Source organism: Trachinotus anak, unplaced genomic scaffold (genome assembly GCF_046630095.1).
Source record: "Trachinotus anak isolate AG129_WGS33_773 ecotype Australia unplaced genomic scaffold, CSIRO_AGI_Tana_v1 ptg000012l, whole genome shotgun sequence".
NCBI lineage: Eukaryota > Metazoa > Chordata > Actinopteri > Carangiformes > Carangidae > Trachinotus > Trachinotus anak.
In genome coordinates, this window is record NW_027273863.1 from 2,778,837 (window position 1) to 2,840,758 (window position 61,922).

At 41.6% G+C, this 61,922-nt stretch overlaps 2 protein-coding genes and 1 long non-coding RNA gene across 4 annotated transcripts; 1 reads left to right on the top strand and 2 right to left on the bottom strand.

Moving 5' to 3' along the window:
* Window positions 1-5,762: 5,762 nt before the first annotated feature.
* On the bottom strand, window positions 5,763-45,538 carry LOC139628542 (uncharacterized). The gene is made up of 2 exons (XR_011692806.1): window positions 44,380-45,538; window positions 5,763-7,915 (listed from the first exon to the last, which is right to left on the bottom strand). It is a non-coding gene; the product is annotated as an uncharacterized lncRNA (long non-coding RNA).
* On the bottom strand, window positions 7,271-22,589 carry LOC139628540 (protein NLRC3-like). 2 transcript variants are annotated; one of them, XM_071490282.1, is made up of 10 exons: window positions 22,502-22,589; window positions 20,175-20,306; window positions 19,820-19,939; window positions 15,708-15,786; window positions 15,323-15,551; window positions 13,364-15,167; window positions 13,076-13,249; window positions 12,809-12,982; window positions 8,788-8,834; window positions 7,271-8,632 (listed from the first exon to the last, which is right to left on the bottom strand). In XM_071490282.1, exons 2-10 carry the CDS (start codon window positions 20,261-20,263, stop codon window positions 8,094-8,096), a joined length of 3,255 nt encoding a protein of 1,084 aa, XP_071346383.1. In that variant the 5' UTR covers window positions 20,264-20,306; window positions 22,502-22,589; the 3' UTR covers window positions 7,271-8,093. The 2 variants fall into 2 exon arrangements, with proteins under 2 accessions (XP_071346383.1, XP_071346384.1); XM_071490283.1 differs by lacking the exon at window positions 13,076-13,249.
* LOC139629298 (uncharacterized) lies at window positions 35,774-39,880 on the top strand. Its single transcript, XM_071491839.1, has 4 exons — window positions 35,774-35,939; window positions 36,490-36,617; window positions 38,298-38,729; window positions 39,064-39,880. Exons 1-4 carry the CDS (start codon window positions 35,774-35,776, stop codon window positions 39,193-39,195), a joined length of 858 nt encoding a protein of 285 aa, XP_071347940.1. The 3' UTR covers window positions 39,196-39,880.
* Window positions 45,539-61,922: the final 16,384 nt, after the last annotated feature.

The following is a 61,922-nucleotide window of genomic DNA, read 5'->3' on the forward strand; positions in this document are numbered from 1 at the left end:
GAAAGACACAGAAACATAAATGTAAAATAGATTATAAATTAGGTTCATATGTGGTGAGATACATAGAATATAATGTGTAAAATTAAAATTAGGGAAAAAAGAGAAACAAGTCTCAAAAATAAAAGGGGGGTGGGGGTGAGTGTATTGATGGAAGGAAACTCAGCTCAAAGTAATTCAGAAATGGTTATCAGCTCTTACAATAGTTCTGGGTGAAGCCCAGGGTCTGTGAGATGGTGGCACAACTGTTTTTCAACTGCAAAGTATGCAACGTCTAGCCCAGGGGTCGGCAACCCGCGGCTCCGGAGCAGCATGCGGCTCTTTCATCCTTATACTGCGGCTCTGAGTGGCTTGGGAAAATAAATTACAAAAAAAAAAAAACTAAGTATTTAATTGAAGTGTATTTTATTTGTGTTAGTTCTTTAATATTTTAGTTCTAAATTGGAAGATTATTGTGATCTTGACATATTAGAATAAATATATTTTATTGTTTTTCGTCGCTCAAAATAAATGTCATACTCGCGAAAGCGGTATACCCGCCAAAACGCCGTCCATTTGTCGCGACTTTCAACCCCAGCAAGGCCAAGTATGGAGAAATGTAAGAAAAGAAAAATATCTGAAGAAAATAGAACATTCAATGATGCCTGGGCAGATTCATTTGCATTTACCTCTGATGAGAGTGGCCTACCAGTATGCCTAATTTGTGGAGAAAAACTGTCTAACAATAAACGGTCAAATGTCGCAAGACATTTCAACAATACACACAGAGCCTTTGCTGAAAAATATCCAGAGGGAGAAGAAAGAAAAAAAGCTGTTTCGGAACTGATGCGGAAGGCTGATCTGACGAAAAATCACTTCAAGAAGTGGGTGAAGTCTGCAAATTCAACTACATATGCAAGTTTTGTGGCCGCTCAAGAAATAGTCAGGCATGGGAAACCGTTCACAGATGGAGATTATATGAAACAATCATTCCTTAAGATTTCAGAACACCTATTCGCGGACTTTAAAAACAAGCATGAAATTGTGCAGAAAATCAGAGAGATGCCTCTCTCTGCGAAGACTGTCAAAGACAGAACCATAAAAATGGCAGAAAATATCACAAAACAGCAAATTAAAGACATCAATTCAGCTGCAGCGTACTCAATCGCCTGTGATGAGTCCAAAGACAAAAGTGACATTGAACAAATAGCGCTGTTCTGCCGATATGTGAACTCTGCTGGACCACAGGAAGAAATGGTCGAGCTGATACCACTAAAAGGCCAGACACGGGGGGAGGACATCTGTGAGGCTGTGCTTGATTGTTTACGAGCCAAAGAAATAAAAACAACCCACCTAGTGTCAGTGGCTACTGATGGGGCACCGAGTATGACTGGAGCGCACAGGGGCTTTGTGGCTTTCTATCCAGAAGTCACTGGATAGAAAGCTGCTCACTTTTCACTGCATCCTGCACCAAGAGGCATTGTGCGCGCAAACTTTTCCTTCAGAATGCACAGAGGTCATGAATGTTGTCATTCAGATTGTCAATAAAATAATGGCAAAAGGTTTAAATCACCGCCAGTTCCGTTCGTTACTGGAAGAGGTGGACAGCACATACTCTGATCTCCTGCTGCACAACAGAGTCCGGTGGCTGTCCAGAGGAGAGGTGCTGAAACGTTTTGCTGCATGTCTGGGAGAGGTGAAAACTTTCATGAGCAGCAAAGGGCTCACCTTTCCTGAGCTGGAACAGCCAGAGTGGCTGGAAAAGCTGCACTTCATGGTGGACATGACAGCGAACCTGAACACGCTGAACACAATTCTTCAGGGGAGAGGAGGCACAGCGCTACACATGCTGGAGGAGGTGTTAGCGTTTGAGCGCAAACTGACAGTTTTAGCCAAAGATTTACAGAGAGGCACACTGTCTCACTTCCCCTCTTTAAGGGAGTTCAAACAAGCTCACAAGGTGATCAATTCAGAGTATTTGCAGTCTGCAATCACCACAATGCAAGCATCGTTTGGGAAACGATTCCGTGAGTTCAGAGAGGAAAAAACCACATTGTCCTTCCCCGTCACTCCCCTGAACATCGATCCATCCCTGCTAAATGTGACTGCATTTGCAGGTGTAAGTCAACCTGATCTGGAGCTGGAGCTGGCTGACATAGCTGACAAAGACATGTGGGTGTCCAAATTCAAACGCTTGACAGAGGACCTTGAAGATGTTGCCCGTCAGAAGGCCACTCTTGCTCAGAATCACAAATGGAGCGATATTGAGAACCTTCCAAGACCGGACAAACTCGTGTTTGAAACATGGAATGCCATCCCCGACACCTACATGAACATGAAGACATATGCCTTTGGAGTCCTGTCGATCTTCGGATCCACATATGTATGTGAGCAGCTATTCTCCACCATGAACTACATTAAAAACAAACACCGCTCACGCCTCACAGATGACAGCTTACAGTCCTGCGTAAAGATGAGAGTGACTTCGTACAGCCCCGATTTGCAGACGCTGTGCGCAGAGGTTCAGGAGCAGAAGTCCCATTAACCAGGTAAAATAAATATTTATGCAGATATTTTGCAAATATTTATTTTTCATTGTTTAGTGACACAGTGCTTTTTTCCCCAATTTATTTTTTAAATTCAGGTCAAGGCTCCGCTACATGCTCTGAAAGCCCAAAGGCGATATAAGGATGACAGCTCACGGCATTTTTTTGCTTTTGTTTGCTACATGGATAATTTAAGTTCAGCTTTTTAATTTATTTGAAAGAGACATTCAGACATTGTATTATTTTTTCAAGAATTCAAAATGTTCAAAATGTGTTCATTACATAGATAAAATTTAATTTTCTCTGTAGCACTTCGTGGATTTCATAAGCAACACACTTTAGTTGTTTATACAAAGTGTAAAGGTAAGAAAAAGCAATATATACAGTGTTATCTTCATTTTAGATAAGATGATAGCCCATCTTCAAAAGGGTAGTCAAAGCACTAATAAGTGTACGGCTGGGGTGAACCCCGAAGCATGAAAGGGAAGTTGTTGTTGTTGTTTTTTTAAATATTTTTTCTTTCTATTTAATAAATGCGTTCATAAATAAATTCATTTTAGATGTCAAAAAGTATTTGCGGCTCCCAGTGTTTTCTTTTCCGTGGAAACCGGATCAAATGGCTCTTTCGGTGTTAAAGGTTGCCGACCCCTGGTCTAGCCAGTAAGGTGGAAAATGCTATAGCCATAGCCTGATAATTTGTAATTAGTGTTCCCTGCGGGACAATGTCAGTTTGTTAGGATCAATAACCACATTGCACATAAGGTGTTAAATGTACCTGTCTAGAATAGTAACAGTTTGGGGAATAACCAAAACATACGACTGAGGCTGGCTGGGTCTTGACTGCACCTGATGCAGGTTGGATCTAAACCAGGATAGAGTTTGGCCAGCTTACTTACTGATAGGTGCAGTCTATGCAGGACCCTAAATTCTATCAACTCACGTCTTATGCACATTGATGAAGAGTGTACCAGAGTGATTGCAGCATGCCAGTCTATATCCGACAAAGTGATTCCAGATTTTTCCTCCCACCGCCTTCCTGAGTGAGTAAGTGGTAGGGAGGCAACCTTCTGAATATTGTAATAAAAGTAATGTAATGTAATAATAGTCCAGATGCCAAGCCTCTGCCAACTGGATCCATGTTCAGTCATCTATCCGAGAACTCTGAGGGTTTGTTAGGGTGAAGTGTGTTTTGACATTACTACGTACTTGTAAATATCAACTGTTTAAAGGAAATAAAGTGCTCTTTCTTAAAGAGGACCTTCACACCTGTAATCTGACTCCAATGCCATAGTTGAAAAGATGGATATACAAGAGGTGGAGCAAAATTGTTGTTTTCCAAAACACAGGATGAGCGAATAGCTTGTTTACATTTTAAATTAATTCTAAATCCCTTGTTTTCAACAGTTTGAGATAAGGACACCAAAGCTTCCTGGCACACAACCCATGTTCATAAAAATTACATCATGATTTTAAAGAGAGATCTGTAGCGTTATCATTAGTCAGGGAATCAAATTCTGCCTGAAGTGAGATTATCTCTTTGCTTTCATGGTTTCCCATGTGCAGTTGCCTATCTCAGGCGACACATTTGTTTCAAGGAATAGGTCTATGTGTGTGTTTATAAAGTCAACAAAGTTTTTTCTGTGAGTAGACTTGGGTTCAGGTGCCAAGTGCACTGGACAGGTATGTTTTCTGGAAAGCATTTCAAAAGTAGTGGACACTGATGTGATATGACTGTGCTGTTGTATTGACTCTTCAAACTGCACGTCTTGTTGGAGAAGAAAGGCCACTCCCCTTCTTTTGCTATTGAAGTAAGAGTGGAAGATTTGTGAGAATCCTCCTCTGCGGGATTTAGTATGGTCTCTGTTCAATAAGTCTTGTAGATACGCTACATCAGTTTTTAATATGAGAATGCCTTCCCTCTCCTAACCGGATGCTGATTCAGTCCCCTCACGTTCCAACTAGTCAGTGTGGTGTCATCCCTGCCTATACTTCTATCAACTATCACCACAAAGACTACCTCTCAGATAATGCCACTGCCTGATCTTTATGCCCTGCTGTCCATAGTTCTGAAAAGACTGCTTTGGAAATTCCCAGATAAAAGAAAAGAGAATGAAGCAAAAAGAACGAATGAGAGGGGAAAAAATCATCTTGTGAACATATGATAAAAAGCAACTCCAACATTCTTGCACAACAAACCTAAATAAAGCCTGTCCCCTCGCGCAGAGTCTGCCTGTTCTTCCAGTCTCTTATGAATTAGTCAATCTGCTTACCATGTGAGATCCACACAGTAACAAAGGTAAAACTCAATGTAACTTATCTCTTCAATTGCTCTAATATTTCACAAGACATTAACCTCACACTTCACTTAAGTGTCCCTATGTCCCTCATACATTTGCAAGACAACCTTGACTAGAGGAAATGAACTTTACTTAACATGTCATGAAACAATACCAATGCAGAGTGCAGTGTGTCCAGTCTGGACAGAAGTTTCTCCCAGACTCAGAGATTCTTTTAGCAAATTAACCAAAAATTGAGATAGTTGTCTCCCATGCTTGCATCCTTCCTTCCCCTCCAAGATATGGATATTACAGTGCTGAAATCTTGCCTCTAAATCTCAGAAATGGTCTCTTAGTATGGCTAGTTCTTTTGACTATGCTGTAGCCTTTTCTTCCATTTGGCCACCAAGTCTTGTTTGAGAGACTACATTGTCTACATCTTCTGCTGGGCTGGGGTGAGCCTTCTCCTCTGATTGTTGCTTCCTTTAAGTTTTTTTTGTGGCATTTTTCCCCTGCAATTGAGAAATTATCGACTTATCAAAGAGCTTGTGGTTGGTTTGTGTGGCTTGAAGAGAGCAGTATTCTGATATTAGTCGTACCCATGAGGAGCTCAGCGATGCTCAATGACTGTATATAAAGAGTCTATGGTTTAAAGACAGGAAGCCACATGTGATCAGACTCAGGCTCAGACTCTTCAGGGGAGTCAGGAGCTTTCTAACTCACTGAAAGACAGTTTGACAAGTTTCCCTCAGAGCCTTTGAGGTTTCACTTTGGGTGTTGGACTTCAAACTTCACTGAGTCACCTGAGGATCAAATTTGAAGAACACCTGAAAAACACCCGAAGAGTCTCTAATACCGTGAGACATTTAGTCAGAGACACTGCACACACTGAAAAAATTACCATGAAGGTGGTGGCTCAGTGAGCATCTCATTTGCAGTGCACATTTAAAAGCAGGATCCAAAGACCATTCCAACAATTTATTTTCACTCAATGGATGGAGGGATGGATGATTTTTTTTCCATGTTCAGTACAGGCCAAAAGTTTGGACACACCTTCTCATTCAATGCATTTCCTTTATTTTCATGACTATTTACATTGTAGATTCTCACTGAAGGCATCAAAACTATGTATGAACACATGTGGCATTATGTACTTAACAAAAAAGTGTGAAATAACTCTTAAATAGGTCTTATATTTTAGATTCCTCAAAGTAGCCACCCTTTGCTTTTTTGATAGCGCTGCAAACCCTTGGTGTTCTCTCAATGAGCTTCATGAGGTAGTCACCTGAAATGGTTTTCACTTCACAGGTTTGCCTTGTCAGGGTTAATTAGTGGAATTTCTTGCCTTATTAATGGGGTTGGAACCATCAGTTGTGTTGTGCAGAAGTCAGGTTGATACACAGCCGACAGCCCTACTGGACAACTGTTAGAATTCATATTATGGCAAGAACCAATGAGCTAAGTAAAGAGAAACAAGTGGCCATCATTATTTTAAGAAATGAAGGTCAGTCAGTCCGGAAAATTGCGAAAACTTTGAATGTGTCCCCAAGTGCAGTCGCAAAAATCATCAAGCGCTATAACGAAACTGGCTCACATGAGGATCGCCCCAGGAAAGGAAGACCAAGAGTCACCTCTGCTGCTGAGAATAAGTTCATCTGAGTCACCAGCCTCAGAAATCGCAAGTTAACAGCAGCTCAGATTAGAGACCAGATGAATGCCACACAGAGTTCTAGCAGCAGACACATCTCTAGAACAACTGTTAAGAGGAGACTGCGCGAATCAGGCCTTCATGATCAAATAGCTGCTAGGAAACCACTGTTAAGGAGAGGCAACAAGCAAAAGAGATTTGTTTGGGCCAAGAAACACAAGGAATGGACATTAGACCAGTGGAAATCTGTGCTTTGGTCTGATGAGTCCAAATTTGAGATCTTTGGTTCCAACCGCCGTGTCTTTGTGCGACGCAGAAAAGGTGAACAGATGGATTCTACATGCCTGGTTCCCACCGTGAAGCATGGAGGAGGAGGAGGTGTGATGGTGTGGGGGTGCTTTGCTGGTGACACTGTTGCGGATTTATTCAAAATTGAAGGCATACTGAACCAGCATGGCTACCACAGCATCCTGCAGCGACATGCCATCCCATCCGGTTTGCATTTAGTTGGACCATCATTTATTTTTCAACAGGACAATGACCCCAAACACACCTCCAGGCTGTCTAAGGGCTATTTGACCGAGAAGGAGAGTGATGGAGTGCTGCGCCAGATGACCTGGCCTCCACAGTCACCGGACCTGAACCCAATCGAGATGGTTAGGAGTGAGCTGGACCGCAGAGTGAAGGCAAAAGGGCCAACAAGTGCTAAGTATCTCTGGGAACTCCTTCAAGACTATTGGAAAACCATTTCAGGTGACTACCTCTTGAAGCTCATCAAGAGAATGCCAAGAGTGTGCAAAGCAGTAATCAGAGCAAAGGGTGGCTACTTTGAAGAAACTAGAATATAAGACATGTTTTCAGTTATTTCACACTTTTTTGTTAAGTACATAATTCCACATGTGTTCATACATAGTTTTGATGCCTTCAGTGAGAATCTACAATGTAAATAGTCATGAAAATAAAGGAAATGCATTGAATGAGAAGGTGTGTCCAAACTTTTGGCCTGTACTATATGAATGTAGATCAAATACATAAAGACAAAAATAAATACAATTTCATATAAACTAAATCTCAGCACTAACAAAATAAAGTAAACGAGGCAGATGAATCCTAACCATTTCATTCAAGTATTAAACACAGAAATCTAATGCAATACAAATAAATATGTGAACAAGCATTCAAACAGAAGAGCCATTAAACAATCATTTCACTGTTAATGAAATAATATTTTTTCCATTCTTACATAGATTTTTTGTTCTGGACATGGTGGTTTGGAGAGAAAAGAACTCAGAAGCGCAAAGGGTGGGGTTTATATAGCTTCCTGAGTGTGGTTAGTAGGATTGAGTGTGGTGGTTTCAGGTAAGGCTGAATATTTGAACTTGTGATTTAATAGACATCGCCTGTAAAAGCTGCTCAGTTTTTACTCAGGGTGCAGAACTTTCTGACATGATCAGGATCAAACACACCACCTCTAAATGTCTTTTCAGTTTTCACTTTGAGTGTTGGACTTCAAACTTTACTGAGTCACCTGAAGATTAAAACCCAGGACCTCAAAACCTTTGACAAGTCTTCCAGCAGCTTGAGAGACTGGGACAGAAACAAAAACCAGTTCTTCTCTCAGTTCAACAGAGGCTCTCTCTGCTACACTCAACACAGAGACACTGAGGAACCAGGACTGGGCCAGAACCTAAACCCAGGATACAAAGGTTGAGTGAATGTGGTGTTGTAGGTGTGGAGGTGTATCACTGAGTCAGAGGAGACTCTGTAGAAGGACAGGGTGCCAGCAGGACAGTCCACATACACTGCTACTCTGTGAGAGACAGAGAAGGAGGAGGAGGAGGAGGAGATATCTGTTCCTATGTTATTGTGCCAAACATAGTAAAAACCATCAGAGCAGAACAGACTCCAGGACTGATCGTTCCCTCCAAACACACAGTCTTTACTGATTCCTCTTCTTCTGATTCCTCTGTAACTCACTGATATGTAAACATCTCCTCTGCACTCGACCTCCCAGTAACAGCGACCAGTCAGACCAGTTCTACAAAGCAGCTGAGGAGACTGGTCAAATCTGTCTGGATGATCAGGATACGACTGATCCTCCTCCACAAGCGTCATCTTCCTGTTGTTGTCAGACAGTTTGATCTTTGTGTTCACTGTGTTTGTGTCGAGTGTGAGTTCACAGGAATCTGATGGAGAGAACAAGACACAGCTGCAGTTATTGATCTATCACCTGATCAGTTATTGACAGTCTGATGATGACTCATGACATCAGTGATGTGGCAGTTTGAAGATGGTTGAATGTGCTGCTTTGTTTTCATGAATCAATGAAAAACACACTTACACCTCCTCAGACCTGGTCTCAACCACCGGACTCCACCAGGCTCCACCCTGAAAGGAGGAGTGGGGTCAGACCAGCACGTTCTCTTTCAGCATGCAGACATGGACATTACATGGCTCTCATACACACATTGTTTGATGTGTGTATGAGAGATGTGTTCAAATGGAGGCTTGTATGTATGGATGCACATTCACAGAGAAACAGGAAGTGGAGTCTTTATCTTACGAGCGTCTGTCGCCACATTTTGATTTGACTTCAAGTCAAAGTCCAGAGGAAGTCAGAGAAACTGTAGAGCAAAGAGGAAGAGGCTCAGAGAGGAAGACTAGTGAAGCTACAGCTGCTGTACAGTTTTCATTAAGGAGCCACTTTGTGTCTTCATCTGATCTGGTGTCAGATTTGTCTGGGCAGCGAGAGACAGACTGAAAACAGCTGTTTCATGTTCAAAACATTCACTCAAAAACATTAATTATTCAACTGTTCACATCAATGAGTTTTTTTTCAACCAGTCCTCCAACCTGAACAACAACCCTCTGATACCACCTATAAGAGTGTCTCCTGAAATAGTGCTCCTACAGCAGCTGTCCCTACCCTTCGTCGCCATGGTTTCTATATTAATGGTCAATGGTTGGTCAGGTTTAGGAAAAGATGGTGTTAGTGCCCTGGCAGTATTATTGACTAATGTCCAGTTTCCTCTCTTGTATGACTGTGGTGTGACTGTGACTGTTTTTTTGTGTGAGAGTGAGTGCTCTTTGTCTGAGAGGAGCTTCGTGTGTGCCACCTCTGGGCCCCTCCTGATTGGCTGGATGCATGGGCCTGGCTGGGGAAGTGGCGGCTACTGGTCGGCTGCTTCACAATATCCAGCATTTTAAACTCCATGGTTTGTCCTGTGCTCCAGTGACAGAGCTGACAGCAGCAGCTCGGTTCTGTCCCGGCCCCCAGTCTGATTGAGTGTTAGTTCTGTCTGTTAGTTTGGTCAACTGTGACTTTTGATCAGGCCCAGTGTCGCTGTCAGTATGAAATAGATGTGGGTTTTGTTTTGGGGGATGTAAATAGATGAATTCACATAATTGAAAATAGCACTGAAGCTGCAGGGGTGAACTGCCATTTTATTTTTTCTGTTTCCTCCTGTTTTGCTTTACCTTAGGGAGCCAGGTTTAGTTGGTGTCTTTAGTTTCCTTTGTTTTCACCTCGGGTTAGTCAGCACTTTCTGGGAGAGAGTTTCTTCTGATTATAGTTTTGGCCTTGGTTCACCCTGAAGTTGTTGCTTCTAACACTTGTAATAAATGACTTCACTTCATGACAATACGCTGCTTCCACATTGACTTTGGGGACCGGGGCAGAAACCTCCTTCAACTTTTATGTTGCACTCCTATTTCCCCTCGACTGGAGCGAAACTTTGGGAAAATTTGGGAAGTGGAATTGATTTGGGTTCAAACAAGTACTTCCTCAACATTAGCTGATCTTTGTTGTCATGGTTACAATAATAACAACAAATGGTCATGGACAGAGTCCTTGAAGAGAGATTGACATCATCTCTGTTCACTCCAATGGACCATGTTTTTGCAGCAATGGTGGATCATGGAGCGTCTCAATAGTTCCAGGAAGTTAGCAGCTAATAGTAGCAGCACAGTGGAGTAGCAACAGAATATGCTGTTTGGGACATATGTTTGAAAGGTAAGACTTGTAAAGAATGTGATTGTATATTATTGGTACAGCCGAATCAAGTTAACGTGCATTAAAGCAGGTTAGTGGATTTCCCCACTAAATTAGAAGATTTAGGGACGTTAACAGATAACAGATTAGACTGAGATACTGGATATGGATAAGATCAGCAACACACAACATTAGCCAGGAGCAGCCTATTAATTTTAAGATCTGCTTTGAAACATGATTTTTTGTGGGGGGTCGGGGTAGTGAAATATATCAGTGGAGTGTGTGTGAATATCCATTTTGGGGTACAAGCTACCCTTACACAATAATAAAGCCAGCTTTTTGTCATACATGGCAAAACCGTATATTTGAGGCTGAAAGGTTAAAATAGGTCAATTTTGAGAAATAAATGGGGATTCATGTTTAAAACTAAAGGTATACTAACATAAAAGTACTCTAAATAGTAAACATGTATGCTATCATTCTATTTAGTGTATTGTTGGTGTATATTATATTAATATGATTTTTATTACATTAATATTATTAATAGTATTATATATTATACTGTTGGATTCTGCATCCTGTATGTCAGGGGTGCTACAGGGTGAGGAGCAGTGATGTTACAAGTCAGGAACAGTGAGGGCACAAATGATGTTGCAGGTGGAGGAGCAGTAACCATGAACTGGATGACTGAGAATCTTCACAGATGTAGAGTATGTCTACCCCTTTCTCTCTGTCTTTTTCTCCCTCTCTCAGCACATGAACCAGAGAGGGATTCAGTGGAGCTTGAACATTTTCTGCAGTCAGACAGCACTCTCACTCTGTCTCAACTCCCTGGGTTTTACAAGCCTTTCCCTGTTCCTCTTGTTTTGAATAAACCAAACATGAAGCTAATGATATGTTCTTTCCTTGTGGAAAAAGTGCAAATGCAGTGTTTAATGACCTCACACATTTCTTGTTGTTAGCCTCTTTAGTGATGTAAGGTAGCTCCTGCTGACCTGAGTTAAATCCTCATTGTTCTGACTGAATGTAGCATCCACATGCAGCACAATAAACCATGGTGCAGACTTTATGTAAGACAGAAGACAGGCACAAACCACTTCACATACTATTCATGTTTCTGAGTTTACTGGAGATTTATGAAATGAATATGTGACAATCATTAATGTTCACCTGTCAGTCTCCTGCTATCCTATCTGAAAGTCATAAAGATGACATTAGTCATTAAGATCAATTAACCCTCAGTTACCATGGGATTACTGAAAGGAATATTAGAAAATTAAATCTGATCTGAACTTTGAAATATTCTGTTTTCCAACAGGAACACACTTTTTAACCAAGGTGAGGTTAGCCTAAAAATGTCAACAAGGTAGCTGATGCTAGCTGTTATCCTCAAACATAGACTGTATGTCCTCAAATAGTAACATTTTTTTCTTTATAGTGATGTAAACCCATACATTGTAAATCAATTCATTTTTCTGTCTGTTAACCACAATTCTGTCTCTTCTTAAAGTCATTATCAAATTGCCAGCATATAACTTTCAGGAACTATGTGAAGTCTCCATGAATCGCATGACGATGAAGCATTTTGGACCTCCACTGACCCGACTCCCTTTCAAGGTCTCTGGTCATGGATAATAGAAACAACATAAACTGCTACTTTCACATGGGAATCGAACACAGCTCTCCTGTGTCATATTTCTGTGTTTTGTTGACCCATCCGTCCATCCCAACCTCCTCCTGACGAGGACTTTGTCGCTCTATAAACTACGTCATTGTGCTTTTCCCTTTGCTCCTGTCATAATTACTAATACCACTAGATGTCACCATGCAACAAAACCTAACTATGGGTCATAACCTGCTGACAGACGACCTGTGATCAGGATCTCAGAGAGGTTCAGGTGATTATTGATCATCAATAGTTTAGAAGACAGAGACATGATGGTGCGACCTGATTTAATTATTTTATTTCCTCTGCCATAATCCTGTTTGAACCTCAGCCTGCTCTCTAGTTTTTGTTTTGTCTCCCCCTCCCTGTCTCTTTGTGTATGTGTTCTGCTTTCTCCCAGCAAGGTCATGGCCACAGCAATGGCAAGCCAACACACCTGCATTTCATTACTCATCAAACCTGCATAAAAGCTCTGGTCATCCTCTCACTCTCTACCAGATTGCCTGTGGTAACATGCCAAGCCACCTGAAAACCTGATTGTGACTCTTACTTTTTGATATTTTGTTATTCATTGGGGAACGTAACAACAGTCTCTGGGATTGTTCTGCTGAAGCAAAGAACTTCTGTACATCCTCCTCTGTCATCAGCTGTGACAGAGGAAATGTTTCCAGCTCTTCTCCTCTATCAGACATCGTCTGTCCATACCTGAGAGAGTCCAGTCTCCAGTCTGGATCCTCCAGTCCAGTAAACAGCTGCTTCACTCCTGAGTCTCCTGGATGATTGTAGCTCAGGTCCAGCTCTCTCAGATGGGAGGGGTTGATTTTCAGAGCTGAGGCCAGAGAAGCACAACCTTCCTCTGTGATCAGACAACCTGACAGACTGCAGACACACAAAACAACACACAGGAACCCTCTGTCAACACTTGGTGCTCTGTTAAACAGTCATCAGATAAACAGGTTAATGAATCCTGACTTGAGAGTTTCCAGTGTACAGTGTGGACTCTCCAGTCCAGCAGACAGTAGCTTCACTCCTGAATCCTGCAGGTTGTTGTTACTCAGGTCCAGATCTCTCAGACTAGAGGACTGGGAGCTGAGGACTGAGGACAGAGCTTCACAGCTTCTCTCTGAGAGGTTACAGTGACTCAGTCTGAAGAGATGATCATACGGAATTAAAGAAGAGAAGAATTTATTTTCTCTACTGTTGAACAGACAGAAGTATCTTTACATAAAGATGAATAAATCCAACTATCTCTACGCTTACACAGCTTTGTTAGAGGCTTTGACCACTGGCAGCAGCCTCAGAAGAGCCTCCTCTGAAGCAGAGTATTTCTTCAGGTCAAACACGTCCAGATCTTCTTCTGATGACAGTAAGATGAAGACCAGTGCTGACCATTGAGCAGGAGACAGTTCATCTGTGGAGAGAAGTCCTGACCTCAGGGACTGTTGGATCTGCTTCACTAGAGAACGATCATTCAGTTCATTCAGACAGTGGAACAGGTTGATGCTTTTCTCTGCAGACAGATTCTCATTGATCTTTGTCTTGATGTACTGGACTGTCTCCTGATTGGTCTGTGAGCCACTTCCTGTCTGTGTCATCAGGCCTCGTAGGAGAGTCTGATTGGTCTGCAGTGAAAGACCCAGAAGGAAGCGGAGGAACAAGTCCAGGTGTCCATTTGGACTCTGTAAGACCTTGTCCACAGCTCTCTGGAAAAAGTCTGTCTCTGTAGATTGGACTTTTCTTCTTTTTGCCTTCTTTGATGTTGTTTGTTCCTCTGACATCAGATTGACTCCAGAGTTGATGAAGGTCAGATGGACATGAAGAGCAGCCAGAAACTCCTGAACACTCAGATGGACGAAGCAGAACACCTTGTCCTGATACAGCCCTCTCTCCTCTTTAAAGACCTGTGTGAACACTCCTGAGTACACTGAGGCTGCTCTGATATCCATGCCACACTCTGTCAGGTCTGATTCATAGAAGATCAGGTTTCCTTTCTGCAGCTGCTCAAAAGCCAGTTTTCCCAGAGACTCAATCATCTTCCTGGTCTCTGGACTCCAGTGTGAATCTGTCTCAGCTCCTCCATCGTACTTGACCTTCTTCAGTTTGGACTGAACCACCAGGAAGTGGATGTACATCTCAGTCAGGGTCTTGGGCAGCTCTCCTCCCTCTCTGGTCTTCAACATATCCTCCAGAACTGTAGCAGTGATCCAGCAGAAGACTGGGATGTGGCACATGATGTGGAGGCTTCGTGATGTCTTGATGTGGAAGATTATCCTGTTGGCCTGCTCCTCATCCCTGAACCTCTTCCTGAAGTACTCCTCCTTCTGTGGGTCAGTGAACCCTCTGACCTCTGTCACCATGTCAACACACTCAGGAGGGATCTGATTGGCTGCTGCAGGTCGTGTGGTTATCCAGAGGTGAGCAGAGGGAAGCAGTTTCCCTCTGATGAGGTTTGTCAGCAGCACGTGCACTGAGGTGGACTCTGTGACATCAGCCAGGATCTCAGTGTTGTGGAAGTCCAGAGGAGGTCGACACTCATCCAGACCGTCAAAGATGAACACAACCTGGAACTGATCAAACCTGCAGATTCCTGCTTCTTTGGTTTGAGTGAAGAAGTGATGAACAAGTTCCACCAAGCTGAACTTTTTCTCTTTCAGCACATTCAGCTCTCTGAAAGTGAAGGGAAATGTGAACTGTATGTCCTGGTTGGCTTTGTCTTCAGCCCAGTCCAGAGTGAACTTCTGTGTTAAGACTGTTTTCCCAATGCCAGCCACTCCCTTTGTCATCACTGTTCTGATTGGTCCATCTCTTCCAGGTGGGGCTTTAAAGATGTCTTCTCGTCTGATGGTTGTTTCTGGTCTGTGTGGTTTCCTGTATGCTGTTTCAATCTGTCTGACCTCATGTTCATCATTGACCTCTCCAGCCCCTCCCTCTGTGATGTAGAGCTCTGTGTAGATCTGATTCAGAAGGGTTGGGTTTCCTGCTTTAGAGATCCCCTCAAACACACACTGGAACTTCTCCTTGAGCTCAGATTTAAGTTTATGTTGACAAAGTGGAGCAGGAGTCCCTGGATGAACACGAAAGAAATAAGATTCATTAAGAAAATCTAACATTTTAATTCCCATAAAGAATACATATATGAACATAATGCCCTCATGTGTTGAGATGTTGGTAAATGTCTCATTTCTCCATCATGTTGAATCTTTAGAGAAATCCTCTTACTGCTCTGCAGACAGTCAGCCAGCTCCTCCTGCTTCATCCTCCTCAGGAAGTTCACTGTCATCTTCACTAATGCCTCTCTGCTGCTCCTCCTCTGCACTTCATCCTCACCATCCAACACCTCCTCATCCTCCCTCTGACTCTCTAAGCGTTCTGGGTAATCTGGTCCTAGAAGGTTCTGGATCTTCTTCAGCTCATTCTTGACAAATTTCACTATGTTCTCCTCCAGTAGCTGGAAAAGAAAACTACATGAGTGACAGCATCAAACTACAACCATGGAGCCAAACATCAGATCCATGTTGGACAGACTGACAATCCACTGGTCTAAAAGTGCAGCATGGAAATTATTGTGAGCAGATGTGAAAGTAGTTGTTGTACATGTACAGACCATAAATATGGAGTCCAGGTGTGTTTGATGCTGCTGGGCAGACTGACCACTGGGAACCTCTGAGCTCTCCTGGTCCACTCTGTGAAGGAATCAATAAGGTCACATTATGTCGGTTCACTCAACATTCACTTAACACTGCTGAAGAGCCCTGAAGCAAGGCACCTAGATCCTCCAGCTGCTCCAGTGGAGCTGCTCAATGTGCTTGTATTAGACTGGCTGTACTGGGCAGCTCCCAGCTCCCACCTGCCTGTGCAAGATGTGAGAGGAGCGTCATGGAAATAAATGACAGATTTGTGGGTATTTCTCACTTTGCTCTGATGGTCGGAAGATGTAATGAGACCCTTTATATCTGGACTCAAGCGAGGATTGATGGCACCAGAGACACTCAGTTTTGAGAGTTTTATTATCAAATTCGAGACGGCTATAGTAGCTGGTGAGCATGTGGGGAAGGCTGGTCTGGTGTGGCTTCTTCCAGGCAGATCAGTGGGACTGGAGAGTTCTTGGGTGGAGGAGCGCGACAGAAGTCTCCAGGTGGTTGACAGAGCAGGTGTACAGAGTTCCAGACCAGTTCACTGGTGAAAACAGGTTCACAGACGAGCTGGTCGGACGTGGTGACAGAAGCAGGGAACATGCTGAGTCTAGAGCACAGGGAAACGAAGATTACTTTAGGAAGCACAACAAGGACAACCCGGGAATACTGTGGTGCAACTACCACACTGAGTATCAAAACGATCTGGTGAAGCCTGGAGATGAGTAGAGTCTTGATTGGATGATGCGCAGCAGGTGTTTAAGATGGTCTTGGGACCCCGAAAGTAGGTCAACCACGCCCAGCCTGCTACACACACACACACACACACACACACACACACACACACACACACACACACACACACACACACACACACACACACACACACACACACACACACACACACACACATACACACACACAGAAATGGACCAAACGAGGAGAAACACACACAAGAGGGAGGGAGAAGCACAGGAAACACAAGGCAGGGAGCAGAAAGCTGCCTAACCATAACAGTACCCTCTATTAACGATCACCTCCAGGCTCATCAGGATGGGTGCAGTGGATCTCTCTGACCATGTCCAGAATAAGGGAACAAGTAATCCAGGATCTTTCCTCCGGACCATACCCCTCCCAAACCACAAGATACTGTGGAAGGGGCGAGTGGTGGAGGTGAGTCTGGTGAGGGGAGCTGCCACTTTTCTGAAGTCTCGCATTAACCTGCAATATAGAAGTTGGTGAAGCCAAGGAAACGTAGCTGTTTCCTGGTGGAAGGTTGGGGCCACTCAACTACAGCATGGATCTTTTCAGGGTCTGCCATAGCCTGTCCACTCTTAATATACCCCAAAAAACTCTGTGTCCACGTGGAATTCACACTTTTCAGCTTTCACTAACAATTTATTCTCCAGCTGTTGGAGGACCTGACAGATGTGGGAGAATTCTTCAGGGTTACTGGAAAAGATCAGGATATTGACTAAGTAGACTAAGACAAACCAGTTCAGACATCCTCTGAGGACATTGTTCACCAGGGCCTGAAAACAGCAGGGGAATTGGTTAAGACAAAAGATACTCAAAGTGACCCAGTGGGGTACTGAAAGCTGTCTTCCCTTCATGGCCTTCCCTTATGCAGACTAGGTGATAGGCATTTTTGAGGTCAAGTTTGGATTCAATTCAATTCAATTTTATTTGTATAGTGCCAAATCATAATATACATTATCTCAAAGTACTTTACAGGGTAAGGTCAAGACCTTACTTTGTTACAGAGAAAAACCCAACGGTTCCCACAAAGAGCAAGTGCTTGGCGACAGGGGGGAGGAAAAACTCCCTTTTAACAGGAAGAAACCTCCAACAGGACCGGGCTCAGGGTGGGCGGCCGTCTGCCTCGACCAGTTTGGAGAAGATTGAAGCACCGTGTAGGAATTCAAAGGCTGAATTAATGAGAGGCAGTGGGTATTAATTCTTAACTGTGATGATACTGAGGCCATGGAAATCTATGCAGGGCTTCAGAGTGTGATCTTTCTTCTCCACAAGAAAGAAACCAACTCCCAGTGGGGAGGAGTAAGGATGGATTATACCTGCTGCCAGTGATTCTTGTAAATATTTATCTATGCCTTTATGTTATTGTGTCAAGTTGTAGAGGCGAGTGGAAAGTAGGGTGGCTCCAGGCAACAGGTCTATAGTGCAGTCATAGGGCCGATGTGGATGGAGACAGAGAGAGAACTCTTTACTGAATACCTGTTTCAGATCATAATACTCTGCAGGAATGTTGGAAAGATCAATGGTTCTGGATTGCTTGTAGCCTGACCAAAGGTGCCATCTGTAGGTGATAGTAGAGCAGACTGAAGACAGATGGCAATGGCAGAAATCACTCAAACCCAAAACTTTATTAATAGACCAGTCAATGTGGGGGTTGTGGATCTAGAGCCAGGGGTGACCTAAGATAAGTTGTATGTAGGAGTATGAGGAGCACTAAATCAAAAAATACTAGCTGGGGCAACTACCATGTTAAGTAGCACAAGGATCTGGTGAAGAATTGTGATGAGATCCGGGTAGAGATACTGTAAATGGTGGAGTCTTGATTGACAAGCGTCAGGTGTGTAGATGGTCTTGGAAGGAATCTGAAAGTAGGTCAACTATGCCCAGCCTGCTACACACACACACACACACACACAGACACGGACCACACGAGGACAGACACACACAAGAGGGAGAGGGAAACACTGGAAACACAAGGGAGGGGAGCAGGAAGCTGCCTAACCATAAGAGAAGAACTCTCTGCTGCTCTGTCAGTGCGCTGTCAGTATCTTATCGCATAGTGACCTTAAACTTACCATGGAGCAAAATGACTTTATTGAGTGTCGAATGGTGCTATTCACGCCGATAAGGACTGTATAAGCTGCTCACATTAGATTTTCAGGGAGATTTTAAAAAAATACAACAAATACAAGTGTGATATGAGAGAGAGCCCCCCCCCCCCCAATTGCGTTTGTTTATTTGAGATAATGCATATTATGATTTGGCACTATACAACATATGCAACATTTTCAGAGATTTCAAAATGCAGATACACACTCTTTCATGTGTTATAACCCAAAAATATCAGAATTAACAAAAAGTGCAGCGTACTACAGCTTCACAATTAGTATCAGAGAGGAAAGCAGATGACATGCAGCAAAGGGCCTCGGGTCTGACTCAAACCACTGCCATTAAATATAAGGGTTTAAGAACTGCCCTCTATCAGATGATCCATCAGTACACCTCACTGTCTGGTTACGTTTTTTTATAAAAGGCACCATACTCATACCTCATCAGTCAACTGCTCATTGATGAACTTTTCCAGTTCACTTGTAGACTAGAACTAGTTTGCTTTTACTTGACGTCATATTATTCACAGCACAGAAAACGGGACAAAAATGCTGCATCCCGTATTGAATCAATACGGGACGCAGCAAATAAGGGATGATCCGTATTATACAGTCTCTGTAGCACCACAACACTTATGGTGCAATGTTGTGACACATTTTACCTTCATCATATTTGGATTGATTGTTCAGCCCTAGTCAACACTGTGAATGTCTTCCAGGACAGACTGTCTGAACATGGGAGACGTTATCTCCATATCTAAACCACATCACGCGTCTTCCCCTCTCTATGATGGTCACAGTTTGACCTCCACTTTCCAGTGTGGATGTTCACAACAGACAGAAACACTTTGATTTTAGACCTGGTCCAACAACACGTCGTACCCGGTTTTCTTTTTCCCCCGTTTTCTTTTTCCCCATATTCTCTCTGTTTTCCTCTTGCTGTCCACTCTCATTCCTGATGCGGTCCGGTTGTCTTAATAAAGTTAAAATATACGACGAATAAAGTAAAAATATACGACAGGAAGAGTATCCCACACTCCTCCTCCGCAGAGTAAATCTGCCCCAACAACACAAGGCATCCAGACCACTCATACTGCTTGCCAATGATGATTGGGACAGGACAAAAAAAAAAACAAAACAAAAAAAAAAAAAAAACAACACGTCGTACAAACTGCTTCTTTTCTACAATAACCAGACTTTTACTGTCAGTTACAGCTTACATCTGATCATGGTGATCTGATGGACGTCCTCTTTTAAAGTCAACGAACCACTCCTTCGACCCGTCGCTCTTTAAAGACGGACAGCTGGGTTCAGGAGAGTCAGGTCTCTGCTGCTGGCTCCTAAAACAACAACAGAACTGATAAATGTGCATGTTGAATAAAAACTGATGAAAAATATGTTCAATCTTTGAAATAAACACAAGAACTAACATTTAGTGTGAAAAGACTTTGTGTCAGTTTGAAATTCTGACCTTTGATCAACAGATTGTCTGAAATCTAAATGATGGAGCAGTGATGTGAGTGCTAAGCTCTGACATGGAGAAGAATCATGGACAGTTAGAGATCCTCATCTCACCTCTGAGCTCTGGTCTGGCTCTCATGGTCCCTACATGGAGTGGTTTTAGAGGGAGGGTCTCCCTCCTCTCTGTCCTCACACTGATCCATGCTGCTGGATTCACATCCACATCAGCTCACACACACTTTCTACCTTCATATGGAGACAAACACAAATCATTCATCTGCACACCAACTGAAATTGACATCATTTCTCATGTAAAAATATCAGCTGCTCCTCCACTGATTGACTCTTCTTCTCTGGTTCATATCAGTGTCAGTTGAATACAGTCAGACAGCAGTGTGAGGAAGAGGAAGCTGCTGTACTTCTACTATCTGTCCACTAGATGGAGTCATGAAGCTGCAGTGAGGTGAAGAGCAGCCCAGCACACACTCGATGGACCGACATTAACATCCACAGGACTGAGATCAACTGATTGGAACTGACATTGATCCAACAATATGGACTAAATAATCAATATGACATGTTCAGTACTGATCAGTGACAGGGAGTAATAGTCAGTATTGATGTCAAACATAAGAATTGTCTCTAGTTCCTGTTGGAGAACCAGGAGACTCTGACTCATTAGATGTGGTGTTAACTGTCTTTCTGAACAGCGTTCACTGTCTCGGCACTCGTACCAACAAATTACCACGTCCCATCATCACCAAACTGGAACATTTCAAGCACAAAGAACTGATCAAATGCAGAGGAACAGAAGGCACAAAATAACATTGTACTACCAGTAAAAATAACCTCATGGAACTTAGGAGGAATAAGCTCCCCCACTAAAAGAACAAAAATATTACATCACCTAAATAAATTAAAATCTGATATCTGTTTTATTCAAGAAAATCACCTCAGAGGGAGAATCTCAGAAACTTACAGCCAGATGGATTAGCCAGACATATCAAAAGAAACGAGGCACCTCAATCTTAATCAGTAAGAATATTCCTCTTTCTCATACTTCAACACTGACTGACCCAGAAGGACATTATATCATCATCACTGGAACTATTCGAAAAGACACGATAACACTAGCAGACATCTGTGGTCCCAACACAGACTCCCCTGTTTTTAACTCCATATTCTCAGTATTATCTAATCTCCCTGACTCACACATCATGCTGACTCCAACACAGTACTGGACCCACACATGCACTGCTCATCATCAACATCCACTAATAAACCAAACCACTCCTCTTCCTCACTTAAACAATATATGTCAGATTATGGACTGATGGATATCTGGACGCTGATCAATCCCACCAGTAATGAATACTCATTCACCCTGTCATAAATCATACTCCTGTATTGACTTTTCTTTTTCTCACCACTGTTCTTCAAAGTAATACCCAAAATTTACGAAAATAAAGCCATACCCCTCACATGAGTACTGGCTACACTACACTTATAAGAAAAACCAAACAAAGATCCCACTTCAGCGCCAGTTATCGACCCATATCATTAACCAATACAGTCCCAAAAATTATAAGCAAAACTTTATCAATCAGACTGGAAACTGTCGTCTCATCACTAACACACACAGACCCCTCTCTCTCTCTCTCACACACACACACACACACACACACACATACACATTCACACCTACCTCTATAATGTACACTTCATCTACTGTGTTTCATGGTCACAATGTCCTGTATGTCTATTTGTCGCTGTCTGTTCAACACGTTTTTTAAAAATAAAATATAAATAAAAAAAGTTTGATAACAGATCATTTGAACCACGCAAACACAGCGACTGCATCAACACAGTAGAGACTGACTTAGAAGATGTCAGCAGTCTTGTGGTGTGTGTAGTTACAAAGGATGATCTCATACAGAGCCTTAAAAACCCTGTTAGCCCCTCAGCCCGCCACTGTGTCCACATCAGTCCTGTAGTTAAATCTAATGACACCATTCACCCACAGAAAGTCAGAGCTGTTCTCCAGCGGCTGTCCGGCCGAGCTCAGGCCGCATTTAGTGGCTCAGACAGCGGGAGAGCAGCGGCTCATCTCCGCCTCCTCTACAGGCTGATTGAGGCGGGAAAAGCTGCCTCCAGTCCTCAGGAAGTGGAGCTGCACAGTAATAACGACTCTGTGTTCAACTACTGACCATCAACTAACTCTGCTTCTGCTCTGATTCCACCGCTTCTACTGCACCGCTTCTTTTTCACACAACATGGTGGACACGTTTAATGTCGGTCCACACTTTACAGTTACAGCTCTGACTCAGTTACAGTAACATTATAATAACACAACAACAACAACACAACGATAAGTTGAAGGTGAGGTGATTCAGGTAACGACAGGTGTTATAGAGTAAAACATTAAAAACTGCTCACGTTACCTTCAGAGGAGAAAATAATCTGCGTCACAACGTTATCGAGGTCAAACCAGCCGCTCCGTATTTCGAGTGCACAATTGATCAAATGTTTACGGTAGTCAGGGTAAAACAACTGCTGGAAATAACTTCCAGCTGTTGGACATATACTGCAATATTTTCACCTTAATTTAAATGAAATTGCATATACAGTATAATATAGTGAGGCACTCCAAAGCTACTACAAATCCCACCAAGGAGTACGTCCAGGTTTCAAGGTAAAAGGTGGCGTGGGGAAATCATTCCCAAAAAATCTCCTTGTATTTGTTCCATGATTAGTTCAAAACACCTATAGCTCTTGCAAAATTACTATGAAGCTGTCTGTTCTAGAGAAAAACAATCCTTATTTGACTAAATTTGGATAAAAGAAATTTCTTCCATAAGTAGTTTATGAGCCTGATATTTTTGGATTTAGTACTTCTTAGGCTACGTATACCAATACTTTGAAGTACTTTTACTGTGTACCCATTCTATTACAGAGTTTAAAACTCAAAAAGTTCAATTGTCTTCTCTGGAAGGGACATACAGTAAAAGTAGGCAGCTTCATAGTAATTTTCCAAGACCAGCTTTATAGAATCAGAATCAGTTTTATTGCCAAGTATGTTTCCACATACAAGGAATTTGTTTTGGTGACTGGTGCAATTGGAGGTTCTTGGAGGTTCTTGTAAACAACAGGTTTACACAGTTTTAGTTTCTGCCTGTATGTGGGAATCAGGTGGACCATGACATGGTCAGAGTGGCCCAGTGCAGCCCGGGGGACGGCGTGATAAGCACCACTGATTGTGGTGTAACAGTGGTCCAGAGTGTTCCCCTCTCTGGTCGGGCAATTAACAAACTGTCTGTATTTGGGCAGTTTGTGGTTGAGGTTACCTTTGTTAAAGTCACCAAGGACAATAACTACGGAGTCCGGGTTGGTCCGCTCCACACACAGTATCTGCTGTGGCCTGTGGTGGGATGTAAACACTGACCAGGATGAATGAGGTGAACTCACGGGGGGAGTAGAAGGGCCTGCAGTTTATGATGAAAGTCTCCAGGTCAGGAGAACAGTGCTGCAGGATCACTGTCACTAGGTGTTTTGAGCTACTCATGGAAAAAAATGCAAGGAGATTTTTTTCAGATTCTTTTCCTTTCATCCTTAAACACACTTTGTTGTTTACAGTCAGAAACCTTGGTGTCATTTTTGACCAGGACTTGTCCTTTACTTCACATATAAAGCAAGTCTCTAGGACAGCCTTCTTCCACCTGCGCAACATTGGAAAAATCAGACCCATTCTGTGTCTAAAGGATGCTGAAAAGCTAGTTCATGCATTGGTTACCTCAAGACTGGACTACTGTAATTCGTTAGACACCCTCTCTACCTTTAAGATCAGGCTTAAAACTGTCTTGTTTAGTAAAGCTTATAGTTAGGGCTGGCTCGGGTATGTCCTGACCCATCCCTTAGTTATGCTGCTATAGAGCTAGACTGCTGGGGGATTCCATGATTCACTGGGCGCTCTCTCTCTCTCGACTACTTTATTAACTTTGTATTTTTTTTTCTCTCCCGTAGTTTGTGCTTCTCCTCTCTCTCCCTCTCTCTCTGTCCTCATTCTGCAGGTCTCTCTGCCTCTGCAGCAGCAGGATCCAGATCCACCACTACTCATCTTTACTATTAACCACTGTTACCTGTCATTATTATTGATAACACCATTACCGACACAGCTGTTCCTGGTCTCTCTCTCTCTCTTCTCTCCTCTCTCCTCCCCCCACCCCCCCCTTTTCTCCTCCTAAACCCAACCAGTCGAGGCAGACCCCCCCACCCTGAGCCCGGTTCTGTTGGAGGTTTCTTCCTGTTAAAAGGGAGTTTTCCTCCCCCCTGTCGCCAAGCCCTTGCTCTTTGTGGGAACTGTTGGGTTTTTCTCTGTAACAAAGTAAGGTCTTGACCTTACCCTGTAAAGTGCCTTGAGATAATGTATATTATGATTTGGCGCTATACGGATAAAATTGAATTGAATTGAATTTAAAGAAATACTGGAAATGAAACCCCACGCCATTGTTAAACTTTGAAACCCGGGAGTACTCCTTGGTGGGATTTTAAGTAGTTTTGAAGTGGCTGACTATTGTATATGTGAAAGTTTTCCAGTAAAATCTGTCTCTCCTCGGAGCTGTTTTACCGTGACTACCGTAAACGTTTGATCAATCGCGCACTCGAAATACAGGAGCGGCTGGTTTGACCACGTAAACACCAATGACGGCTGGCTTGAGCGCGGTACAATGTTGCTTCAAAGTGAAATAAAACTTCAATCAGGAAACGGGAGGAGGAGTAAAGAATCATATAATCAACCCCGGTGATGCAGATATTGTCTGTGAATGTGTTTGTAAGAGAAAAATAAGCCTAAAACAGATTTACAGCTAATTTTTGGGTTGAGTTCCAGCACTGTTATAAATTTGGTTGTGCTTAACACTGTGATTCATATAGTGCACTGTCCTATTTTTCTTAATGTAGGCTGTCAATCATATTTTTGAAATGTAAAATGAACAACTAACTTTCAGCCCCAAATCTAAATGAATGAGTGAAATATTATCATGATAAATGGGCTGATTATAGTTTTTTTTACTTTTATTAGGCTCACATAGACCACGTGATGCACTTCATGTCCTGTGTGATTGTCCCCTGTGTAACTTTGATTGTTGTTATGATTTTTCTCTGATTATTTTGATTTGATCTCATGTTTTTATGTATTTCTGCAATGTTGTTACTCTATAGCACCTTGTAACCCATGTTTTGAAAGGTGCTCTATAAATAAAGTTTGACCTTTTCTACACACACACAGTACACACAACAGTCCATGGATCATGGCTGTACAGGTAGACTGGGTCAGGAACTAATCAGTTGTCCATCAGGTGGATTTATTAATATTGTCATTCTGATGTGGATGCTGCTTGTTTCAGACCTGAATGACTTGAATCTGGTTTTTCACTTTGTTTATGAAGACGTGTGACTTTGAATGGAAATGTCACAAAACTCTCGAACAGCCACATGAACACATGACTAAAGTCTGAAGTGATATAAGATCCTTTCACCTGTTGTAGACCAGAAGAGCCAGGACTCTGAGGATTGTACCGGGCTTCGGGATTCTTATCTGACCAGGAGCTGCTCTGCTGAAAGATTTCAGAAAAATTAAGAAGTAAAGGTCCACTTACTGACTTTTTCCAGAGCTTTCACCCACAGCAGTCTTTCTCTGGAGCAGGTGGGTCTACATTCAAAGGTCAGATGTTGAACGTCTTCCCTGATCTTCCTCCAGTCGTCCTCTGACTCCTGCTCCATGACTTTTGACCTTTGTGTTGACAGACAGCTGATGTTTCTGCTCATGTCCAGGGTGGCTGTGGTGTCACTGACATGGTGTTGGCCACAGCTGTCTCCTGTGATGTCATGATGATATCAAGTGTTGGTCTGGGGCTCTTGTGTTGGTGGTGGTCCTGCACAGAGGGCTGCTGCTGGTTGGGACAGTCTGGACTCACAGCTGAGGGATGGTGGTCTTGTTGTCCTCTGTGTATTTCATCTGGGCTGTGGTGATGGCTGTAACCACTTGCTCCTCCACCACATTCACATTCCTCATGCAAAAGGAAACAGAGATGATGACACATACTTCAGACTCAGAGTTTAGTCAGTTTATTTGTTGAATGTTCATTTATTTAGCTTCTGTAGAGTCAATACTTTCTCTGAGTCACGTTCATCTGAAGTTACTCTAACTTTTATTTCACAGTGTTACTGATTCTGAGGGTGCTGTTGCTGGTTGCCACGAACACCAGGTCAGACCTGAACCAAAGATTTGCCCCCACAGAGCTGTTAACTAACTAAACGGCCAAGCAGTCCATTTATTTCTCTAGAATATATGAGTTTTTTTGGTCTTCTTGTTTCAGTGAATAGTTCAAGTATTTCAACTGACAAAGAGACAAATTGTCCCCTTATTTTGTGAACATTTTATTTTGTGGGTAAATAAACCCTGTGACTTCTCCTCTGTGTCAGTTCAGTCCCTCACATGGTGAAAGAAAAGATAGAAAAGGTTTTCACTGAGTCTCACTCAGATGGTTCAGGGCTCGTGCAGCGAATGTGAACAGATCTCAGTAAAACCCACTTGATGCCTGACTGGATGAGCAGGAGTCACAACATGATGTGAAACTCTTTTACAAGCTTTAACACACACTCACACACATGAGACTGAGCTCCATGTTTGAACAGGTGAACATCCATGTGTGAGCTGCCGACTGAAGAAGCACCTGCTGCAGCCACAGATGAACACACTGATTTCAGATTCCTACAGATATTAATGGTTTGTCCATTTTACATTTATTGGATAATTGTGGTAATTTCTTAACATATGACAATTTTATCTGTAAATACATTCTAGTCTGTACCAAAAGGTGATATAATAACATACCAAAGTATAAAAATTGGTCTCCAAATGGAAAACACAAATATTGAGTTTAGGAATAATACTTGAAACCTTTTAGAAAAATACTCATAATAAATATTGTTTCTTAAAAACTACACCAATATTTGATGTGTTTTTAAATTAGATAAAATTATATAAGAAATATAAGAAATACTGTCATATTAAAAAATTAATACCTGACTGACCACTTATTCCCTTTAACTTAATTTATATTTATTCATTTACTCATTTTAATTGATTTTATTATATTATTTTTTCTTACTTATAATGCTCTTTTTTACTACTGTTTGCTCAGTTGCTTTCCTGATTTGTAAAGATCTTGAATGTGACTTATACTCGTTTAACTGTGTAATCAAGATTGTTAATTTAAAAAAAGTCACAATGATGACGTCAGGTCGGAGGTCAGAGTTCAGGTCAGGTGTTGACCACGGAATTTCGCGCCAAAGCGGCCAGTCCTGAAAGACGCTTCTCCAACATGATGGAAACAAACGTTGGAGCAGCAAAGAGAAAAAAACAGGATTCAGAGGAGAAACAAAACATCTGTCTGTTTAAAGTCTCTGCTCGGCTTGTTAGCATTAGCATTAGCCTGGAGAGGATGATGCTAACGTCACAGAGGAGGAGGAGGAGGTTCAGCTGAGCATTCAATTCAATTCAATTCAATTTTATTTGTATAGCGCCAAATCATAATATACATTATCTCAAGGCACTTTACAGGGTAAGGTCAAGACCTTACTTTGTTACAGAAAAAAACCCAACAGTTCCCACAACGAGAAAGCGCTTGGCGACAGGGGGGAGGAAAAACTCCCTTTTAACAGGAAGAAACCTCCAACAGAACCGGGCTCAGGGTGGGCGGCCGTCTGCCTCGACTGGTTGGGTTTAGGAGAAGATAGAAAGAGGGGGAGGGGGAGGAGAGGGGAGAGAAGAGAGAGAGAGAGAGAGAGACCAGGAACAGCTGTGTCGGTAATGGTGTTATCAATAATAATGACAGGTAACAGTGGTTAATAGTAAAGATGAGTAGTGGTGGATCTGGATCCTGCTGCTGCAGAGGCAGAGAGACCTGCAGAATGAGGACAGAGAGAGGGAGAGAGAGGAGAAGCACAAACTACGGGAGAGAAAAAAATACAAAGTTAATGGCATGAAGTCATCGAGAGAGAGAGGGGGAGAGAGACAGAAATAGAGAGAGAGCGCCCAGTGAATCATGGGAATCCCCCAGCAGTCTAGCTCTATAGCAGCATAGCTAAGGGATGGGCCAGGACATACCGAGCCAGCCCTAACTATAAGCTTTACTAAACAAGACAGTTTTAAGCCTGATCTTAAAGGGAGAGAGGGGGTCTGCCTCCCGAACCCACACTGGGAACTGGTTCCACAGGAGAGGAGCCTGATAGCTGAAGGCTCTGCCCCCCATTCTACTCTTACAAACTCTGGGAACCACAAGTTGACCTGCATTTAGAGAGCGAAGTGTCCTATTGGGAAAATAGGGAACTATAAGCTCTCCAAGGTACGATGGTGCTTGACCATTAATGGCTTTGAAGGTGAGGAGGAGGATTTTAAATTCTATCCTGGATTTTACAGGGAGCCAATGCAGAGAGGCTAACACAGGAGAGATGTGATCCCATTTCCTAGTTCCTGTCAGTACTCGTGCTGCCGCATTCTGGATCAATTGGAGGCTTTTTACTGAATTTTTGGGACATCCTGACAATAAAGAGTTACAGTAGTCCAGTCTTGAGGTAACAAATGCATGAACTAGTTTTTCAGCTTCCTTTAGACATAGAATGGGTCTGATTTTAGCAATATTGCGCAGGTGGAAGAAGGCTGTCCTAGAGACTTGCTTTATATGTGAAGTAAAGGACAAGTCCTGGTCAAAAATGACACCAAGGTTTCTGACTGTAGCTCTGGAGGCCAAGGTGATGTCATCCAGAGTCAGTATATTATCACATAGTGTATCTCTGAGGTGTTTTGGGCCAATTACAATAACTTCAGTTTTGTCTGAATTTAAGAGTAAGAAATTACTGGTCATCCATATTTTTATGTCCTTAAGACAGACCTGAAGCTTGGCTACCTGGTTAGCATCAGAGAGCTGCAGCCCTGAGACACCCACCTGTTCACCTGCCCCACCCTCATCTACACCTGAGCAGGTTACCGGTTTATCAGACACACAACTTGTTACTGTTTTCACACATCGCGAGAATTAAAAATGAGGCGAGAACAAGGCCTGAGCTCTTGATGGACTCTGGAGTCTGGACTGGTCAGGGACCTGGACTTTAATGATGAGGAGGACTTTTGTGGAGAAAGAGCAGGAAGAAGAGCAGCACATGAGGTAGGCTCTCTGTCATATGATCATTCACACTCTCCTACATCCTGGTTGGATTTACTCTTGTCTACAAGCTGTTGTGTTGATACAATGAGTGTTTGACACTGGTTTTAGCTCCACCTAAGAACTGTGTGTGTGTGTGTGTGTGTGTGTGTGTGTGTGTGTGTGTGTGTGTGTGTGATGAAGAACCTGAATCATAGCTGTGTATTGGTGGAGGTGGGACAGTGTGTGCTGGTGTCATTCAGTTACACACTGTAGGTTCATGTGTTGATGTTGTTGCTGCTGCTCCAGGAAAATATTGTTCCCATCATGTGGTGTGGATCCTGTCTGATAGAACAGATCTATAGGTGCTGATATACAGTCCTGCAGGATGATGTATTTCTATGGTCCAACCCTGAAGTCATCATCACCTGCTTCCCTCCACAAACAGCCAATAGGATTTCTCTGTTGTGTTTTGGATGATTAGAGTAAATCAGCAACAGTTTCTGATCCTGACAGGTTTTGTTCAGCAGGATAATCTTCACTAATGACTCCACTTTATGATGTTTGAAGCCTAAATACAATCAGCAGCAGTAAAAAGCTCATGTTAGGCTATAAACCAACGATACCACAGTCACATGACTTCACCGTCACCACCACTAAACTTCAGCTTGTAGTGTGATTTAGCTCTGAGCTCTTCTACAAAAGCTTTTCCTTTGACAGAATTAGTGACAGATTGTAGAAACACAACGAGGCTGTAAAGGTGGACTGGTGAGGAGATCGGTTTTCATGTTGGACTGATGACGTTGAACGTCCCCGACAACCTCTGTCGTCTCATTTAGACACTTGTTATCAACCGGCCTTTTTTAACAGATGGAGAAGCTTCAAGAAATCAGGACTGAGGGATTTACTGATGGATTTGATGTCAGAGAATCAAACCTGAAAATGTCTTGAGCTGCTGTTAAACACAGACCTGATTTCAGTCATCAAGCAGAAACACAGAGACTTCAGGAGCAGGGAACAGGAGGTAATCATTTCCAGGTGTTGTGACTCTTTCCTGCAGAACTCAGGTTGTGATCACAGGCTGCAGCCTGTCAGTGTAAATCCTGTACAAGCTACAGGTGTTTCCAACAGGAAGTAGCCTCCACTAAGAACCTGCAGTTCAAAACCTGGACTGTGGATGTGAGGAGAGTGGATTGTGGACAGGGGCCTCCAAGAGTTTGTTCCCAGGGGCCTCTGCATTCTGACTCCAGGTCTGCATTGATCATATAGAGAGTAGGTTTTCACCTTTGACCTTGTTTAACTCTGAACACTTTGGGTAACTGGTTGTAGTTGTTGTGTTGTTCCAAAGTGTAGAACAGCTGAAATGGCTTCATATGAAAGACTGAGACATGATATTAAATGTGTGGAGGTGGAGCCATAAAGACAGCTGTCTGGGTGAGACGTCAGAGGGGGCCAAACACTGACAGAAAGTTTCTCACCTGTAGAGGAAGGTGACACTGAGGGAGGCTGACTTTATCTTTTCACTGACTAAAAGAGGCCAGATGTTGATCACCATAAACATCTGTAATTGTTGACAGGCCTGTCTATAGAGAACAACATCAGTTTGACCGGCTGTTAAGACTCATGGCTCCAGACTCACTCTCTCTGATGAGTGGTTGCCTTCATGTGCAGACCCTAGTTTGGTTGGCGGTCATGTGATGTCACTGCTGTGATGTCATTCCTGTGGTATCATTGGCAGATGTTGGATCTTGTTCATCAGTGTGGTCAGGGTTTAATTTTGTAAACAGGAGTTCCTCCTTCACTGTAATAGGCAGTGTTGGACCATGTGGTTCTCCTCTGCTGAGCCATCACTCTCAGCTGACCAATGAAAAGAAGTGGAAGGGGCTCAATCTGTCAGCTGACACACCTGTCCTGACAGGTTTTTTGCTTTTTCCTGTCGTTGTGTGACTTCAGTTTCAAGATGAAACTGTGTTGACCTGGTAACAGGTTTACAGCTGCCTGCAGTGGACAGGCCACAATGATTACACAACACACACAACACAGCATCATCCTGGTACCACAACCACAGGTACTGAGTCAGCTCAGTGTCTCTCTCCCTGTCTGTTGTAGCGTTGGTTCTCCCTCTCCACCTGCCTCCTCCTCTGTCTCCTCATTTAGGTTTTAAAACAACCAGCTGCAGCTGCTTCATCTTTGGAACATGGGAACTGGATCAATAAATGGATGGTTTCACACCTTTCATCATTGCACCGTGTGTGTTTGTAGCTGATGAAACTGGAGGCAGTCAGAGCAACTGAGCCGCAACAGTCTGATGAATAATGATCATTCACTCACATGAAAACAACCATGTGAACGCACACTCTCAAAAAAATATGTGACCATTGGGGTTGCAGCCTGGAGCTCTGAGTTCAAGCAAGTGGCAAATATGATGTAGGTTTAATCAAAGGCGCTGAACCTGTAAACATAACACCAACGTCCTCCTACAGACCAGGTCAGAATCAACATCCATTAAAAAGGACGCAGTTGATCGCATGAACCCTGTTTTTGAGTCTCTCCTTAAAGCTGCACTGATTGTTCCAGGTGAAAAATCTCCTGTTCAAAAACCAAATTTTCCCCTCAAAAAGATCAGAGAGGTTGGCCAGCCGGATGAGTGGAGACTTGTTCAAGACCCGCAGCAGCAAATGCTGCAGTTCATACAGGGGCCTGATGTTCCACATCTCCACACCATCCTTTCCCTCTAACAGTAAATAGTTTTTTGTGCTTGATTTAGCAAATGCATTTTTCAGAATTCCAGTTGATCCAGACAGTCAAGGATGCTGTGAATCACCTACAATCTTTAATGCAGCATTAAAGGAATATCTGGAGTCTTTTGTGCTGCTGGCAGGAAGTGCTCTTTTGCAGTATGTGGATGATTTAATGATGTATTCATACACAAGAAGCATGTGACTGTTGCTCTAAAACATGGAGCTGTCAGTGCCCCCAAAACAAGCTCGTCTAAACTGCACTTTGTTTGTGAAACAGTAACATTCTTGGGTCATGTGATCACAGCAGAGGGTAAAACCCTCTCACCCAAACCAATAGAAGCCATTCAAAACTTTCCAAAGTCTGACACTAAAAAACAGCTGATTTACAGCTGAGTTTTTGGTCATGACACCCTACTGGAGTCAGTGGAGACAAAATGATCACTGAGAAAGATAAGGTTAAATGGACTCCTGAAGCAGAAAAAGCATTTGTTTGCTTTACAAACACCTCCGACGTTGGGACTGCCAGACTGCACCAGACCTTTCACACAGACTGTTGAGGAAAGAGGCGGTCACATGACTTCAGTACTGCTGCAGGACAATGGGGGACAACAGAGACCCTGTAGCTTATGTTACGGAAATTTCTTGTCTGCTTGTAGAGAGTCAAGAAACAAGACTGGAGGGGTAGCATGCACCAAAATGTCTATTCTCTATAGAGAGGAAGCAACACACAGAACCACACGGCAGTAAGCAGTTCAGAGTTGTGCTCCGCTGACTGAAGGCTTCACCTCATTTTTATACTTTCTGATATACCTCTGGCCCTGTGTTTGAAGCTTCACAGATATTCCTGTACAGGTGGTGGAAGTAAACAATTGGGGTACAATAAAAGCAGGTCGTGACCTATCTCAGGAATTTACAACTGAGTGTAATCCCCTGTGGGGATCAAGATATCATCCTGCCATTTTCCCTATATCCAGGAATTTTATTTCAGTGGGGCCATAAAAGTAGGGTTCACCAGGTCACAACTAAGGCTACAGACAACTATAAGATTATCTCATTGTTACTACAAAAGCATACAAAAATTCCATCACACTTACTTCTCATCAAAACCTGACTCTGTAGCTGGGGGACTTCAAAATAGGGCTGGGAGGATGCGTCGACGTGGTCGATGTAATTGATTATGTAAATTAATCGACGTGAATAATTTGTGTCAACACGTAAGTGTAAGCACAAGCTTGATCCCCCAGAACAACACACTGTAAGAAAAGGCCCACATGCGATCCTTGTGAAAAGGTTGTTCCATCCCCTTTTCACTGTGCCCTGTGAAAAGGGGATGGAACAACCTTATCATTGTGTTGTTATTATCATTGTTGGAGTATTGGTATTTTGAGTAAATGTTTCTATTAATTTTTTCAGGGTTTGTTTTTTTTTCTATATATGTAAGTTTGAAGATGTTTTAGTGGTTTATGTTGGAAGGGTCGGCCAACTTTGGATGTTTTCAGTTGTCTCTCTGAGTGGGGTTAATTGGCTGCTCAGTTAGGGAGAGAAGAAACAGGTGTGTGCTATCAGATCCTGTTAGGAGAATTTAGTGTGGGTAGTGGTAGTGTGGGGTTGGGGTGCTTGGGATGGGTAGCATTTTAGCTCACCCCCGTATTTACCTGAGAGGATGGTATGCTCCACATAGATGAAGAAGATTAAGTGCAAGCTATTCAGGGGTCAGAGGGAGAGAGAGAGACGTAGAGCAGGTGGCCGCTTGTAGTGAGACTGCAATTTTAGAATTTATTTGATATGGTTTAAGTTCTTTTTCTTTTGAATTTCCCGGGATTTATTTTTGTTTTCTGTTTGTAGTATTTGGTTAATAAAACATCACTTTTGAGCACATACTCCCACCTGCTGACAACGTTTTTTTGAAACATCTTTTTAAAAGCATCCGGTGCCCATATCATCATCTGCCCTTTGCAGAGAGAGGCAACACCACAGTCCTCTAAAGTGTGGGAATATTTCACTTGCGCCAACAATGTCATAGTCTGCAGACTCTGCAAAGTGCAGTTAGCGTACCACACTAGCACGATGGTGATGCATGTAGAATGTGTTTCTAGTAGTAACGTTACGTTAGTCAGTTCATTGATTTGTTTTAAATGTTTTTTTTTTATGTCACCTCACGTTAAAAGTAATTTCTGCACCGCTGCTAACTAACGGTAAAGTTAAGCGTCATCTAATGCTGTTATTCAGCGGTGTTACGTCTGGTTATGTACAGACTTTAAATCGTTCCTTGCCTTACCAATGTAAAATGCATTTGCCTGTGATTATTTTAACATGTAACAGTTACAAAATACAATTTTAAGTTTTAAGTCAAGTACTGAAGTAAGAACCGACATACAGTGATTAATAATCTAACACAGCAATGCTTTTGAATTTGAGGTCCAATGTGTTCTGATTAGGTACCCGAAAAATAGGCTGTATAATCCTAATTATTCACGTGTTTTATGTTTGTCTCCTTTTCATGATTAAGCAAAGCAGTGTGGATGATTTATTCCACAAAAGGAACCCAAATCCATGCACACCCCAGATGGCTGCTGAGCTTTCTGAGAGCATCCTACAAATGATCATCAAAGACATGAGACCCCTTGCTATTGTGGAGGGTCAAGGCTTCTGTGACATGATCGCACGTTTCATCCAGGGTGTACACTTCCTCCAGGCACCACTTTATGGAATTGACAGAGAAGAAATATGTGGCTACTATGGAGAAAGTGAAAACTGAACTCAAAAATGTCAAATCAAAAATCACACTCACTACGTTTGCATGAACAAGACTTGCCACTGAGGCATTCTTAGGAGCCACCTGACACTTTATTACTGACAGTTGGGAGCTGACTTCATACGGTCTGACTACAATGCCACTTGAAGAGTGCAACACAGCAGAAAATATTGCTTCCTGGGCGGAAAAGGTAGCAGAGAAGTTTGGTTTCTGTCCCTGAGATGATGTGCTGGGTGTTGTACGTGATAATGCTGCCAGTGTTGTGGCAGCTCTCAGGATCCTACAAGAGAAGCATGGAGTTGCTTCACATAGGTGTGCTGGCCTTACACTTCAGTTAGTAGTCAACCATGCCCTAAAGATGGGTCCCAAGATAAACAAGACACTTGTCCATGGGTGGATCTACCGGGGCTGCCACCCCAGCTGCCACCCCAGTTGGCAGCTTTGAATTCAAAGAAAAGTTATGACTCTACGCACTGCAGATGGAACGCAAGGACAGAGGTATAACGAATTGATTGTCCATGAAGAAATGAAAATAATAAGAAAAGTGCAGGGCTACTGGAGCTAAAATGCTGATTTTGAGACGATACAAATTGGACTGAACAACGTTACCGGCAATGCTTTCCTTACGAACATGTAACATTAGCTTCAGTATGTCTGACGTTAGGTCTGTGTAACGTAGAAAGGCTAGTATTGATTAAAAGTTTGTCATGTATGCTCAAATGTTATATTATCAGTCATTGTGCAGGATGTAAAACCTGATGAAGGCTCAACCAACTGATTAAACCAAAAAAAGCCTCAATTGACAATAACTAATGAATCTGAATCTTGTTTCAGAAATTTGCTTGGATTTCAAATGTGTGAATCACATGCTGCAGACTGGTGGTTGAAAGAGACCCTAAGTGGGAAAACAACACAAATTTATTCACACAGCATTCAGTGTTAAGTTGAACATTATTAGTATAGATTACTGTTAATATTAAAGGAAATCATAGTGAAGTTACTGTGAATCTTACAGAAATGAAGAGGAAGGGTGACATATCACCAAAGTCTAATGTGAGAGAAACAGAGGCTGAGCAACTGGGGAGTGACAAGGTAGAAGGCAGAGAAGACCAGGGACATGACAAGGTGGAAAAAGATGAAAAAGACCAACAGAAAAGTGTCAATGAGAACATGGAGGGCAAAGGTGATCAGGGACACAGATGAGGTGCGAGAGGGAGAGCGCAAGGGACCAGAGAACGTGCAAAGCTCAGACAGTGAAAGGGAAATTACAGTGTCTGAACCATCATGTTATCTCCAGTTGAGCTGGGCCACATGGTATGTAAATTATTACTGCATACTATGTAACATATTTGAATAAAAAGCACAAATCACAACAAAAAGCCATTTTGCAAAACAGTGCATTTAAGAGACATTGCTTAGCCTCAGTCAAATAAAAATTTATATTCATTCTAATTTTACTAAATTTGTTAGTGTGAGGAGTAGGGGGTGACAGTTTGAGTATTTCGTGTATAGTGTATTCGAGACCTATTATAGCCACTGAGGTTGACCTTACAAAATTAAGAAATGAGCCAAAAATACACTCCCAGGCCAAAGTGTTATACTGTGTGCATTAACACAACCTGAGGGTTAAACATAACTAATCAATGACAGCTCCAAATTGTGTTCATAGTAGTTGTTGTATATTTACTTCAGCTCTATTTCAATTTAAATCTTTCCTCCCCTCTGTCTTGTAGACATATCCAAGTCCAGGTGTGAGGGGCCAGCTCAGCCACAAGGGGGGTGTTTCCCCAAGACTCTCCAGGGAGGAGCCAGGAGAAGCTTCCAGACTGACTGGTACAAAGCACATCAATCAATCAATGGAGTACTCGCAGTGCCACTATGCGGCTTATTCTTTTACCTGTAGACACTTTTCTCTCCCTGAGGCTCCCAAGACTGTTTTCACCTCACCTGAGGGCTGTCGTAATTGGAAAAAGGCCACTAGGAAGATATTTTATATTGTTATATTTCAAAATTTTTAATTGCACCGTGGGTCCGAGGGGACCGTAATTTCAATTGTGCTGTATGTCCTATATGCGTAGCATAATTGACAATAAAGCTGACTTTGACTTTGATTATGGATAGGTTGCCTGCAATAGTATGGGTGCTTGAAGAGATTGCATCTGAGAACCATCCACAAAGAGCTGTTAAAGCAAGAGAGATATTGGCTCAGATTGATCGGAATTTTGTTGGATGCCTTGTACTGTTTCGAAACGTCTTGAATGACACCAAATTTTTGTCAGACATGCTCCAGTCTAAAACAGTGGGCTATGCTAAGGCTGTTAAACTAATTGAAGCACTTAAAGAGACATTAGTACGGTATCATAGTCAAGCCTCTTTTGATGAAGTGTGGAATGAAACACTTGATTTATGTCAAAGAAGTAACATTGATACAGCTCAGCAAAACCCAAAGAGGTCAAGACAGACAACAAGGGCACTTCAGGAAAGTGTCATCCCTTCCACCTTGGGACAGCATGTAGTTCCACGTAGCAAACACACTTTTTGTGTCAACGTGTACTATCCAGTTATGGATAACATGATTGAGAAATAGGAGGACGGTTTTCTAACACAAATTGTAACTTGGTGTCCAGGTACTAAATCAATCAAGTCCTACTTTTTTGAAAGAGGAAGCTGTTCTTTTATTGGCCAAGTCTTATGATTCAAAGATAGAAAGAAGAAGGAAAAGGAGAGTCCTACTACTCTGATGGAGTTCGCTCAATTTTTGGACCCATACCCAGTGTTTTTTATGAGTTAGGTTTTTACAATTAGGTTGTGTAAAATAGCAGTAGTTTTACCTGTGAGCAGTGCATCGTGGGAATACATTTTTTACAACTCTCAGGCTCATAAAGACCTATTTACAATGCTGTCTACCATGACAGAGAAGAGGTTATCATGTTTGGCTATACTCAGCATCGAGTCAAAACGCACTAAAGCGTTTTAAATATGTTTTTGAGGCATTTTGCTGAACAACATGGTAATTCGCCGCATTCAGCTCTTTTAGGCATACCAACTTCTTGTTCTGCTCACTGGTGAGCCTTAAAAAACTGCTAAAATGAACAACTGATATGTATGCATACATGTTTTTATTTCTTTGTGGAGCTGTATTGTTTTAAGTCCTGAGTGAAGTGTGCTCTTTAAAGTGAGATCAGTGTATGGTCATTTATTCCTAATATCAACTGTCTCACCTGAGTTTGTATTACCGGGCTTAACTCATGTGCCACAACAATGTAGCCTAAAGTTACTGAGTTGAAGTATCTTAATTTGGGGTCTTTCCAAGTGAATACTGATCGATATTACTGTGACTACTGTGATTAACTGTGATTATATCAGCACATATACTTCTGCCATAGGGTGCCCCACCTCAAAATCTCCTGCCTTCCTCTTGCCACCCCATGAATATTTTTCTGTATCTGCCGCTGTACTTGGCACTGCAAGATGCCTTGTAGAACATTTCAGGAAGAGTGAGCTGGCTATCAGCAAAGTCAAACAGAAACAAAAACAATAGGACACAGCTGAGTATAAACTGATCCAGGATGTGGCTGTAATATGGAACAGTACTTCTTACATGGTGAAATGCCTTTTGAAGCAGCAGTGGCCTGTGACTGTAACCCTTTCAGACCCAGAGGTCACACAACAAGAAAAGCACTACCTGGATCTGAAAGGTGACCGGTGTACCCTATTGGAGGAACTGGAGCAAGTATTCAAGCCTTTTGAACAAGCCAGTGTTTTCCCCAGTGGAGAGGCTTATGTCACTGTCTCTGTTCTGCCATCCCTGCTGAAGGGCCTTCGTGAGTCCACACAGAGAACATCCTTTGAGTCTGCACCTGCAAACTTGTTCGAGACAGCTGCAGATAGGGAGATAGCTTCAAGGGGTGAGGGTGAAACCACATTCAGAGAAATGTGTGCATCACTGCTGCTGCCCTGGACCCCCGATTTCGCAAATTAAACAAGTTCCTGTCATCAGATGATATTCTAAAAGTGCAAATCAGAATTCAGACTCATGCACTTCAAGTCAAAAAAAAAGGGAGTAGAGACAACTTCAACAACAGGCAAGTGTGGAGCAGGATGACTCAGCCAGGGCCCTGCCAATGAAGAGCTTAAGGTCTGTGCTGGACACATTGCTGGGCTCAGAGTCAGAGGAGCACAACAATGAGGAAGACCTTGGCCAGAATGAAGAAAGTGGTGACAATGAAATCGTGAGGAATGAGGTACTTCTGTATTTTAGTGAAAACTGTATTGCAAGGGACAAAAGCCCCCTTCAATGGTGAAAGGCAAACATGACAAGGTACCCCGCCCTGGCTGTTCTGGCCAAAGCATACCTGTCTGTGCCTGCAACATCCACCCCATCTGAACGCCTACTTTCAGCTGCTGGAAACATTGTCACAAAAAAAGAGCAAGCCTGATGCAGGTCATGTAGACATGTTCAAATTCCTCCATTGTAATGCCTAACTGTCTCGTCAACACACACAAAGTGATTGGAGACACACAGCTTAAGAGAGAGGGCGAGGGAAGGAGAAGGGAGAGAGAAAAGAAGAGTGGGAGAGATATTGGGAGTGTATTACTTTGCACTAGTTTATGTTATTTTGTAAAAAGTTACCAGTAGCTCAAATTACAGTTTTTTTTTTTTGTTTGTTTTTTTTTTTACTGTAAGATGCACTTGCTCCGTTTAGTATAAGATGATTTTATTTTTGTATTCCTCCTGAAAGTGACTTGAATTTTTCATTTATTTTGTTGTTGGATTCACATATCTGGCTTTAGAGTACATTTGCCCTACTACTAAATGCTTTTTACTTGAACTGATTAAAAAAGCTCTTGCTTTTATTTTATTTTGGAGAGATCTTTGTTACTGTAAGATGAGGGGAAGGTGTGAGGAGAGAGAAAGAGGGAGAGGGGGATAGAGATTTTGTGTAAGGGCTTGATTCAGATTCAATGCACTAGTTTACCTGTTACAGTTAAAAGAAAATACATGTTACTCTTTTTGAACTTGCTCTGTTTACTTAGATGGTTTTATTTTTTATTCCTCCAGACAATGATTCGAATTTTTCATTTATTTTGTTGTTGGATTGATATATCTGGCTTCAGATTGTATTTGCACTACGAATAAATTAATTTTATTTGAATTAGTTGAAAAAGCTCTTGTTTGATTTTGGAGAGATTTTTTTGAGAAAAAATACTCTCTAGTGCAGTGTTTCTTTAAAAGACATTTTAATAAATATTGACTTTTTTATATTTATTATGGGAATGTTGTTTTATTCATCTAGTAATGGGGAAATAATCGCAAATTAATAAATTAATTGTTAGATTAATTGAAAAATGAATCATTAGATGAGTCGAATATTCCGCATCTCTTAACGGTCTAACAAATTTATGCTGAAAGGAAACATGACAGCGTCCAACAGTTGCATCGATTGTACACACACACACACACACACACACACACACACACACACACACACACACACACACACGTTGTGTATATATTTTCACATTACAAGTTGCTCGCCCTGGACCTTCTCTATTTCGATGCTGGCATCGGTAAGAGAAATAGCTTCTAAGCTTCACACGGAGCTAACTTAGCCCATTTTCCACTGGTCAAAAAAACAGCTAAGACCGTTAATTTTTTGTCGGAAATGATGAAGGGTTTAATCGGCATATACAGCCGGGGTAAATGAATTTGCAGTAGACACGGGTATCTATTGGCTCCTGCTCCGATCGGCTCCGATCAGCATTGATGTAAACACAAAACCCGGGTGAACCTGCTAATTTTCACCTCTTTTCCTGCTGTAACGTCTCAGAGGACACAGACACACACCTGTCACCTGTTCGGCACGGTGCCATTACACCAGAAACACTGATGGTGGGGATGACAGAGTGAGCTGCAGCTCTGAAAGCTTTAAAAACACAATCACAGACCGAAACATCTCATACGGAGGCTCCGACACTTTGACAGACTTTCACCAGTTTGCAGGGCGGCTAGCAGCTCACTCTCCCTCCACTGTGTGTGTGTGTGTGTGTGTGTGTGTGTGTGTGTGTGTGTGTGTGTGTGTTCTAAGTGCAGAGGTGACATCGCTCCCTGCAGTTGTGTGTCCTGAGTCCGAACAGAAAGACAAACTCGACTGGCGGTGGAAAAGAAGTGTATCGGCTTTTGATAGCGCGTTTACCCGCTATTTCATGAGAGGATGAAGTGGAACTATCCCTCTGGTCATGAAAAGAAGGGAAATGTCATGAGTGAATAGCTAATTATCTATTCATACATTATTCTCTAATTACTAATAACACCACACCTTTGGTATTGCAGCCTCTAGGAAAGACACATTTTGGGAGGGAAGGCTCAGCTAACCAGCAATAACACTGAGCAGGAGAACCACTGATGCTGGTACATTTCATACCTTTATGCCGTTACAGCTTTAGGGGCGGGGTATGCTAAGTGGGGTCCAAGTGCGTCACCAGTACCCCGTTTAGGCCCCGCCCGAAAAAACGCAGTTTAACATATAACTGCACAATTCAGTACCACACAAGTTTCACATGTTTCACACGTTTTCAGGAATAGTTCTCCAACATATATATTGATTTCATAAACAAATCTGTGAATTTGCTTTACAGGATCATTAACCCTGCTTGTTCCACATGCAGTGTCTGAAGCTGAGAGTTAGCTGGTTAGTTAGCAGTTAGCAGCGTAGCTGTGAACATAGCAGTGTAATGTTTGTTCACTTTAGGCTGTTTGTCAGTAAATAAAAGCAACGACTCCTCAAGACTGAAGTTCCCGCATCTCTAAGCTTCAACTACAGTCCAGACGATGAGCCAGGAAGATTAACAACACTGAGGCGGGAAAATATAGGATCCTACATTGTCACTGTGTCATTGTCAGTTAATAGTAAATATGCTGAAGATTAACATAGAAGACATTTTGAGATATTTTTCCTCTATATTGCAGACTTGATCAGTTTAGTGTCAGTTCAGAGGAATAATCCTAAAACTTGTTCAGACAGGAAGGAGAAAGGTGGTCCAGACAGAGCAGCAAGATGGAGGAGAGAGACTTTCAGCACAGGAAAGACAGACAACACAGCATCATGAGACAGAACAGGACCTGAGTTTCAGAGAGGCTTGATTTGCTGCTGTCATTAAAAGGTTTGTTTTAGTCTGGCTCATATTTTTGCAGTTATCTGACGTGTGATGACCATGTAAAAGTCACCACACACCACTGGTATCAATAAACTGCCTTGGCAGTTGTTTCCCTCTCAGAGCTTTTAGCAGCATTTTTCATTCAAACATTCAAAATGAAATGTAAAGTTCAAATTTGTGCCAACGTTCTGAGTAAATATGAGCATTTACAATAATAAAGGAATTTTAATTCCAGTGTAAAATATAACTCAACACTAAGTGAGGCCTTTCGCCCAGTGATATGGCAAAAAAACAAGCTTCTTTCCACATTTAACCTGTAGGCTTGAACTCTATATAAAACACCTATGTACAACTAAACTTTATAATATAATTCCAGTATGAAATGACCAATGCAATCTGAAATATTTGGTTCATGTTTTCCCCTAAGATGATGTGACACAGCAGTAGCTGCCTGACCTCTAAAAACTCTCACAGAAACCACTGGTTAATCTTTTTACAGTCTTTATGTGACTTCAGTTTGCTCACTTTAAAGGTGTGGTAGTCTAAAGGTAGATGTCCATGTTTTTTTTTTTTTTATTATAAAACAGGTCTAGGTCTATATTAATACTGTGAAAGTATCAAAGCCTCAGTCCACAGAGAAATGCACACAGCTTTTATTCAGAAACTAAGTCTTAAAACGAGCCGTCAGGACTTCTGGAACTTTGTGATGTCACAACAAAGCAGTCACTGCCCCAAGTCCCGCCCACCTGGACCCACCATCCAACCTTGCAGGATTTAGTTTCTCTGAGTGTTTACCTGAAATCAGGTCAGGTATCATTTGCTAATATACATTAAAGAAGTCCAGAGTCAAATTATATTGAGGCCCAATAATAAACATCTACATACATGAGCATGTACAGTAAATGTACCGCCCCAGACCCCACAAACCCCTACACCCTGAAAAAAGATCACATTAAAAAAGAATAAAAAAGATAATAATAATAATAATAATAATAATAATAATAATAATAATAATAATAATAATAATAATAATAATAATACAGAGAAACAAAGTATAATATACAAAGATATTTTGCTCTTCTTGTATAAAGTGACAGATTTTCTATGTGTTCCAAAAAATGACTGTATATAAAGAGTCTATTACAGTAGCCCACAAAGGTCAACACAACGCAGAAGCCACAGCACAAATGTAAATCCTACAATGCCAATGCAAAAAACCGCAACATGGATACAAAAGCCACAATACAAATGCAAATTTAGCCACAACAGAAATTAAGCCACAATGGAAGTGACCAGCAGCTCATCTATACTATTACTATAACAATAGATATGAAAAAAAAAGTATGAGGAAAGGACATAAATATAGAAACAAAAATACATTGAAAATCATTGCTCATTTGTAACAGCCATGTAGTGACATTAATTAGTTATCTAGTACTCACGTGTCACTTCTGAAACTGCTTCAGAAACGTTTATAGTCTTAATAGCTTAAGCAACTAGAAATGTCCTGATTGCTGAGTGGCTAAGACACAGCTCTTTTCTGAGGAGCGAGTCACACGATCAACTCCCGGTCTTCCGATTTTTTTTTTTGTTGCATATCTTTCCCCATCTCTCGCGTTTTCCTGTCTGCACTGTCTTGTCAAATACAGACATAACATGCCCAAATCTGTTATTGTTCCAGATTGCCAGGACCAAGAGATGGGGAATGAAATGCAGCAATAAATTCAGGAGTTGATCCGGTGACTCGCTAACAGAAAATACAATGCACCCTATCCACTCTGCGATTAGGATTTTATTGGAAAGATGGTCTATTTTGACAAGAAAAGTTTCTGAGAGATTTTGAGAAGTAAGTGAAACATTATTGCTAGATAACTGATTAATGTTGCTATGTGACTGTCACAAACAATCAGTGTTTTTTAATATATTTTTATTTTCATATTTATTGTTATAGTAATACTATAGACAGGCTGCTCACTTTCAATGTGGCTTAACTTCTGTTGTGGCTTAATTTGCATTTGAATTGTGGGTGTTGTATTCACGTTGTGGTTCTTGCATTTGAATTGTGGCTTTTTGCATTCACATTGTGACCTTTTGCATTTGTATTGTAGTGTTTGCATTTGAGTTGTGGCTTCTGCATTGTGTTGAACTATCTGGGCCACAAAAGTCTATGGTTCAAAGCAAGAAAGCCACATGTGATCAGACTCTTCAGGTGAGTCAGGATGTTTCTTACTCACTCAAAGACAGTTTGACAAGTTTCCCTCAGAGCCTTTGAGTTTTCACTTTGGGTGTTGGACTTCAAACTTCACTGAGTCACCTGAGGATCAAACCTGAGTGTAAAACACCTGAAGAGTCTCTAAAACCATGAGACATTTGCTCAGAGACACTGGAGACATCATCTCTAAAAGCTGCTCAGTCTTTACTCCGGGCGCTGGACTTTCTGACGTGATCAGGATCAAACACACCACCTCTAAATGTCTCACCACTTTGAGGCTGTGACAGATTTTCAGTTTTCACTTTGAATGTTGGACTTCAAACTTCATTGAGTCACCTGAGGATTAAAACCCAGGACCTCAAAACCTTTGACAAGTCTTCCAGCAGCTTGAGAGACTGGGACAGAAACAAAAACCAGTTCTTCTCTCTGTTCAACAAGCTGCACAAACTAATGTCACAGGAAATAAGATGAAGACACAAAGAGGCTCCTTCATGAAAACTATACAGGAGCTGTAGCTTCACTAGACTTCCTCTGCTCACAGGACAACGTCTGAGCCTCACACACACAAACACACACACACACACGCACACACACACACACACACCTCTCTAAAATGAGCTTCATGTGTGTCACTTTGCTCCACAGTGTCGCAGTCTGTGACGTGTTTGATGAATAAATCTGACAGATGATGTTCACATGTCACTGAACAGTTTTGCAGAAACATCAGTCCTGATGTTCTGTTTATTCATCAGCCATCACACAGCAGCAGGAACCTGTCGCCACATTTTGATTTGACTTCAGGTCAAAGTCCAGAGGAAGTCAGAGAAACTGTAGAGCAAAGAGGAAGAGGCTCAGAGAGGAAGACTAGTGAAGCTACAGCTGCTGTACAGTTTTCATTAAGGAGCCACTTTGTGTCTTCATCTGATCTGGTGTCAGATTTGTCTGGGCAGCGAGAGACAGACTGAAAACAGCTGTTTCATGTTCAAAACATTCACTCAAAAACAATTATTCAACTGTTCACAACAATTTTTTCAACCAGTCCTCCAACCTGAACAACAACAACCCTCTGATACCACCTATAAGAGTGTCTCCTGAAATAGTGCTCCTACAGCAGCTGTCCCTACCCTTCGTCGCCATGGTTACTGTATTAACGGTCAATGGTTGGTCAGGTTTAGGAAAAGATGGTGTTAGGGCCCTGGTTATTATTATTATTATTATTATTGATTAATGTCCAGTTTCCTCTCTTGTATGACTGTGGTGTGACTGTTTTTTTTTGTGTGAAGGTGAGTTCTCTTTGTCTGAGAGGAGCTTCGTGTGTTCCACCTCTAGGTCCCTCCTGATTGGCTGGATGCATGGGCCTGGCCGGGGAAGTGGTGGCTGCTGATCGGCTGCTTCACAATATCCAGCATTTCAAACTCCATGGTTTGTCCTGTGCTCCAGTGACAGAGCTGACAGCAGCAGCTCGGTTCTGTCCCGGCCCCCAGTCTGAGTGAGTGTTAGTTCTGTCTGTTAATTTGGTCAACTGTGACTTTTGATCAGGCCCAGTGTCGCTGTCAGTATGAAATAGATGTGGGTTTTGTTTTGGGGGATGTAAATAGATGAATTCACATAATTGTAAATAGCACCGAAGCTGCAGGGGTGAACTGCCATTTATTTTTGACCTGTTTCCTCCTGTTTTGCTTTACCTTAGGGAGCCAGGTTTAGTTGGTGTCTTTAGTTTCCTTTGTTTTCACCTCGGGTTAGTTAGCACTTTCTGGGAGAGAATTTCTTCTGATTATAGTTTTGGCCTTGGTTCACCCTGAAGTTGTTGCTTCTAACACTTGTAATAAATGACTTGGAGGAAAACATCAAGTGATTTGGTTTGGGAAGTGGAAGTGATTTGGGTTCAATCAAGTACTTCCTCAACATTAGCTGATCTTTGTTGTCATGGTTACAATAATAGCAATGAACGTCATGGGCAGAGCCCTTGAAAGAGAGAGTCGCGTCACCTCCGTTCACTCCAATGGACCATGTTTTTGCTGCAATGGTGGATCATGGAGCGTCTCAATAGTTCCAGGAAGTTAGCAGCTAATAGTAGCAGCACAGTGGAGTAGCAACAGAATATGCTGTTTGGGACATATGTTTGAAAGGTAAGACTTGTAAAGAATGTGATTGTATATTATTGGTACAGCCGAATCAAGTTAACATGTGCATTAAAGCAGTTTAGTGGAATCCCCACTAAATTAGAAGATTTAGGGACGTTAACAGATAACAGATTAGACTGAGATACTGGATATGGATAAGATCAGCAACACACAACATTAGCCAGGAGCAGCCTATTAATTTTAAAATCTGTTCTCGTAATGTCATTTCATCCAACGCTGTGGAATTAGAGTAACAGGGGGGTTAGTTAAATATATCAGTAGAGCCTGTGTGAATATCCATTTTGGAGATCAAGCTACTGTTACACAATAATAAAGAAGCAGCTTTTTGTGATACATCACAAAACTGCATAGTTGAGACTGAAAAGTTAAAATAGGTCAATTCTCAGAAATAAATGGGGATTCACACTGAAAGGTATTATACTAACATTATGAAAGTAATCTTCATAGTAAACATGTATTCTATGACTCTATTTACTGTGTTGTTGGTGTACATTAGTAACCTACTGTAGGAGCACTAGGTGCTGCGTGGTGGAAGAGCAGTGATGCAGCAGCTCAGGAGTGCTGAGTGGATCATGGTGAGATTGAAAACAAAACATGGTATGTTTCAAATAAGCCAGCAATAAGGAATCATAGTAAATGCCTACTATACTGCCACATTATATAAGGAATCAGACTTAAAACAGTGTATTAATTGATTCTATTGAGTAATCATACTGAATACAGCATGTACAATTGTGTGAAAAAGTGCCCCCTTCCTGATTTTTTTTTTGCACGTTTGTCACACAAACAAATTTAAATATTAGACAAAGATAACACAAGTAAACACAAAATGCAGTTTTTAAATGAAAGTTTCTATTATTAAGGGGGAAAAAAAATCCAAACCTACATGGCCCTGTGTGAAAAAGTGATTGCCCCCTAAACCTAATAACTGGTTGGGCCACCCTTAGCAGCAACAACTGCAATCAAGCGTTTGCGATAACTGGCAATGAGTCTTTTACAGCACTGTGGAGGAATTTTGGCCCACTCATCTTTGCAGAATTGTTGTAATTCAGCCACATTGGAGGGTTTTTGAGCATGAACCGCCTTTTTAAGGTCATGCCACAGCATCTCAATCGGATTCAGGTCAGGACTTTGACTAGGCCACTCCAAAGTCTTCATTTTGTTTTTCTTAAGCCATTCAGAGATGGACTTGCTGGTGTGTTTTGGATCATTGTCCTGCTGCAGAACCCAAGTGCGCTTCAGCTTGAGGTCACGAACAGATGGCCAGACATTCTCCTTCAGGATTTTTTGGTAGACAGCAGAATTCATGGTTCCATTTACCACAGCATGTCTTCCAGGTCCTGAAGCAGCAAAACAGCCCCAGACCATCACACTACCACCACCATATTTTACTGTTGGTATGATGTTCCTTTTCTGAAATGCCGTGTTACTTTTACGCCAGATGTAATGGGACATACACCTTCCAAAAAGTTCAACTTTTGTCTCATCAGTCCACAGAGTATTTTCCCAAAAGTCTTGGGGATCATCAAGATGTTTTCTGGCAAAACTGAGACGAGCCTTTATGTTCTTTTTGCTCAGCAGTAGTTTTCGTCTTGGTACTCTGCCATGCAGGCCATTTTTGCCCAGTCTCTTTCTTATGATGGAGTCATGAACACTGACCTTAATTGAAACAAGTGAGGCCTGCAGTTCTTTGGATGTTGTTCTGGGGTCTTTTGTGACCTCTTGGATGAGTCGTCGCTGCGCTCTTGGGGTAATTTTGGTTGGCCGGCCACTCCTGGGAAGGTTCACCACTGTTCCATGTTTTCGGCATTTGTGGATAATGGCTCTCACTGTGGTTCGCTGGAGTCCCAAAGCTTTACAAATGGCTTTGTAACCTTTTCCAGACTGATAGATCTCAATTACTTTGTTTCGCATTTGTTCCTGCATTTCTTTGGATCGCAGCATGTTGTATAGCTTTTGAGGATCTTTTGGTCTACTTCACTTTGTGAGGCAGGTCCTATTTAAGTGATTTCTTGATTGAGAACAGGTGTGGCAGTAATCAGGCCGGGGTGTGGCTAGAGAAATTGAACTCAGCTTTCCAAAGATGTGATAAACCAGAGTTAATTTATGTTTTAAGGGGGGGGGGGGCACAATCACTTTTTCACACAGGGCCATGTAGGTTTGGATTTTTTTTTTCCCCTTAATAATAAAAACCCTCATTTAAAAACTGCATTTTGTGTTTACTTGTGTTATCTTTGTCTAATATTTAAATTTGCTTGATGATCTGAAACATTTAAGTGTGACAAACATGCAAAAAAATAAGAAATCAGGAAGGGGGCAAACACTTTTTCACACAACTGTATATTATAAGGACTCATACTGCTGGATTCTGCATCCTGTATGTCAGGGGTGCTACAGGGTGAGGAGCAGTGATGTTACAGGTCAGGAGCAGTGAGGGCACAAATGTAGTTGCAGATGGAGGAGCAGTAACCATGACCTGGATGACTGAGATGTAGAGTTTGTCGAACCCTTTCTCTGTCTTTTTCTCCCTCTCTCAGCACATGAACCAGAGGGGGATTCAGTGGAGCCTGAACATTTTCTGCAGTCAGACAGCACTCTCACTCTGTCTCAGTTCCCTGTTCTTTGTTTTGAATAAACCAAACATGAAGCCAATGATATGTTCTTTCCTTGTGGAAAAAGTGCAAATGCAGTGTTTAATGACCTGACATATTTTTTGTTGTTAGTCTCTTTAGTGATGTAAGGTAGCTCCTGCTGACCTGAGCTAAATCCTCATTGTTCTGACTGAATGTAGCATCCACATGCAGCACAATAAACCATGGTGCAGACTTTATGTAAGACAGAAGACAGGCACAAACCACTTCACATACTACTCATGTTTCTGAGTTTACTGGAGATTTATGAAATGAATATGTGACAATCATTGATATTCACCTGTCAATCTCCTGCTATTGTATCTAAAAGTCATTAAGATGACATTAGTCATTAAGATCAATTAACCCTCAGTTACCATGGGATTACTGAAAGGAATATTAGAAAATTAAATCTGATCTGAACTTTGAAACATTCTGTTTTCCAACAGGAACACGCTTTTTAACCAAGGTGAGGTTAGCCTAAACATATCAACAAGGTAGCTGATGCTAGCTGTTATCCTCAGACAGAGACTGTATGTCCTAAGATAGGAGCTGATTTTTCTTTTTAAAAGAATATAGTGATGTAACTACATACACATGTCAGTGTGCTGTATAAATATTGTAAATCAATGTATTTGTTGTCTATTAATGAGGAAAAACCGCTTAAAAAGTCTAGAACTTCCAGGAACTATGTGAGGTCTCCATGCATCACATGATGATTAAGTATTTTGGTCCTCCACTGACGCGACTCTCTCTTTCAAGGGCTCTGGTTATGGATAATAGAAACAACATAAACTGCTACTTTGACATGGGAATCGATTGCTTGCTAAAATTGCTTCATTATACGTAATTATGGTTATTTTGCACTCAATAAATAGGCTAAAAGCTGTCTACTGCAAATATGATTGTGATCAATAAAATATCAATATCAATTTGACAGAATGATTTGTCCACTATAGGACTAACGTATGGCTGAGCACTGACGAATTTTTGAGTCAAAGTTGTAGCGTCTGCTGCAACCAACAACAAAAACAACAGCTATAAAAAATGAACATGAGTTTGATCATAGGAGAATATTAACAAATTTGATGAAAGGGTGAACAGTTGGTATACTGGGACCTCTGCTGGTCACTGTAGACAACACTATTTGGGAAGAACCTACTGTGCATTTCCACATGTTTATTAATGAGGTTATTAATTAACGCTGCTCCTCCACTCTGTTTAATCACAGTGCAGCACATACACACAGCAAGCAGTTTAAATGATGATCAGCTGGTGGAGTGTCTGCATGCACGCGCATCAGTTATATGCAGGGGATGCTGATATGAAACTGGCTGGGCAAATTAAATGTAACATTAATTTAACACTACAAAATAAGAACAATAATCACACACAGCAGTATATGTATCAGCTCTCCAAGAGGGCTGCAGGACGAGCCAGGGCTAACTGGTTAGCAGCAACAATATTATAATAATAATTAACAATAACAATAATTCATACAGCACCTCATGAATAAATAACAGTACTGTCGAAAACCAATAGTCCCTGTGAACTAAGAAAAACAATGGGACTGGTTGTGACACAATTTGTATACAGAGGCAGCATTGTGCTTGAAAGGGTTAGCCTAACCCTAACCCAGAGACTCAATCATCTTCCTGGTCTCTGGACTCCAGTGTGGATCTGTCTCAGCTCCTCCATCATACTTGACCTTCTTCAGTTTGAGTGAAGAAGTGATGAACAAGTTCCACCAAGCTGAACTTTTTCTCTTTCAGCACATTCAGCTCTCTGAAAGTGAAGGGAAATGTGAACTGTATGTCCTGGTTGGCTTTGTCTTCAGCCCAGTCCAGAGTGAACTTCTGTGTTAAGACTGTTTTCCCAATGCCAGCCACTCCCTTTGTCATCACTGTTCTGATTGGTCCATCTCTTCCAGGTGAGGCTTTGAAGATGTCTTCTAGTCTTGTTTCTGGTCTGTGTGGTTTCCTGGAAGCTGTCTGACCTCATGTTCATCATTGACCTCTCCAGCCCCTCCGTCTGTGATGTAGAGCTCTGTGTAGATCTGATTCAGAAGGGTTGGGTTTCCTGCTTTAGAGATCCCCTCAAACACACACTGGAACTTCTCCTTCAGTTCAGATTTAAGTTTACGTTGACAAACTGCAGGATTTCCTGAATTAATATAAAAGAAATAAGATTCATTAAGAAATTCTAAAATTTTAATTCCCATAAAGAATACATACATGAACATATTTCCCTCGTGTGTTGAGATGTTAGTAAATGTCATCTTTCTCCATCATATTGAATCTTTAGAGAAATCCTCTCACTGCTCTGCAGACAGTCAGCCAGCTCCTCCTGCTTTATCCTCCTCAGGAAGTTCACTGTGATCTTCTCAAATGCCTCTCTGCTGCTCCTCCTCTGCTCTTCATCTTCACCGCCCAACACCTCCTCATCCTCCCTCTGGCTGTCTAAACATTCTGGGTAATCTGGACTCAGAAGCTTCTGGATCTTCTTCAGCTCGTTCTTCACAAAAGTGACCATGCTCTCCTCCAGCAGCTGGAACAGAAAACTACATGAGTGACAGCATCAAACTAAAACCATGGAGCCAAACATCAGATCCATGTTGGACAGACTGACAATCCACTGGTGTAAAAGTGCAGCATGGAGATTATTGTGAGCAGATGTGAAAGTAGTTGTTGTACATGTACAGACCATGAATATGGAGTCCAGGTGTGTTTGATGCTGCTGGGCAGACTGACCACTGGCAACCTCTGAGCTCTCCTGGTCCACTCTGTGGAGGAATCATGAAGAATGAGTTCACATTATGTCGGTCCACACAGAGACAGACACAAGCTAAAGGTCCATGAAGTGATGTTTAGATGTGAACAGTGAATCAGACGACTCCCTGTAGTGGTAAAGGTTTACTAGTCCTGCTGATCCCGCTGCTCATTGATGAACTTTTATAGTCCACTTGTAGACTAGAACTCGTTTGGTTTGACCTGACATCAAATTATTCACAGCAGAGGATACGGGACAAAAATGCTGCGTCCCATATTGATTCAATACGGAACGCAAAAATGATGATGATGTGATTGTTGTTGGGGCTTGTACCAAACAAACATGTTCCTTTACGTCTAGAGAATATGATTTGTAGGCCGGGGCATCTCTGTACACATCATACAAACTGGTTCTTTTCTACAATAACTTTTTACTGTCAGTTACAGCTTACATCTGATCAGCTGATGGACGTCCTCCCTTAAAGTTAATGACAATGTCCTTTGACTTGTCGCTCTTTAAAGACAGCTGGGTTCAGGAGAGTGTGGTCTCTCCTGCTGGATCCTGAAACAACAACAGAACTGAATACAAAGTGATGAAAAATATGTTCAATCTTTGAATAAACACAAGAACTAACATTTAGTGTGAAAAAACTTTGTGTTAGTTTGAAATTCTGACCTTTGATCAACAGATTGTCTGAAATTTAAATGGTGAAGCAGTGATGTGAGTGCTGAGCTCTGACATGGAGAAGAGTCAGTTAGAGAGAGATGGTTTTAGAGGGAGGGTCTCCCTCCTCTCTGTCCTCACACTGATCCATGCTGCTGGATTCACATCCACATCAGCTCACACACACTTTCTACCTTCATGTGGAGACAAACACAAATCATTCATCTGCACACCAACTGAAATTGACATCATTTCTCATGTAAAAATATCAGCTGCTCCTCCACTGATTGACTCTTCTTCTCTGGTTCATATCAGTGTCAGTTGAATACAGTCAGACAGCAGTGTGAGGAAGAGGAAGCTGCTGTACTTCTACTATCTGTCCACTAGATGGAGTCATGAAGCTGCAGTGAAGTGAAGAGCAGCCCAGCACACACTCGATGGACCAACATTAACATCCACTGACACCACAGAAGGACTGAGATCAACTGATTGGATCTGACATTGATCCAACAATGTGGAATCAATAATCAATAAAGGCTCAGTAAAGTCCTGACAACAATATGACATGTTCACTACTGATCAGTGTTGGAGAGTAACAGTCAGTATTGATCAGTGATAGGGAGTGATAGTCAGATTCTTATGTTGATGTCAAACATAAGAATCGTCTCTAGTTCCTGTTGGAGAACCAGGAGCCTCTGACTCCTTTGATGTGGTGTTAACTGTCTTTCTGAACATCATACAGAGCCAAACAACTGCCTCCAAACCAGAATCAAAACATGCACTGAAAATATGGACTCGGTCATGAAAGAAAACTAAATAATGAAAGAAACTATATTGGATGTTAATACCAGAAGAGAGATGAGAGATAACCTGAGCTTTTCCAACATCCCTGAACATCCAGCTCAAAATCCCTCCAGATACTGTAAACCAGATCACTTTCCACTGTGTTTACCTTCTCTGCTCTTGTACCAACAAATCACCACATCCCATCATCACCAAACTGGAACATTTCACACTCAAAGAACTGATCAAAAGAAGAGGAACAGAACTCAGAGGCACAAAATACAGACTCAATGACCAAGTCCCACATGAAATCAACGAATGATGCAAAACCCTGTACCCACTTCTCTAACAACACAGACAAAACAATAAATGTGCTAACCTGGTTGTGAACAAACTCCAAGATTCTGCCAAATGAACAGTGAAATCTATGAAATATCTTGAAATTCTCATCTCTTAAAATTTAAACAAATTATTCAAACTTAATTTTATGCCCCTACTGCAAGAAATAAAAGACAGCTTGGAAAGATGGAACTTATTACCATTACTGTCAGACTCCAGCTCCTCTCCAGTTCTCCCTGTGTCTGTGTTGTTTTTTCACCTTGTCTGTTGTTCCCTTGTTTCTCCTCCTCTCTCTCTCTCTCTCTGTATGTGACTCTGTCAGCAGGTGTGTGGTACAGCGCTGGCAGTCTGACACACCTTCATTCCATTAATCATGAGGCTCTGCTGAAAAACCCTGCTCATCCACATCACTATCCACAAACTCTACCACATGGGCTTCAGCCAAAATAATACACGTTTACACTGCTCAGCCTCAATAGACAGTTACTTCCATGCCCTCTGGCTCTGTCCACTCACCCAAAACTTCAGGTCAGAGGTCATGAGCAGGCTATCTGAGATGTTTAGCCTTAGCATACCCATTTGTCCAATCATTGCACTACTTGGTGACTTCTCTACATTACATATACCCTCCCAGCACAAACCATTTGTATTGATGTCGGTTGGATGGGGTGGGTGGGGTCCGTCTGCCTGCCCCTGTGGCGTTCTGGTGCAGTCTCTCCCCCACCTTTACAACATAAATATAATATCAATCATCATGATTTTCATTATTGTATATTATTGTCCTTTTAATGTTTATTTAGTGTCTAGTGTCTATAACATGATTATTATTTGTGCACTGACTGTATATATGTGTATATAAATATGTGACAATATTACACTCTGCAGCTATCATCATATTATTATCATTAATATTATTATAATTGTTATTATTATTATTATCAATATTGTTATTACTGTTATTAATTACAATTGACTCTCACCATCCTAATACACACACACACACCTCAATTTATGTACACTTCCTCGACTATGTTTCATGGTCACAATGTCCTCTGTGTCTTTCTGTTTGTCACTGTCTGTTCATCACGTTTTTTCAAAATAAAATATAAATAAAAAAAGTTTGATGACCGGCTCATCTCCGCTTCCTCCACAGGCTGATTCAGGCGGGAAAAGCTGCGTCCAGTCATCAGTAAGTGGAGCTACACAGTAATAACCACTCTGTGTTCAACTACTGACCATCAACTAACTCTGCTTCTACTCTTATTCTATTCTACTATTCTTCGACTGCAAATATCTACACAACATGGTGGACACGTTTAATGTCGGTCCACACTTTACAGTTACAGCTCTGACTCAGTTACAGTAACATTATAATAACACAACAACACAACGATAAGTTGAAGGTGAGGTGATTCAGGTAACGACAGGTGTTATAGAGTAAAACATTAAAAACTGCTCACGTTACCTTCAGAGGAGAAAATAATCAGCGTCACAACGTTGGTTCAAAGTGAAACTAAACTTCAACCTGTAAAAGGGAGGAGTCAGATAAACACCTGTGTATACCTGTGTATCAGGTAGACTACACCACTGCCCCGCCCCCCGTTCCCACAAGTTGACAGGATTGGTTCCTTGGGTTCTATGACTTATGAATCCCTGGCTGTGTGAATCAGTTTTTATGAGACTGTCATTGGTTCACTGCAGTTGAAGGTGGAAACACTCAGTCATGAGTGAAGTCATTCTTTCACTCATCATATGTCTTTATTATATAAAAACATCATGTGGACATTAACGCCACCCACAGCAGTCTTCCTCTGGAGCAGGTGGGTCTACATTCAAAGGTCAGATGTTGAACGTCTTCCCTGATCTTCCTCCAGTCGTCCTCTGACTCCTGCTCCATGACTTTTGACCTTTGTGTTGACAGACAGCTGATGTTTCTGCTCATGTCCAGGGTGGCTGTGGTGTCACTGACATGGTGTTGGCCACAGCTGTCTCCTGTGATGTCATGATGATATCAAGTGTTGGTCTGGGGCTCTTGTGTTGGTGGTGGTCCTGCACAGAGGGCTGCTGCTGGTTGGGACAGTCTGGACTCACAGCTGAGGGATGGTGGTCTTGTTGTCCTCTGTGTATTTCATCTGGGCTGTGGTGATGGCTGTAACCACTTGCTCCTCCACCACATTCACATTCCTCATGCAAAAGGAAACAGAGATGATGACACATACTTCAGACTCAGAGTTTAGTCAGTTTATTTGTTGAATGTTCATTTATTCAGCTTCTGTAGAGTCAATACTTTCTCTGAGTCACGTTCATCTGAAGTTACTCTAACTTTTATTTCACAGTGTTACTGATGCTGAGGGTGCTGCTGCTGGTTGCCACGGACACCAGGTCAGACCTGAACCAAAGATTCGCCCCCACAGAGCTGTTAACTACAAGAAAACGGCCAAGCAGTCCATTTATTTCTCTAGAATATATGAGTTTTTTTGGTCTTCTTGTTTCAGTGAATAGTTCAAGTATTTCAACTGACAAAAAGACAAATTTTCCCCTCATTTTGTGAACATTTTTTATTTGTGGGAAAATAAACCCTGTGACTCCTCCTCTGTGTCAGTTCAGTCCCTCACATGGTGAAAGAAAAGATAGAAAAGGTTTTCACTGAGTCTCACTCAGATGGTTCAGGGCTCGTGCAGCGAATGTGAACAGATCTCAGTAAAACCCACTTGATGCCTGACTGGATGAGCAGGAGTCACAACATGATGTGAAACTCTTTTACAAGCTTTAACACACACTCACACACATGAGACTGAGCTCCATGTTTGAACAGGTGAACATCCATGTGTGAGCTGCCGACTGAAGAAGCACCTGCTGCAGCCACAGATGAACACACTGATTTCAGGAGGAGCTAGGAAACAAAGATGTGATTGGAGGAAGAATATGGAGGCCCAAAGGGTTCAAAATTAAGTTCATATACCATGAAATGGTGAAATAATCTAACAACACAACCAGCTCATTATTATAAAGTGTTATCTTATCCTGCTTCTTTTCACAGTGACAGGTTGTTTTTATTTCATTCCTACAGATTTGATTGGCTGTTGCTTTGGTCTGAATCAGCCAATCACAGAACAGACATAATGAAAATGGTGCTGTGTAATAAAAACAAACATTGGAAGAATAACAGATTGAAATACAACACTGGAGAGAAAAAAATGATGTTGTTGTGAAGATGAGTTGGATTTGTCAAAATTGTGTGATTGTGTTAAATATTTTGTTTATATTTTTTATATGATAATTTTTGTCTTAAATATTTTCTACGTCCATGAATGTGACTGAGTGAGCAAAGTTGCACCATTGATTCAGCTGAGTGTTGGACTTTTCCCATTGATCATTGATCTTTCAAAATTATTCAGATATTTTCTATCCATAACAGTTTTCATTTTCAAACTCCTTTGGTGACTTTTTCTCAAAAAAACACCTAACGACCAAACTAGTGAGACATTTAGATGTTGTGTCTCTTCTAACTTCCTCAGCTGACACTAGACTGACACTAGACTGAAACCAGCTGTTACTAGACCGAATGATTATACAATGTGATGACGTCATGAAAAGAGAAGAGAAACATTTTCACTTAATATGAATGTAGGGATAACAATTTATGCAATGTTGTCAAGCCCCTGTTTTTACTCATCAAATTTCATCTTCATAAAGTGAAATTTCTTAAATTGACTTCCTCATTTAATTTGTTTCTAGTGAACATTACTTTGAGTCTCTCAAATTAGTAAAAAACAATAAATGCTTGTTAGAAGTTTGGCACTTCAATTATGAATTTGTCTTTAGTATTATTATTATTAGTTTTAGTATTAGTATTAGCCATCATTCTGTATTGGAATTTCTATGTGTCTATTTTAAGAACTGGTATGTGCGATTGTTTGCACACTTTCCAATTTCATTAAACAGAAGGTTATTTTGAAAAAGTAATCTAGCAACATTTATCAGCTTCTCAAGCAGCTTTAGCAGCTGTCCATTGGAAGTTGTTGTTTAAAGTGGTTCTACAATAGTTTTCATTTATATCCTCGTTATCACAGCCTCCCACCTCTAGGGGGCCTCCAAACCACCAACTGTGGCCTCATCCTGACTTTTTTTTTGACCAAATCACATAGATTTAATTGTGTTTGTGTGTGTGTTGAAATACAAACCCATGAAGCCAGACTTAGTTTATTTACAAATAAAAATAAGTGTCATGATGATAACATGGAATTTCATCTTCAAGCACAACTTTACCCCACATATGGTCCCCATTTTGAATAAGAGAAGTATAATAATTAAGAGGAAATCTTTCTTTTTTTTATAAAGAATGCACATTTATTGGATAATTGTGGTAATTTCTTAACATATGATAATTTCATCTATAAATACATTCTGGTCTGTACCAACAGGCAATATAATACAGTAATTAAGGCAATGCTTGCGCACTAGTTATCTTAATTAAAGGCACGTTGTCCTATTCAGTGGTTATTCCACAAGAGCCCTCGTTAGTCATAGATGGATGTAGTTTTTTGGATAAAAATGCAATAATAAATTGTTAAGAACCAACATCTGTATAATTATCTCTGCACCTTAATACGTGACTTACCACTTATTCCCTTTAACTTTATTTATATTTATTCATTTACCTATTTTAATTTATTTTATTATTTTATTTTTTCTTACTTATAATGCTCTTTTTTAAAACTTTTTTCTGTTTTGTAATTATCTTGAATATGAATTGTGCCATTTTAATTGTGTCATAAAGATTATTAATGTAAAAAAAAGTCTGGAGTCTGGACTGGTCAGGGACCTGGACTTTAATGATGATGAGGACTTTTGTGGAGAAAGAGCAGGAAGAAGAGCAGCACATGAGGTAGGCTCTCTGTCATATGATCATTCACACTCTCCTACATCCTGGTTGGATTTACTCTTGTCTACAAGCTGTTGTGTTGATACAATGACAATGACATTCTGTATGATACAGGTTACACTCATTATTATTGGTTTGAGCTCCACCTAAGAAGTGTGTGTGTGTGTGTGTGTGTGTGTGTGTGCGTGTGTGCGTGCGTGTGTGTGTGTGTGTGTGTGTGTGATAAAGAACCTGAATCATAGCTGTGTATTGGTGGAGGTGGGACAGTGCGTGCTGGTGTCTGATAGAACAGATCTATAGGTGCTGATATACAGTCCTGCAGGATGATGTATTTCTATGGTCCAACCCTGAAGTCATTATCACCTGCTCCCCTCCACAAACAGCCAATAGGATTTCTCTGTTGTGTTTTGGATGATTACAGTAAATCAGCAACAGTTTCTGATCCTGACAGGTTTTGTTCAGCAGGATAATCTTCACTAATGACTCAATTTTATGATGTTTGAAGCCTAAATACAATCAGCAGCAGTAAAAAGCTCATGTTAGGCTATAAACCAACGACACCACAGTCACATGACTTCACCGTCACCACCACTAAACTTCAGCTTGTAGTGTGATTTAGCTCTGAGCTCTTCTACAAAAGCTTTTCCTTTGACAGAATTAGTGACAGATTGTAGAAACACAATGAGGCTGTAAAGGTGGACTGGTGAGGAGATCGGTTTTCATGTTGGACTGATGACGTTGAACGTCCCCAACAACCTCTGTCGTCTCATTTAGACACTTGTTAGCAGCCGGCCTTTTTTAACAGATGGAGAAGCTTCAAGAAATCAGGACTGAGGGATTTACTGATGGATTTGATGTCAGAGAATCAAACCTGAAAATGTCTTGAGCTGCTGTTAAACACAGACCTGATTTCAGTCATCAAGCAGAAACACAGAGACTTCAGGAGCAGGGAACAGGAGGTAATCATTTCCAGGTGTTGTGACTCTTTCCTGCAGAACTCAGGTTGTGATCACAGGCTGCAGCCTGTCAGTGTAAATCCTGTACAAGCTACAGGTGTTTCCAACAGGAAGTAGCCTCCATTGACAACCTGTAGTTCAAAACCTGGACTGTATGTATGAGGAGAGTAGATTGTGGACAGGGGCCTCCAAGAGTTTGTTCCCAGGGGCCTCTGCATTCTGACTCCAGGTCTGCATTGATCATATAGAAAGTAGGTTTTCACCTTTGACCTTGTTTAACTCTGAACACTTTGGGTAACTGGTTGTAGTTGTCTGGGTGAGACGTCAGAGGGGGCCAAACACTGACAGAAAGTTTCTCACCTGTAGAGGAAGGTGACACTGAGGGAGGCTGACTTTATCTTTTCACTGACTAAAAGAGGCCAGATGTTGATCACCATAAACATCTGTAATTGTTGACAGGCCTGTCTATAGAGAACAACATCAGTTTGACCGGCTGTGAAGTTTGATCAGACCTACAGATGTTTTGGCTCCAGTCACAGGGATACAGCACTGAGTCAACATCCTGAAATCAGACTCATGGCTCCAGACTCACTCTCTCTGATGAGTGGTTGGCTTCATGTGCAGACCCTAGTTTGGTTGGAGGTCATGTGATGTCACTGCTGTGATGTCACTCCTGTGATGTCACTCCTGTGGTGTCGTTGGCAGATGTTGGATCTTGTTCATCAGTGTGGCCAGGGTTTAATTTTGTAAACAGGAGTTCCTCCTTCACTGTTACAGGCAGTATTGGACTTGATGACCATGTGGTTCTCCTCTGCTGAGCCATCACTCTCAGCTGACCAATGAAAAGAAATGGAAGGGGCTCAGTCTGTCAGCTAATGCACTGAAACTGTGTTGACCTGGTAACAGGTTTACAGCTGCCTGCAGTGTGTAGGTCTCATTATATCATTATATCAGCTGCAAGGGATTTAAGTGTCCAAAAACTTGTGACCAGCACCTCTACAGCTCCAGGAGGCAGCGTAAAGCAGAGACAAAACTCAAATGATTATTAATGACCCTGAGATAGGTATCCAGTATGTAAGAATCAGACCAAAACATAAAACACATTCTGTCATGGTCCAATGGTCCAGAGCCACACCAAGGAAAACCGCACCACTGCCAAGCTGAGGCAGGAAATTCCTCCTCGCCACACCAACTCACCTGATTCCACTCAAGCCACTGTTCTACTCCACGCCATCTGCATACCCCAATCCCCCGCTGCCCTGCTACTCTGCCGCATATTATAATTAAAACCTTTTTGCCACTTTACAACCACTTCTGAGTCTGCTTTCAGGGTCCAAAATACACTTAGCCTTAACACATTCAGTAACCAACACTGACCCAACACTGCTGCATCCAACAAAGCAACAAATCCTTACTTCTCATTACAGCAAAAGCTGCTGGGTAAAAGAGCTAACCAGGAAACAGAACAGGACCCAAACAGCCCTGACTCTGTCTCACACTTATTGGACTTCTGGATCCGCTTTCCTCTATGGAGACAGTTAGCTCCACGCCCTTGTGCAGTGATGGCTCCCGTTATCATGTCACAACTATCATGTCACCATTATCATGTCACCAATATCATGTCGTTGTTATCAAGTCACCGATATCATGTCTTCGTTATCATGTATTCATTATCATGTCACCATTATCATGTCGTTGCTAGCTAGCGTCAGGCTAGTCCTCCTCTGAGAGCACCGATCTCCATTACTGTAGCTGAAATGCAGGAGACTACTTTAGGGTTTTTTTTTTTTGTTTTTTAAAAAAAATGTATTTATTGATTTTCTTCATAAACAAATATACAAAAGACAGGACCAGACAAAACAGCAAAACCACAGAACAACAACAACAACACAACAACAACAACAACAAGCTTGGAATATCAACACAAAAACCAAAACAGATCAGTTCTGGATAAATGTAACAGGTACATTATGCATCATAGAGTGAAATACAGTGGGAGCTAAACAAAGAGGGAAAAAAAAAAAAAAAAAATGAAAGAACAAAAATAAATAATACTGTTTTTTTTTTTTTTTTATACAAATGCTCTCGTCAGTATAGCAGAAACATTTACATTAATATAGTCAAGAAATGGTTTCCATATTCTTTCAAAGGCATCAGTTTTGGAGTGCAGAAGACAAGTGAGAAAATCCAGAGGTATGTATTCCATTATTGTCCTGTACCATCCTGACACTGAGGGGGCCTTATCTGTGATCCAGTGCTGAAGAATATTTTTCCAGGCACAAAATGTCAGGACATTATATAGTTTTTTCTGATACATATCAGCAACGCGATCACTTGGAAGACCCAAAAGAAGGTAAACCGGGCTGAGTTCAAGCTTTTTTTTCAGAACCTTCTGTATTTCAAACAAGATATCATTCCAATATTTTTGTATTTTTACACATGACCAGTAACAGTGAGTAAGATCACTAATTTCTGTCTTACATTTAGGACAAACTGGAGAGACATCTTTTCTATATTTGGAGAGACGGTTAGGGGCAACATGTGCTCTATGCAGAATCTTTAATTGCATTGCTCTTGTCCGGTTACAAACAGTTATTTTCCTTGCATTATCCCAGATGTTGTCCCAC

Excerpts from the sequence above, each read along its gene's own strand:
- LOC139628540 (XM_071490282.1), bottom strand. The coding sequence starts at position 20,263 with ATGGATCAGTGTGAGGACAGAGAGGAGGGAGACCCTCCCTCTAAAACC. Across the intron at positions 13,250-13,363 it reads AAAGCCTCTAACAAAGCTGT|ACTGAGTCACTGTAACCTCT; the intron begins GTAAGCGTAGAG and ends TCATCTCTTCAG. Across the intron at positions 8,633-8,787 it reads GAGACCAGGTCTGAGGAGGT|ATTCCTGTGAACTCACACTC; the intron begins GTAAGTGTGTTT and ends TCTCTCCATCAG.
- LOC139629298 (XM_071491839.1), top strand. The coding sequence starts at position 35,774 with ATGAAGAGGAAGGGTGACATATCACCAAAGTCTAATGTGAGAGAAACA. Across the intron at positions 35,940-36,489 it reads TGAGAACATGGAGGGCAAAG|ACATATCCAAGTCCAGGTGT; the intron begins GTGATCAGGGAC and ends TCTGTCTTGTAG. Across the intron at positions 36,618-38,297 it reads CACATCAATCAATCAATGGA|GACACAGCTGAGTATAAACT; the intron begins GTACTCGCAGTG and ends CAAAAACAATAG.